The sequence below is a fragment of the Eptesicus fuscus genome, chromosome 21 (assembly GCF_027574615.1).
Source record: "Eptesicus fuscus isolate TK198812 chromosome 21, DD_ASM_mEF_20220401, whole genome shotgun sequence".
Lineage (NCBI taxonomy): Eukaryota > Metazoa > Chordata > Mammalia > Chiroptera > Vespertilionidae > Eptesicus > Eptesicus fuscus.
This window is the reverse complement of record NC_072493.1, coordinates 40941472-41005969: the sequence shown is the minus strand read 5'-3', so window position 1 is coordinate 41005969 and position 64498 is coordinate 40941472. Positions and strand designations below refer to the sequence as shown.

General features: G+C 50.1%; 1 protein-coding gene and 1 pseudogene across 5 annotated transcripts; both read left to right on the top strand.

Annotated features, from left to right (window-relative positions):
* The first annotated feature begins 5428 nt into the window (after positions 1 to 5428).
* On the top strand, positions 5429 to 34975 carry LOC114227351 (insulin growth factor-like family member 1). 5 transcript variants are annotated; one of them, XM_054710933.1, is made up of 6 exons: positions 23989 to 24345; positions 32379 to 32455; positions 33244 to 33381; positions 33947 to 34000; positions 34111 to 34372; positions 34625 to 34975. In XM_054710933.1, the coding sequence occupies exons 3-6, from the start codon at positions 33357 to 33359 to the stop codon at positions 34632 to 34634; spliced, it is 351 nt and encodes a 116-aa protein (XP_054566908.1). In that variant the 5' UTR covers positions 23989 to 24345; positions 32379 to 32455; positions 33244 to 33356; the 3' UTR covers positions 34635 to 34975. The 5 variants fall into 5 exon arrangements, with proteins under 5 accessions (XP_008152772.3, XP_054566907.1, XP_054566909.1 ...); XM_054710934.1 differs by lacking the exons at positions 23989 to 24345; positions 32379 to 32455 and adding an exon at positions 8025 to 8072; XM_028129445.2 differs by lacking the exon at positions 32379 to 32455.
* On the top strand, positions 29219 to 30545 carry LOC103297807 (cytochrome b-c1 complex subunit 2, mitochondrial-like; annotated as a pseudogene).
* Positions 34976 to 64498: the final 29523 nt, after the last annotated feature.

Sequence of the window (64498 nt, the reverse complement as noted above, 5' to 3'; positions counted from 1 at the left end):
CGCCCTCCTGGGCTTGGATCCTGGTCTCTGTAGCAGCTGAGTCAGGACTTGGGTGGGAAAAATGGAGGGATCTGGGCAGGGCAGGGGGTCTCGGAGGCTGTGCTGGTGAAATGGGCATTGAGGGCCAGTCCATGGACACTTTGAGCCCCTGACTCGACAGCGATGAGGGTTTCGGGTCGGACAGTCCTGGGTTAGAATCCTTACACTTCCTCAAAGGCTACTTACAAGTATGGCCGTTCATCTCCCTGTATAAGAGGAAGATCTGATTTTTCGTGTGACTGACAGCTTTGAGCCCCAGCACACTCCCACTGCACATGTGAGCTGATTTTGCTGCCCTGGTGACAGAACAAAGGACAAACCCTCCACCCCAGCCCATATGCAGGAACCTGACCTTGGCCCAGGCTCTAGGGAAAAAAAAAGTCAAAGTCAACCTCCACACTTCATGCCTGTTCATACCTGCTTCACACAGAAATGGACATGAGCCCTTCCCCTCAGGGCAATGTTGTTGCTGCTCCTGGGATCAAAGATAAGCATTACGTCATCTTCAACGGTGCCCGTGTGTCCTTCTGTCATCCAGGGCAGGCACCTGTGCAGTAGAAAAATCAAAGCCCATAAACAATCCCCAACAAGCTGCCTCTACATCCCCATCTCTGTGCTGCCCTTCTGGGCTGTCTGTCTGGGATGAGTCTGGCATCTCTACTGGACCTACTAGTGGAGCCCCATGGGGACGGGGACCAGGGCTGCCTCGGTCACCACCATGTTCCCAGTTGTCCCCACTGCAAAGGATGCTCAGGGTCCCATGGTGAGCAGAGTCTACTGGAAACCCCATTGGCTGAATTCTTTGGGCTCAATTTTCTCAGGAAGATCCTGGCATGAGGCCTCACTGCAGGTCACAGGCACAGTGATGTAATATCTATTTTCCTGGTGAGTCACCTGTCCCAGGCTCAGCCCCTCTGGAAAGGGCAAGTGGGCCCTGATTTCAGGCACCCCGGGAACCACCCCCAGAGGACATTCCCACAGCTCCCTGTGGTGCTGGGAGAGCCGTGAGTATGGAACGTGAAACAGACAAAATGCTGCATTCTGTAATGTCACAGGCTTCCCTTTACCAGCAGGTGCTAAAGAGGCTGGATTTCCTCCTGGGTGCGCAGGGTGTTGTTTCCACCTGGCCTCGGGGCACTCCTTCCAGGGAACAGGCAGAAATTTGGTGGAATTTCCTGTTTTCAAAAAGAATGTTGTGCACTTGACCGGGAATCTAACCCAAAACACATTGAAGCCAGGGCCGACACTCTTAACAACACAGTCACACAGGCCAGGGCTATGCCAGTATATTTGAAGGGAATTGCTCTTTAAGATCTCTCAATGGGTCTTCTGTCTTAATGTCTACAATTCCATGGGTGATGATCACTGGCTTTAGGACCATAGAGGCTACAACATGATTGCTACAGAATCACTAGCCTAATTGGGGTTGGAGAATCCTGCAGCCAGCTCGATGGAATCGGCCTCTTCTCTAGGTGCGTCCAGCAACGTTTCTGTGGAAAAAGACTGCAGGGCCAGTGTGTTCACACATCAGAGGATCTCCAGGCATGTTTGTCTTCTGTGCTCAAACGCATTGCCCTTGGAAATAATCAAAGGGTTTTGTGGATTTCTGTACCCTCTCAGATCTTTACCTGATGATCAGAGTGCCCAGGCAGGAAATGAAAGGTAAAGGAACGTGGCATCTATAGACCGGGGGTGTAGCTTTTGTGACCCAGTCAGTATTTCTGTATATTTTGGTGAAAGTCCGTCATTGTTTGGTATATTTGATGTCACTGACACAGGATTTGACCTCCAGAGGATAGGAGACCCTGGATTGAACAGAGAGATGCCAAAGGAAGTGTTGGACATACACAATTTTATTTTGACATTTTGAACCATTTTTCAAACGTTTTAATTAGTAAAGACCACATTTCAACTGTAGCATTTGATGAGTCTTGACATATGCATGAAACTGAAACCATCACCGTGGTCATAGTATTGCTCATGTCTGTCGCTGTGAATTTACTTCGTGTCTTTTTATCATTTCTCTCTCTCTTTTCAATAGCAAGGGCATTTGTGTGCTCTTGTCTCCAACCCCAAATTACTCATTTCTTTATTAATCTATACAAGGGACATAATAGCTGAGTTGGTTGGGCAATAAAAAGCCTCCAAGCCCAGCCAGAGTGGCACAGGGGCTTGAGCATCATCCTATGCACCAAGAGGTCACCGGTTCCATCCCCAGTCAGGACACAGGCCTGGTTTGGGGCTTGATTCCCAGCAGGAGGTGTGCCAGGGGCAGTGGATGTTGTTTCACTTCTACAGCAATATTTCTCTTCCTCTCTCTCTAAAATAAATAAATAAATAAATAAATAAATAAATAAATAAATCACTAAAAAGTCTAAAAATATTTAAGGAAAAGAAAAAGATTCAGAGAAATTCAATAGCAATAACTGGTAGAGTATCTGTCAATAAGTTTGGTAACACAGATTTTTTTTTTGCTAATTTTGGGGGGGGGCGGGACTTTTCTCTAACGTGTTATTTTGTTACAGAGAACTGGAATAATCAAACAATGCTGGAGAGTTTGGAGTCACTTTATTCACCGCGGAGGGCTTAGAGAAAATGAATTCAAATTCTAAGCAAGGCTACAAGCAGAACTTCCCTTTTTATTAGAGAGCCAGCCCTATGTGCGCTTAGTGGTTATCTCGCTGCTGGCCTTGAAAACAACACAGTTCTATCCAATTAAAAAATGCACCTGGCATGGCATTGAAATTATGGGCATATCTAGTCTCTGGCCTACAAGGTCAGACAGCGAAGTTTATCTTCCTCATTATTCAAGCAGGCTAAAGCAGGCTAGAAAGCAAAGTTATTTTTTTAGAATAAGAGGCCGTCTAAAGAAAACAGCAGAGAATTCCAAACAGTAGTTTTACAAAATAGGGGTTAGCCTTCTCAATTTAAGAGGGCAGCTTTTACCCTGGCAAGTATGGCTCAGTTGGTTGAGCGCCATCCCGTGCACCAAAAGTCTACAGTTCCATTCCCAATCAGGTCACATGCCCAGTTTTTTGGTTTGTTCCATCTCCAGTTGGGAAGGGTAGGTGGGTGAGAGAGGCAACCCATTGAGGTTTCTCTCTCCCTCTCTCTAAATAATATATGTATGTATATATCTGTCTATATCCATATCCATATCCATATCCATACCTATATCTATATCTCCAGGCATCAATTGTGTTTCAGCTTCATGCCCAGAGAAGCAGAAAGGCCAGACATGGCTCTGTAATGGCTGCAATGACTCATGACCCTATACCCTGACTCCAACCAGTCAGTGGAGACCACAAATAAAAAAAGGACAAAAGACCCAGGCAGCTCTTGCTTTCTCTGGAGCACACTAACCCACTTCCTGCTTCTTCCAGGGACAAACCTTTACTCTCTTCCTCCTAAGCTCCAAGGGCCCTCTTCTTGGCTCTATAACTTCTTTCCTCAGCCCACACAGCCCATCTGTCTTACTTAGTCTACCTCCCTAACTTTCTAAATGAACTCACTATGATTTGAGTTCTTGGCTTTGAACTTTTTTCTTAGCCAAAATAAAAGTCCAAGGTTCTGAACCAAGGTCAAGTCGCCAGTAACAACTGGTGTGGTTTTGCCACCAACAGCTCTAGCAAGTTAATTTCACCTGAGGAGGCTGTCATAGGAACCCTTGATTTATAGCATTTTTAAAATTCTTATTTCTGAATTTTCATTTATTGATTTTAGAGAGAGGGAGAGGAAAAAACATTGGTTTTTGTTGTTGCTGCTGTCCCACTTTGTATTTTCAATCCTCACCCCAGGATTTGTTTATTGATTTTTAGAGAGAGGAAAGGATAGAAAAATATTGATTAGTTGACACCCTATGTACCCCTACTAGAGATCAGACCTGCAACCCAGGTATGTGCCCTGACTGAGAATCAAACTCGCAACCTTTTCGTGTACAGGATGATACTCCAACCACCTGAGCCACTCAGCCAGGGCTTGTTCCACTTATTGATGCATTCATTAGTAGATTCTTGTATGTGCCCTGATGGGAAATCAAACCCACAACCTTGGCATATTGGGATGACACTCTAACCAACTGAGGTACCCAGCCAAAGTTAAATTTTTATTTATTGACTTTAGAGAGAGAATGAGATAGTGAAAAAGAGAAATATCAACTTGTTGTTCCATTTATTTATGCATTCATTGATTGATGCTTGTATATGCCCTGACCAGAGGTCTAACCCATCACCTTGGCATACCAAGGTGACACTCAAATAATTGACGTTATCTGGCCATAATTGATTTATAGTGTTAAAAAACAAAATTCAGTGGAGTAAATTTAAATATGTAATTGCTTTAAGTGATTCATAAGTGGGAAGCAATCCATCTAGCAAATTGAACAGTATATTCAGAATTGTAAAAAAGGGAACATTTTTATTGGTAGAAACGTATAAGGTGGGGACTAAGAAGCTAAAAAAAAGTGACTTACTTCAGGCAATCACCTTCACCTAGGGGACAAAGGAGGTCTTATTTGAAACATTTTACAGGAGGCAAATAATTTGCTAAACTAAAAAACACAGTATTTATTTATTTATTTATTTTTAGAAAGGGCACCTTTTCTATAGGGAAAAAGACCTGGAAAAATTTTTATCATAAGGTTGCCTGTTTTTTCTATGGGGGATGGAAAAGGTTCATGAGACATAATTCCATTTCTGGTGCTTGACCAGAAAATTTTAAACTGGATGATTAAGATTGTTTCTGGGAGTGGCGGAAACTACAAGTATATCAGGTATTAAACTAGGCTTGGTATCACGGGCTTTCAGCATGAGTGATGCCATGTGGGGCCTGTGGCTCTCTGTTCCAAAATAACCTTTTGTGTCCAGCTGGTGGTGGTGAGCATGGACCCTTGAGTCAGGAGTCACAGTTCAATTTCTGGTCAGGGCATATGCCTGGGGAGTGAGCTCCATCCCTAGTTGGGGGCATGCAGCAGGCAATCAATCAATGATTCTCATCATTGATGTTTCTCTCCGCCTACCCCCCCCCCCCCCCCCCCCCCGCCTTCCTCTCTCTGAAGCACAGATAACATCTGGACTTTGAATTGGCATCTAACGGGGCGGGGGGGGGGGCGTTGCACAGTCTTGTGGTTCTGAGCCCCTAAACCAATCTACAGGTAGATAGGTCAGAATTGAGTTTTTGCAAAAATTAACCAGGAGCAAATACTTCCCTCCAGGGAGCAGCAGCGGATCCCTCCAATGGCAAACTTCCTAGTTGTTCACAGTGGAGAACCAAGTGCCGTCTGGAGCTCTGGGAACTACATTACCCAGAAGTCCGAGTGCTAGTTGAGCGAATGACACATCAGGCTGAAAGCATTTCCGTGAGATTTCCAGGAGTTGGGGTGGGACTTCCGGCGTCATCTCGCTGACTGTCAAACTTGCTCGTTTCCCGGAGTCCGTTCGTCCTTTGAATTGCAGTGTGGGTTTTGAGGTGACAGGAGAGAGAAGACCCCAGGGAGTTGTGGTCCCTGCCGCACAGAGCGGGGGTGAGGTCGGCGACCCCGCGAGTGACCCGCTTCAGGGCGGGGACCGAGTCGCCTCCTCGCTCGCCGCCCCGCCCCCGCCGACTCCGCCCGCTGAGTCCGATGGCGGCGGCCGCGCCGAGGCGCCCGGCTGTGGTAAGTGCGTCCCCCGGGCCTCCCCGCCTTCCTTCCCAAACCTGCAGCCCCGGGGCGGGCACCCGTCCCCTCCTGCAGCCCAGTCCTCGCGTCAGTACCGCGAGGCGTTCGAGGGTGACGCCTGGTGTGACGGGGGTGGGAGACGGTGAGGGGCTGCGGGGCCGCCGGGGGAGCAGCGCGGGGGGCCACTGACCCCGGAGGACGCAGAATCCTCGGGTCCGACTTCCCTGCGCCCTAAACCGTCTGGGTCGGAGTCCCGTCTAGTCTGGGAGGCAGAGGGATGTGCCTTCATTCTGAGGGTCCTTGGGGCCGTGGGAGGTTGTGAACCGCGGGGACCGGGGCTGTGTTTGGGTTTTTAAGGGTTTTGCAATCCTGCTGTTGTGGTGGCAGAATGCACGGGAGGACGATCAGCCAGCACTCTGAGGGAGGAAAGTTTAACTTTTATTTCGCAGATCTGCCAGTCCAGGGGAACTCTGGATCCCAAAGCCTGAACTGAACTCCTGGGGAGGCCCCTGAGGGTCCCTGCAGCTCCGCCCAAGTCAGTCAGAGTGGGCAAGTAAGACTCCAGTTATCCTGAACTAGGTTGCTAGCCCGTCCCCCCTCCCTACCCCCCCACACGCCCATTTTCCTTTTCCCTGAGTGAACAGACTAGAGTGGGGTGTGGAGGGGAAAAGGGGGCCCCATGCTAACCGACGAGCTCGAGGAAGGCCTGCATGGATGTTGCAGAAATTAATTACCAGGCGACCGGAAGACACGGAGACTCGGAAGGTTCAGGAAAAACCCTTTATTTGCAGATGCACTAGTGCGGTGACTCAGGGGAGTCATTCTCCAAAGCCCGAGCGATGAATATGGAGGAAGCTTTCCTTTTATCCCCTTAGTTTCTTTGTCCCCCAAATATGGACCAGACTTCAGGACTTTTAGGGGGCTTTGCAGTCTGTCCCGTCCCCCACCCCGCACCCGGTTGGGATGGGGGACGTGAGATAACACCTAGAGGCCTGGCTTGGCTGGTGCCAAACCTGCCAACCCCCTCTGGGGGTTGTGTATGGTTCATGGTTTATGGCCTCTGTGAAATGGGAGTATTCCGGGAAACGGGTTCTACAAGGCTGGACAAACTTTACAGATAAGAATGGGGCTTAATTACACAGGCAAGAATGTGCATCAGAATGCTGGTTACTGGCACAGATTCAGATTGCTAGCCCCCCCCAATTGTCTTATATTCCTCCTGATGGCCTTCTAGCAAACTGTAAGTCATAAAGTAACCACAAAGGATGGTCTGCAATTAAAACTTTAAAGGAGGATTAAAAATGGCAGGTTACCACCTGTTTTATACATCAGAATCAAAGGGCAAAACATAAGGCGAGACATAAAATCCATTGGTGATAGAGGAATCAGGAGCAAGCAAAGCAGGAAAGTCCCTGATAATGGGTAAAAAGTAAGAATATACTTTTACTTGGTGGTTACTTTAGGTCACTGTATGCCAGGCCACCACGTTGGCCTTCCGTGAGCTTGTCAGGTGAGCATGTGCCCTGTTTTTGTGCACACAGCTGTGAGAGTGAAAGGGAAGAGATGAGGACAACCCTAGGGTTTTTGGTCGTAGCAGCTAAATTGATGCAGGCTCTGTCAACTGGGCTGGGGAAGGTGGTGGTAGGTTAATTTTCTTTGGGAATTTCAGAATGTTCTTTTGGTTAACATTTTTAGAAGTTTCAACAGTGAGTGGAAATATCCAGTGAGCAGATGGACACAGGGTCTAACATCTGGGAGGGGTCCAGGATGGAGATATGCAAAACTGGTAGCGCTTTTGTGCACCAGGGCAGAGGTGGCAGAGCTGAGGGGGCAGATCTTGGGTCTGAAGACGTGAAGCAGCTAGAGATTACACAATGGTGTGTATAATTAGAGGATGTTTGAGCTGGGTACCCGGGGTGTGGTTTTAAGCCCCTGTTTTGCTGTGTCTTGCAGGAATGATCTGGGACATCCCAGTGGATTTGTGTGGCATTAATGATGGAGCCCTTCTGGCATGGCCCAGAGCTTAGATGGCATTTATCTGCCTCACTTCCCCTTCCCCTTATCCTGCCTGTTGTTGCTGAGGGTGATAAGGGATTAATGGGACTGTGAAGAGAGAGCAGGCAGCTGTGGCACCAAGGCTGGGGGTCTTCGGTGAACTGGGGGGCCCTGGAAGATGGTTGGTTGTGGAGAAGAGTAGGATTGTGGGTTCTCAGACAGACTATTACTGACTCAGCATATTCACTCTGACAGGTTGGTGTGACCTTTGAGGATGTCGCCGTGTACTTCTCCGGGACAGAATGGCAGCTTCTTGATGAGGCTCAGAGATGCCTATACCTCGATGTGATGCTGGAGAATTTTGCTCTCATATCCTCACTGGGTAAGAACATCACTCTTCTGGTTTGTTCTTCTTTGAGCTCACCTGCACCCTCCCCACCAGCCCAGCCCAGGATGTACTTTCTTCTGTTTTAAGCTCTAAGGGTCCTGCACCCAGGCAGCTATGGGCAGCAGGAGCTGCCCTTTGATCCCCCCCCCCCCCGCCATCGGTTTTTAAGGGTCTTCTTTTTCCCTCACTGTCCTAAGCTTTCATAAACTTCATCTCACTTCAGCAACAACAAATGCTCGCTCTTCCTAGTGACCTGGACTAGGCTTTCCATTTCCCCAAACTTCCTTTCATGAAAGCGTGCTTAGTTCTCACGTATGGACACAACTAGCTTTCCCAGTTTTCTGGACAGCTGCTGTGTTTGTTATGGCTGGGATATTGGCCCTGTCCCTTTTTCTTCCTGCAGCCCCCATACATTTCAACAATATTAAATCTTCAGATCCAAGAATATGGGATTTCTTTTCAGTTATTTGTGTTTTCTTCCATTTCTGTCATCACTGTCATATAGTGTTCAATGTACACACTTTTAAACTATTTGTTTGAACTTATGTTGTGTGTTTTATTGTTTTTGATACTGTTGTAAATTTGACTACTTCATTTCATCTTCAAAGATTTTGCTGTTAGTATATAGAAATGGAAGTGATGTGGAATCTTGACAATTTTCTGTATGTAGTGTCTGTATGTCATCTGCCAACATCTCTGATGATGGTTTGTAGTTCATAGTGTCAGCTGTAATGTCTTTCATATCTGCTTTGATTTATTTTGAGTGTTGTTTCTCTTGTTTCAATGCAGCTAACGTTTAGCCAGTTTTGTGCATGTTATCAAAAAAATTGCTGGTCCTGGTCTGTTTTGCTCAGTGGTTAAAGTCGGCCCAAGGACCCAAGGGTTTCGGGTTCAATTCCAGGTCAAGGGCATGTGCCTGGGTTGTGGATTCACTCCCCATCCCCCATGGGGCACATGTGGGAGGCAACCAGTCTGTGTGTCTCACATCTGTGTTCCTGTCTCCACTCTCTTCCCTTCCTCCCTCCCTCCCTCCCTTCTGCTGTCTCTGAAGCAATGGGAAAAATAACCTCTAGAGAGGATTAACAAAGAAAAAATAAGTACACAAATTTAAAAAAACAGCCCTTAGTTAAGCTATTCCTCTTTTTGCCTTTCCTATTTCTATTTTATATATATATATATCAGTTCTAACATTGATCGCTTCCTTTGCCAGCCTTAGGTTTACTTTCTTGATGTGTTTTTAATTTCCTGTGGAGCAGGGTTAGGCTGCTGTGTATTTCAGATTTGTCTTAATATAGGCATTTATCTGTATACAATTTACTCTTGGGCTTGCAGTTCCTGCACCCCATTCATCAACTTTGGTAAGTTGTCTTTCTATACACATTGCCTCTAGATGTTTGTGGGTCTTTTTCACATATATTTTTATATGTTTTTATTGATTTTGAGAGAGAGGAAGGAAGAGGATTAGAGAGATAGAAACATCAATGATAAGGAAACATGGATTGGCTGCCTCCTGGTTGCCCCATAGAAAGGGATGGAAGCCCACAACCTGGGCATGTGCCCTGACCAGTGACATTTTGGTTCCTGGGTTTATGCTCAACCTCTGAGCAACTATGGCTGGGTGCCTCTAGATTGCTTTAAGGTCCTTTTTTAATTTCACTGACCCACTGGTTGTTAAAGAGTGTGTTATATTTAATTTCAACATATTTATGAATTTCCAGCTTTCTTGAAACTGGAATTGATTTCTAGTTTCTTATATTGTGATCAGGTAAGAATCTTGAAGTGATTTCTTCCGCACGTTTGAGACTTATCTTTTGACCTACCATTGTGACAGATAAGAAACTACAAAACTTCTTGGGCATATGCGATAGTGAAACTGAGACCAGAAAATTAAACAAACTCAAACAATTTGGACAACTTACAGCCAGCTTGTGAATCTAAGAGCTTATCTTCCCCAGATAAGAACATGTGAAAATAAATAGTTTACACCTCCCTCTCTAATCAAAGAATTCACAGCTCAACCCCCCCCCTGGTCTGCGAAAATAGAGAACAGGGATCCAATAAATGTCATTTTTGCCAGTTAACCCGAGGATAGATAACGTTAACCGAATGATAGATAAAGTCAGATGAACAAATAACAAAAACCCCATAAGAACCAGACAGACTCAAGATAAAAAATAAAACATTAAACAGAACAAAAGACAAACCCAAACTTCCTTGTACACTAATTCTAAACCATTAGCATATTACAAATGCACCTGAAAAGCTGATGAATATGCTTATGAAACCTTCCCCTTTCAGATGCTCGCCCTCAGGAACAAAAAAAAAAAGAAAGAGAAAGAGAGAAAACCTTCGGGACAGTGCCGGTCTGGTAGCTCAGTTGGTTTGAGCATTGATCCAATGTATCTAGGTTGTGGGTTAGATCTCTGATAAGAGCACATAAAAGAAGCAACCAATGAATGCATAATTAAGTGGAACAACAAGTGATGTCTCTTTCTACATTTGATCTTTCTCTAAAATCAATAAAGAAAAATTAAAAAAGAAGAGGTCCTCAGGACAAAGACTCAGTGCCAGCTCACTCTAGGCTATGCCCATGCCCCTTCCCCAGCTTCAACTTGTAACTTTTCTCTAAACTTTACGGGTTCTCACTGGACATCCAACCAGAGGAGCACCTGGCAGCAGCAGCTCATCCCAGGCTTACTCCTGATCTTACCTGCATTTTCCCTTGTCTCTGACATCCCAGTGACCTGACAGCAGCCCTGCCTTGACTCACTGCTTTCCTGTGACCTTTCTGTGTCCCTGGCTTTAACAAAGGCACTCTCAAAATCACCTGGACTCCTCTTGACAGATCTTTGCTACTCAAATTCAAGAACCCACCCAGGATAGTCTGGCCTGACCCTGGTCCCTTTTGGTAACAACTTCATTACGTAGAGAATGTTTCATGTTTGGCTTGACAAGAATGCCTCTTCTGCATTTGAATGGAATGTTTTGTGTATATATACAGGATTAGAGTTGCTCTGAAATGTAGTCAAAACTATAGTAATTCCATATTTATTTCAGACAGGATAATCTAGCCTTTGTGAAAGGGGAATATTGAAGTTCTCTACTAACATTATTTTGCTTTTGGATCACTTATTATTTGCTTAATGTACTTAGTTATTCTGTCCTTGTGTGCCTATTACTTAAAGTTGTTAAGCTCTTGATTTTTCTTATATTCATGGGGTAGGTTGTGGCCAAGGGGATTTTTTACTGAATTCTTGCTGACATACTCTATGGGGTCCTCTGATTTGTAACGTTCAGTGTTGCAGGAGCTGCTGTGGTTCCTAAGAACAAAGTTCCACCACAGAACAGGCCACTAGGGTCACATAGTGCAAGCTCTGCAGATAACAGGCATTTTCAATCCTTGTGTTTTGAACCATGCCATTTCCACCCAGGTTTGCTCACCCAGTCAGCCTTCCTCTTCCTCTCTTTACTGCTGTCCAATATTGGTCCATGCACATTTCTTTATATTTACCTCAAACATCATCTGCTCCTTTTCAGATAGTTCTTATTGGTTTGTGTACACTCCCATGTACCCTGACTGGGAATCGAACTGTGCCTTCCTGGTTCATAAGCCACACTCAACCACTGAGCCACCATGGCCCAATGAGATAACTTTTGGCTGTGGGGTCAACATGTAATTCACCAGTGTTTCCTTTTGTTCAGGTTGCTGCTGTGGAACATGGGATCTGGGGGCATCCATTGAACAGAACATTTCTGTAAGAGTGTCACAGGCAAAGAAGACCAAAGTACCTTTGCCTTCCCAGAACAGCCACCCCTGTGAGAGTTGTGGTCCGGTCTTAAGGGACATTTTCCAGTTGGTTGAGCAGCAGGGAACACAACACAGCCCGAAACTGTTGAGGTGTGGAGCGTGTGCAAAACCATTTTATTTCAGTGCGAAGTGTCACCAGCACCAGGAGCAGCACAGGAGAGGCCAGTGTTTCATAAGAGGTGTGGACAGGGCCTCACTTGTGAAGAGCGGCACATTCAGTGTGTCCCAGAAGCTCCTTACCAGTCAGAAGGTTGGACACAGCATCCTTACTGCCTCGGGACAACTTCAGCAACAGGCTACACATACCCCAGTCAAACCAAGTGAAATCTCGAAGGCAGGGGTTATATGTCAAAACAGAAAGAATTACCATACCAAGAAGGAATGTAAAAAACTGATTGGCTGCAGTGACACTCTGGTTCCAGACCATGCTGGCCATACTGGAAGGCAGTGTCTTGTGGGCCCTGAAAGTAAAAAATGTTTTAGAGGAATCTCTGGTTTTCACTCATTGGAAAAGCCATACGAGTGCAGTGACTGTGGGAAGTTCTTTAGAAGAAAGGATAACCTGAATGAGCACCAGAGGATTCACTCTGGAGAAAAGCCTTATGAGTGTGGAGAATGTGGGATGTCCTTCAGCCAAAAGTGGAGCCTGAATCAACACCAAAGGAGTCACTCTGGAGAAAAGCCATACGAGTGCAGTGAATGTGGGAAATCTTTTACCTATTGCTCTGGACTCCGTGGTCATAAGTCCGTTCACACTGGAGAAAAGCCGTATGAGTGTAGTGAATGTGGGAAATGTTTTACCACAAAATCCTACCTTCATGTTCATCAGAGAATTCACTCTGGTGAAAAGCGTTACAAGTGCAGGGAATGTGGGAAATCTTTTACCTATTGCTCTGGACTCCGTGGTCATCAGTCCGTTCACACTGGAGCAAGGCCGTATGAGTGCAGTGAATGTGGGAAATGTTTTACCACAAAATCCTACCTTCATGTTCATCAGCGAATTCACTCAGGTGAAAGGCGTTATGAGTGCAGTGAATGTGGGAAATCTTTTATGTGTAACTCAAAACTCCGTTATCATCAGAGAGTTCACACTGGAGAAAAGCCGTATGAGTGCAGTGAATGTGGGAAATCTTTTGTCCATAGCTCTAGCCTCCGTTGTCATCAAAGAGTTCATACTGGAGAAAAGCCGTATGAGTGCAACGATTGTGGGAAATCTTTTGCCTTTAGCTCTCAACTCCGTTGTCATCAGAGAGTTCACAGGACAAAGACCTTATGAGTGCAGTGATTGTGGGAGATCTTTTGCCTGTTGCACTGGACTCCGTTGTCACCAGAGTTCACACTGGGGAAAGACCTTATGAGTGCTGTGAATGTGGGGAATCTTTTATGATGCTCTCTCCTCTTCATAAACATCAGATTTCACACAGGAGAAAGGCTTTTTGAGTGTTGTGAATCTTTTAGTGAAAATTCTACCCTCTGGACACATGAGAGGACACATTAGAGGGAGTTTTTAGATTTGTAGGAAATGTAGTTACTTTGTTCAGTGTTAGCAGCACTGCAGGAAATTTAGGCTTCAGTGGTCTTTCATCTCATAAATCCCATCCTCCACAGTAGGGAGATTTTCCATAGTTTTAGTTATGTGGGAAGCATGTGTACTTACATTCTACCTTCTAACCCGCCCAGGGCTTAGTGTCACTGAAAGTTTCTGTGACAGAATCCATTTCACCTGAACCAACACTGAGCAAGTGCCCACACTTTTCATCAGTCACCATCCTAACGTCCTCAGGGAAGCTGACGGTGTTCCCCTTATTAGTTGGAGGAAATTAGGAGTAACTTGAGCAAGTGAACAATTTTTTACGAGGGTCTCAACCTTTCTCTGCCTCTGCACAGAGGATTGAGCATCATGCTATGCACCGGTTCCATTCCTAGTCAGGGCACATGCGCAGTTTGGGTCTTGATTCCCAGTAGGGTGCCTGCAGGAGGCATCTGATGTTGTTTCACTCTCACATCAGTATTTCTCTTCCTTCTAAAAAAAAAATCACTAAAAAGTCTTGGAAAATATTTGAGGAAAAGAAAAACATTCAGAGAAATCAAATAGCAATGGTTGGTAGCGTATCTGTTAACAGCTTTGATAAAAAATGTTTTAGCTAATTCTGTGAGTGCTTTCCTTTAAGGTGTTCTCTAAGAGGAGGGCAGCTTTTGTCCTGGCAGGTGTGGCTCAGCTGGTTGAGCGCCATAAGCACCATAAAGTGGGCAGTTCGGCTCCTAGTTCGGGCACATGCTCAGGCTTCAGGTTTGTTCTATCCCCTATTGGGGTGCGTGGTGTGTGGAAGAGGCAACCTATTGATGTTTCTCCCTCTCTCCCTAAATGATATATATATATAAAATCAGGCATCAGTTCTGTGTCAGCTTTAGGCCAGAGAAGCAGCATGGCCTGGTGTGGCTCTGTAATGGTTGCGATGGCTCATGACCCTCTGCCCTGGCTACAACCAATCAGTGGAGACTACGAATCAGAAAAGGACTAAAGACCCAGGCAGCTCTTGCTTTCTCTGGAGCACTAACCCACTTCCTGCTTCTTCCAGGGGCGAACCTTTACTCTCTTCCTCCTAAGCTCCAAGGGCCCTTCTTTTGCCTCCGTAACTTGTTTCCTCAGCCCATACAGCCCATCTGGCTAACTTAGTCTATCTCCCTAACTCTCTAAATAAACTCACTATGATTTGAGATCCTTGGCCCTGACTATTTTTCTTAGTCAAACTCAAAAACCAAGGTTGCTGAACCAAGGTCAAATCGCTAGTAACAACTGGTGTCCTTTTGCCTCCAATAGCTCTAGCAAATTAACCTGAGGAAGACATTCTAGAAATCTCTGATTTATAGTATTTTAAAATTTCTTATTTCTAAATTTTTATTTATTTATTTTAAAGAGTGAGAGAAGAAGGGAGAGAAAGAAATATTGATTTGTTGTTACTGTTCCACTTTTTTTTTCTTAATCCTCACCCAAAGATACATTTATTGATTTTTAGAGAGAGGAAGGGGAGAGAGAAACATTGATTATTGACTCTCCTATGTGCCCCAACTGGGGATCAAACCTCCAATCCAGGTATGTGCCCTGACCAGGTAGCAAACCCACAAACTTGGTGTATAGGACGATGCTTCAATCAACTGAGCCACTCAGCCAGGGCTTGTTCCACTTATTGATTCATTGCTAGATTCTTGTATGTGCCCTGATCAGAGATCAAACCCACACCCTTGGGGTACTGGGCTGATGCCCTAACCAACTGAGGTTCCCAGCCAAAGCTAAATTTTTATTTATTGACGTTAGAGAGAGTGGCAGAGAGAGAAAGAAACAATCTGTGGTTCCATTTATTTATGCACTTATGCTCAGTCTTAATAAGAACAGCATCACCTGTCAGCTCTGTGGTTTTTCCAGGGGAACATTTGAGTTTGAGCTCTAATTTGTCTGCCTCTTTGATAATTTGGGCTGGGTCCCCTCACCTTCACCCACCTTTTGGGTGACAGATTTTGATTCATCCATTGAGGTGAATTTGATACCTCGGTTTGTGTCTCAGAGTGTTGTTGGACATGGCTGTGACATTCACTCTGCAGGATGGGACAACAAGATGTGAATTTTTGGGCATCATACTCAGAAGTGATGCTGGAATTCAGCAGAATCAGGGTCTCATTGGGTGAGTGCTCACCTCTCAGCCATGAAAAGGCCCCAGGGCTTATGTTCTATCTATGTCCAGAGTGGCTGTATGCAGCAATGGTGCTCACCATGTCTTTCCTGCAGCCCTGACCATATGTTAAACCCATGATGTTTCTTGCACCAAATTTCTTTGGGTTGGATTTTTTTAAAAACTCAAACCTAGACCCCCATGCACAGCACACTTGCAGAACTGACATGCTTACTCCTCATTTATTAGTAGAGATACATATCCACTGTTTAGGATATATATAATCTCCATAAGAAAAATGTAGATTATTTTATTTTTTTAAATATATTTTATTGATTTTTTACAGAGAGAGGGATAGAGAGTTAGAAACATCGATGAGAGAGAAACATCGATCAGCTGCCTCTTGCACACCCCCTACTGGGGATGTGCCCGCAACTAAGGTACATGTCCTTGACCGGAATCGAACCTGGGACCCTTCAGTCCGCAGGCCGACGCTCTATCCACTGAGCCAAACCGGTTTCGGCAAAAATGTAGATTATTTTAAAGAGAATAATAACCATGGTCACAGCAGTAGTCCCCTAAAGATAGGCCTCATGTCAGATCAGTTGCAGCTATAGTTCAAACTTCAGTCTTTAAATTGTAACATCCGCCTCATTTTTTAGCTTTGCGATCCTTTACAAGCATGATTATGTTGCTTTTTGTGTTTTACAATATTTTATTGACCTCTTAATTGTATCTAAATTTCACTAAATGCAATGGGAAGTTTTAATACCCACCTTTATAAAAAACATCTCACACATACACACACAAAACCCACTCAGGAAGATACTGCTACAGAATCCATTTACAACTCATGCTCTGAGAATGTTAAAAATATCTACCCAACAATTGTTCTCAATTCACTGAGAAAACAGAAGAAAACACACTGTCTTTAGGCTCTTTAGTTTATGGGCAGCCAAGTTCTTAGAATGAACATCAGAAGGCCCAGGGCATTTGCTCAGAGATGAGAGAATACTTCAGACAGGTGTGGAAAACTGGAGGGGAGATATTCGGCAGCTCTAGAGCAAGTGGTGTGAGACCATGCCTTTCAGTTCCTCAATATAGACCATCTGGCCCTGGGTCAATATTTGTGTTCCAACTGCAGGAAATGTTTCCCTCCCTAACATTTCTTACTGAATTTTCTGAGATATGTTCTATTCTGAACTCCTAAGAATATAATGTGTATCAGGAAATAGAGATTGTGTACCTCTGTGTTTGCACTGGGTGCAAGATGGCTGCAATGTTGGCATCCGTGAAGGCTTGGAAAGTGGGCATCTGTGCCTGGGATAAAGATTTTGGATCCCAGGATCTCAGCCTTGCTAAGAAATGATCATTTCACATGTAAGTTCAGTGACAATGTCTGCATGGGGACTGCAAATTCTTTCTGGAAGTGAATTAGATCAGACTGCAGCGAGGTATTAATGTTGATTAATGGCGGTATACAATGAGCATTACGTAAATAGCTTGGAGAGAAAGGGCTCCATGAAGCTTGACAACAGGTAAGTCTTGATATGTGGGAAATAAAGGACGAAGTTCTTGTGTCTAAAAAGCATGAGTTCTGGCCTGGCAACTCTGTTGGTTAGAGCTTCGTTCCCATGCACTGAGATGGTGGGTTTGATCCCTCCAAGTTGATGTCTGTCTGTCTGTCTGTCTGTCTGTCTGTCTCTCTCTCTCTCGTATCTTCCTCTCTATCTCTAACACAATTTTCAAAAAATTTACATAAATTGTGAGTCCTTTTCATCATGGTAACTTGAGGAAAAATTAGTGGGCTGAGAAAGCGAGAGTAATGTGAGAGGAGAACAATTTAGAATTGTGGAAGTAAAGTCAGGGCATGTTTCATTGCTTCAACAATCATTTCCTAATTATCTCATCTGCTTCAGAGGCTCACTACATTCTTTGTCATTTATCCATGGATAAAGAAGTGTGTTCTCAGGCAGGCTTGTTCAAATTTGTTGAAGGAGTAGCCAGTAAGTAAAAATATATATATTTTATGTTATAATAAATTATAAGGAGACAGGTGTGAAAATATAAAGCACCCAGGAATAATAAGTATGGAAACCTGAGGATTTTAAGAGAGAGGAGAAAGGGATTTTATTACATTTGGAAGATTTTCCCAGACAAAAAATAATTTGAAAAATGTTCTTGTGCCAGGAGCTTCCATGGAGTGTTAGACCTGGCCTAGAACCACAGTGCCAGCGACAGGGTACTGGAGACTGTTTTTGTATTTTAAATTTGTATGTTATTGTTGACGGTGTAACAGATGTCTCCCATACCCCCCTCATGCCCTCCACTCTGCCCCACCTCTACCACCACACCCATTCCATCTGAGTTTTATCAAACTGTTCCATGCATCCATGTATCTGAACATACTTTGTCAGTCTATTTTGTTCACATGTAAGCAAGATGATGTGATATTTGTTTTTATCTGGCTTATTTCACTTGGCATAATAATCTCCAGGTTCATCTATTCTGGTAAGAAATCCTTCTTTTTTTCCAGCTCATAGTATTCCATTGTGCAAATATACCTTCGCTTTTACCCACTCATCTACTGATGGACACTTGGGCCGTTTCCAGATCTTAGCTATTGAAAACAGTGCTGCTGTAAACATAGGGATGCATATATTCTCTCTTATTGGTGTTTCAGGACTCTTAGGAAATCCTCAGAAATGGGATTGCTGGGTCAAAGGGTGGCTGAGGAGGAGGGGCAGACCCCTCAGTGTCAGAGGGCCCATCCTCCCGTGTCTGACTGGGTGGAATAGTGCCCTTGGCTCCACCTGTGGACTTCAAGCTGGAAGGCTGGTCTCTGCTCCATGCAAAGGCCATTCCTTACAGGCAACACCCGGATGCTCAGGCCGGATCCCTTCCTGCTTCAAATGCCCTGCAGCAGTAGCAGGAACAGCAGGAAACAGCAAGCACTCACACCACTCTAAACAGAAGGAATGACACCTGACCAATGCCACGCCAGGGCTGCATTGCTGGCTCCATGCCAGGACCCCACGAATGACCTGAAACAATACCTCTGAATTGGGAACCTTAAAAAGAATTTAAGTGGAAACTATTCAGCATCCATAATACAGAAGTATCCCAAACACAAGGGTAATTCTGCTTTCAAATGTGAATGGAGAATATCAGTAGAAGATCTACCACGTCTGGATGCTGGGATGACTGAGTGTTACTTTTCTTGGGGACACTTCCCTGAAGGGGCCACATCGTGCACAGGCCCAGGGGACCTGCACTCTCCCCATCACCTGCTGTGAAGAGTAATGGTAAGGAACCCAAGGCAGATGAAGACCTTGGAGATACCACCCCAAATCCTCGAGTCATTAGGTAAACTTAGTCCATTATTATTATTTTTTAAAATATATTTTATTGATTTCAGAGAGGAAGAAATAGAACCATCAATGATTAGAGAGAATCATTGATTGGCTGCCTCCTGTATGCCCCACACTGGGGATCCAGCACACATCAAGGCATGTGCCCTTGACCAGAATTGAACCAGGGACCCTTCAACACTCCCCAGACCAATGCTCTATCCAGTGAGCCAAACCAGCCAGGGCTAAATCCAGTTCATTATTAATCTAAGTCTCACTGCTGTCTCCCTGGACACAGTATATTTTGTGAGAGAGTTGTTGGCAGAACCTCAATCCTTTAAAAAAAAAAAAGTTTTTATTGATTTGAGAGAGAGAGGAAGGGAAATGGAGAGAGAGACGGAGGCAGGGACTTGGAGGGAGGTGTCGGGATGGTGACGCTGGAAACACCCAGCTGTGAGTGCTAAAGGCGGATGGAACGCGTTGGGGATAATGTGGGTTACAAAGTAGCATTCAGATAACCAGAGTTGCTTTATTGCTTTTTTAAACTAAAGGGATATATGTGTAGTTGTATGTGCAAGTGTAGGAAATATTTTTGAACTATAGATCTCAACAAGTTCACATACTTTTAAGTTGTGAAACATGATCTCTTTCCACATTCACTGATGTTCATATACATTCATATACATTAGATGAGTTTTACATTAAAACTTTATTTCAAGAAACAAAATATTTTTCACACAATATTATTTAAAACATTTAACATTAGAACTGTTATGTCAAATAGGGACTGGAGATTTCATCGGCAGTGTAATTTTGAATATATCTGTTTTTGCCCGCTGTCATTTGATTGCTCCCTTTTTTTGTAAAATATGTAATTTTTACATATTTTGGTCAAAAAGTCTTTTTCTTTTCTAATATTATTTAAAGTTTTATACTTAATCTTTGTATTTGGGGGAGGGGATGGGAGAGAGTACCAGATTACTTTATTTGAAGGAATGGTACAAATGAAAACATAAGTGGATGATTTAGTACTAATTTTAGTGGTTTTTTATTCTTAATTTTTTCCATTTTGGAACACAGGTGAGGGTTTCCATTATTTGACGTATGTAAAAAAATGCTCTTTATAAATCCTAGTAGCACAAAAATAAAATGAAAAGCAAAGCTCCTCTCCCATTCTTAGCTATTCTAGCATTGAATGCACTATAATTTCTGGTGTGACATCCCAGAATTTTCTGTTTATAAAAGCATGTCTGCATGGACATGATGGAGGCAGGAAGTACAAGAGCAGGCATTCTGTCCCTGGAGGGCCCAGGTGAGGCTCTGACCTTACCCCTTCCTATGTGACCTTGGGTGCGTGATGCCCTCTGTGCCTCAGTTTCCTCCATGTAAAATGGTGATGAAAACCAGACCAAATGAGCCCTAGCTGGGTTAGCTCCATGGATAGAGCATCAGCTTGTGGACTGAAGGATCCTGGGTTTGATTTCGGTCAAGGGCACATGCCCGGGTTGTAGGCTTGATCCCCAGTGTGTGTGGGGGGGAGTGAGAGGGAGAGAAGAGGTAGGGGAGGGGGTGTCGTGCAGGAGGCAGCCCGTCAATGATTCTCTCTCATTATTGATGTTTCTCTCCCTCTCCCTCTCTGAAATCAATAAAAAAATACATTAAAAAAAAACAACACCAGACCAAATGAATCTTTATTTTTAAAGGACTATAAATAATACCTGAAGCCCTAACAGGTTTGGCTCAGTGGATAGAGCGTCAGCCTGGGGACTGAAGGGTCCCAGGTTCGATTCCGGTACAGGGCATGTCCCTGGGTTGCAGGCACATCCCCAGTAGGGAGTGTGCAGGAGGCAGCTGATCGATGTTGCTCTCTCATCGATGTTTCTAACTATCCCTCCCTTCCTCTCTGTAAAAAATCAATAAAATATATATATATTTTAAAAACAATGCCTGAAATATGTTGAACATTGTATGAGCAGTGTAAACTTTTTGTAGTTTGTTTTACCTTTCATATATAAATACCTCACACTTTTCCTTTTTTAACATAATAGTTGGAAATATTTTTGTATGAGAAACCATAAAATCATCTCAGTCTTTCTAATGGCAGAGTATTAGCACAAGAATTATTTAGCCAACATCCTTATCTTATAATAGATGTCAAAGATATTTTAATGACATGGAAAATGTTCACAATATAATGTTAAAGAAAACAAACTAGGGTACAAAACGTGCATGCCACAGGCACCCGGTTTTTAAGAATGTGCACATGTGCTCACGTTGGTTCAGTTTACCTGTAGGGCCGCTGAGTGTTAGGACGTGAAACCCAATGGCACTGCCCAATACATCGGGCGCTGCATGGTTTGGTTTGGTTTCAGTGCTCAGATTATTTTATTTATAGTTTTCTATTGCTGTAACAGTCACATGTACAATCCACCCTTTCAACTTTTTAAAAAAGTTTACAGCCCAATTTTTTTAAAGTATATTTACAATGTTATGCAACCGTCACTACCATCTAATTCTAGAAATTTTCCATCATCCCCAAAAGAAATCCCATGACTAAGAGCAGTCACTGCCAATTCTCCCTTTCACAATCCTCTGGCAATCATTCATCTTCTTTCTGTCTCTATGGGTTTGTCCTTTTTGGATATAAACTGAGTAGAATCATACAATTTGGTCTTTTGTGTTATAAGAATGAAATATTTTAGTTTTTACTTAACTGTTGTGGCCATGAGGCATTGATATGGAACCCACTGAAAGCATAAGTAGTAACGATGATCTTGTCAAAGATAGTTGTATCTTCCCTTTGTTAGTATTCAACAATCTCTTTTTACCAGAACATTCACTCTAAGGACATGAAGTTCCCCTTGATGTCTGCCTCTCTCCCATTGGAAAAGCCTGGAACCCAGCTCTTAGGTGGAGTTCTAGACACTTAGCTGTGCTTTGGCTCCTCTCCTTGTCCAATTTGCACTACAGATGACCCTTGAATAACGTTGAAAATTCACACATAACTTCTGACTCCCCCAAAACTTCAGTCCTCCGAATCTAGGAGGGGTTGGTTCCAGGACTCCCAGTGGATACCAAAACCCATGCATGGTCAAGTCCCTTATATAAAACTAGAGGGGTGGGGGGTCCCTCAGCCTGGCCTGCACCCTCTTACAGTCTGGGAGCCCTCAGGGCATATCCCACTGATGACTTAGCCCTGCTCTCTGCAGCCTAAGCCACAGTCTGGCCTCCCTCTGAGGGAGGCAACCTGGCTGATCAGAAGGAGCCACCCCCATCATCTCATTGCTGATGCCTTGCAGCCATAGCAGCTTTGTCTGGAAGGACATTCAGCTGTCTGGTCTAATTAGCATACTATGCTTTTATTATTATAGATGATTATAGATGGCATAGAAAAATGCACTCTGTTGTCCCCCAACACAGGCAGATTCCCAGCAGTGGATGGAAAATACTATTTTCAATTCACAGATCTTTCAATCTTCAGACGGGGATCCCAGGGATATGAAGAAAGACTATTTATTGAAAAAAAATCAGTGTATAAGTGAACCCCCATAGTTTAATCCACTTTGTTCAAGGGTCAACTGTTCTGTTTCCCCCCTAACCCGCCTCTCAGGCTTGTTCAGTCCGGGTTTACTGATATCCAGGCACCAAGTCAGCTTCTGTCTCACCGGGTGGTGCGTCTCTGACCATCAGCCCTGGTCTCTGGGTCTCTGGGGCTGTGTTCACCACATTGGGCATTTCTCCCAGTGCCTCCCACACTAGACCTGCTAATTACCTTCAGGCCAGGTGCAGCTTTTATGGGTATAACTTCTTCAATTTTCTGTCCTTTAAAACTCATTGAGGTTCTGCCAACAACCTGTATTAACAGTGTCGTCTCTCCCAACATACACTATGTCCAAGTGATAGGAGTGGTACTTAGGTTAATAAAGACCCACATTTACCAAGTGACTCAAGAGCATTTCTTGTGAGATCTCCAATGTCACATCTGCCTGTGTTCCTCACCATATCTGTTCACTCCCAGTTGTTTTTCTATGTCCCTCTGGGAGGAGGAAGCTGAACTGGGTGATAGGGAAAGTGCAGGTCCTCCGGGCCTGTGCACAATGTGGCCACTTTAGAGAAGTGTCCCCCCAAAAAGTAACACTCAGTCATCCCAGCATCCAGACGTAGTAGATCTACTGAAGTCTAGTATCTAATCGGAAATTCTCCATTCACATTTGAAGGCAAGATTACCCATGTGTTTAGGAAACTTCTGTATTGTGTGTGTGGAACAGATTCCACTTACATTTCTCACTAAAAAAAAATGTGAAGTTCCTAGTTCAGAGCTGTTCTTACAGGTCATTCGTGGGGTCCTGGCATGGAGCCAGCAATGCAGCCCTGGCGTGGCATTGGTCAGGTCTCATTCCTTCTGTTTAGAGTGGTGTGAGTGCTTGCTGTTTCCTGCTGTTCCTGCTACTGCTGCAGGGCATTTGAAGCAGGAAGCGATCCGGCCTGAGCATCCGGGTGTTGCCTGTAAGGAATGGGCTTTGCATGTAGCAGAGACCAGCCTTCCAGCTTGAAGTCCACAGGTGGAGCCAAGGGCACTATTCCACCCAGTCAGACACTGGAGGATGGGCCCTCTGACGGGAAGGGGTCCGCCCCTCCTCCTCAGCCACATCCCACATACCTGACATTCTTTATGAAAACAGGAAGTTCCACCAAATTTCTGCCTGTTCCCTGGAAGGAGTGCCCCGAGGCCAGGTGGAAACAACACCCTGCGCACCCAGGAGGAAATCCAGCCTCTTTAGCACCTGCTGGTAAAGGGAAGCCTGTGACATTACAGAATGCAGCATTTTGTCTGTTTCACGTTCCATACTCACGGCTCTGCCAGCACCACAGGGAGCTGTGGGAATGTCCTCTGGGGGTGGTTCCCGGGGTGCCTGAAATCAGGGCCCACTTGCCCTTTCCAGAGGGGCTGAGCCTGGGACAGGTGACTCACTGAGAAAATAGATATTACATCACTGTGCCTGTGACCTGCAGTGAGGCCTCATGCCAGGATCTTCCTGAGAAAATTGAGCCCAGAGAATTCAGCCAATGGGGTTTCCAGTAGACTCTGCTCACCATGGGACCCTGAGCATCCTTTGCAGTGGGAACAACTGGGAACATGGTGGTGACCGAGGCAGCCCTGGTCCCCGTCCCCATGGGGCTCCACTAGTAGGTCCAGTAGAGATGCCAGACTCATCCCGGACAGACAGCCCAGAAGGGCAGCACAGAGATGGGGATGTAGAGGCAGCTTGTTGGGGACTGTGAATATGGGCGTTGAGTTTTCTACTGCACAGGTACCTGCCCTTGATGACATAAGGACACACGGGCACCATGAAGATGAAGTAATGCTTATCTTTGATCCCAGGAGCAGCAACAACATTGCCCTGAGGGGAAGGGCTCATGTCCATTTCTGTGTGAAGCAGGTATGAACAGGCATGAAGTGTGGAGGTTGACTTTGGCTGTTGTTTTTTTTTTTTTTTTGTTTGTTTGTTTTGTTTTTTTGCCTAAGGCCTCGGGCCAGAGTTAGGTTCCTGTATGTGGGCTGGGTGGAGGGTTTGACGTTTGTTCACATATGCAGCTCATATGTGCAGTGGGAGTATGCTGGGGCTCAAAGCTGTCAGTCACACGAAAAATCAAATCTTCCTCTTAAACAGGGCGATGAACGGCTTTACTTGTAAGCAGCCTATTTCACCCTTTGAGGAAGTGTAAGGATTCTAACCCAGGACTGTCTGACCCGAAACCCTCATCGCTGTTGAGTCAGGGGCTCAAAGTGTCCATGGACTGGCCCTCAATGCCCATTTCCCCAGCACAGCCTCCGAGACACCCTGCCCTGCCCAGATCCCTCCATTTCCCACTCAAGTCCTGACTCAGCTGTTACAGAGACCAGGATCCAAGCCCAGGAGGGCGGGCTGTGCTGAGAGACGCCAACCCCAACTCTTCCCCAGGGAACCTGTTTCTCTCTACGTCTAGATAGTATCTGGGCCAACCTTATCACTTTCTTGGTAGAGACACCTAGCTGATTGCAGAGCCTACCTTTGACACCCCCCCTTGTGTTTTTACAAGACATGACGGGACAGTTAAGTCTGGAAAGGAGACTGCAAGTCTGTGCCCAGAGCCTTTCCATTCTCATGTTTACTAAGTATCTGTACGTGACTCACTGGAAAAAATAGATGCTACATCATTTTGTCACTTATAGACAGTTCAAAAACAGATAGAATTACCCAGGAATGGTTCACATTCTATTTCCAATAAACTATTTTCATTTTTAAAGTATCTGCTTTGACAAATTCATTGGTTTTATAGCCTGAAAGAGTGTCATGACTCACAGTTTGGGGAATATTTCTTTAACCAGCAGATGTAAGGGGCAGGGGGTCGGCCGGAGAGCAGGGAGAGGAATGTGCTGCCCCCACCCCTTGGGAGAGCACAGACATTTAGACTCTGGTATTTCTGCTTTCGGATGCCTCCTCCCAGGTCTCCTGCCTCCTGTCCACTCCCTCACAGGAGACAGACACTGGGATCTTCCACAGACTCAAATCTCACCACCTTCATCCCCTGTTTAGGACCCGGCTGTGACTCCCAATGCCCTCGGATAAAGTCCAGAATCCTCATTAAGGCCACAGGTGACTGACCCTGCCCTGCCCTCTGCTCTCCCAGGGCTGAATCCCACTGAAAGAGTCACAGTTCTTGCTCACTCTTAAAATCACAGCTCAGATGTGCCTCCTCCAGGAAGCCACCCTTAATGCCCTTGGTTCCCCTTCCCAGCCCTTCAAACTCTGGGTCATTATTGTTTGGGGTGGTCTGTGTCCGCCAATGGACCTGAGAACCAGAAGGACAGGGCCCGGGACTGAGTCACCCCTGGGTCCTCAGCATCAACAGCAAAAGGCTGATGACAGAGCAGGTGCTCAGGGAATACTGAGTGAATGAATTAATAAGTGAATGGATGAAGCAGTGGATGACTGAATGAAAGCACTGTGTCCAGGGTGTATCTAACTCAACATGTCTGTCCTGACATACCGACTTTCTGGGAATTGGTGCCTGAAGCTCAAACCTCTCCTCCTCCAGGCAGCCTCCCTGTCCCCCCGGTAATGCTTTTGTTCAGCTGAAACCTGGATCTCAAAGGCTGGGGAGGCCTAAGAGCCTCTCTGTGCAGAATAGCCTCTCTCCCAGCCTCCTCTCCGCTGCCTCTCCATCCTACACACATAGGACCCAACGCTGCCTGGTTGAGCCAGTTGGACCAGCACATAGATCTTTACTGATATTACTGATTTGGCCGCATCTATTAGCAGAAAAACAGTGCATCATCGCGCAGCTTACACAGTTTCAAAAGGAAGATAGGCAACAAAGTGCACCGTCAGCCTCCCTTAGGGGAGTGGCTTCCTCCCTCCTGATCCCTTGTGGCTCTCTCTCTCTCAGAGGACAAACCTCTCCCCTCCCCCACAGAGCAAGCATATTCAGCACAAGGAAGATGAATTCCTGGGAAGGAGACAGTGGGAACCTCTCACTGGTCCTGTTGCCATCACTCTTACAGGGTCAAGATCTACGGGAGAGTCTTTGGACTTTTTCATCCAGAATGTCAGTGATACCAATAAGTATGACAATGCCATGGGTTACATCAATCACTTCTAAGTCATCAATTGCTTACCAAGTGTCCTGCACAACTTCTCCCATTCTCTCCTTCAGAGTCTCCTCTCCTCTTCCTGCCTCTCCCCTCTTCTCTCTCCCTCTCCATGAACCAAGTGAAAACAGTGATCTTTGCAGGGCAGCCTCAGCATGAATCTCAGAGCCTGCATCTCTGCCTGAGATGTACAAGCTGCGTGTCCTTGAATAAAAGACAACTAAAAAGGCAAAACAGAAGTAGACTCAGCATCCTTCTGGCATCTGAGTTCCTGTCTTGGTTTCAGGAGAGACCCCAGTAGCCTGGCAAGTTTCTCATTTTGCCCACTTATTCAAATTAGAATTTCCAAATCTATAGTCACTGACTATCAGCTTCCACTCTGCACAAGCAGGCAGGCGTCAGAATCACACTATACAGTGAAGATACGCAGGGGAAGTAGCATTCCAGGAGCAGAAACAATGAAGTGGTGTGGACAGTTTCTTCTGCTCTCTGCACACAGGCTCCCCATTCAAATGTGTCTTCCACCGGAATAACACCCACTGTGGTCAGGTGAGCAGTGACTACGCCCTGGTCCTTAGGTTGGGAGTGTGAGGTAGGACAGGTTGTTGATGAGCTCGCTCAGGAGAGTTTGAAATTTGCAAAAGAACTTGGGGAAAGTAGAAGACTTGTGGGGTTGGGTGGATAAGGCCTGTTTTGCTATATCCAATTGGGAAAGTGGGGATGGCTCCAAGTTGTATCCGATGACCTCCTTTCTGGTCAAGTGGCTTTATTACTGGGGGGTGAGAGGGCATTAAGCCCGTATGTTATGTACTTTTTGCCATTTTGTTCATTGCTTTCTGGTTGCTTTGTAGTTCCTCTCTCTTCTTCTTCTCTTGCCCTCATTTCCTCTGGTTTAATGACAGCGTTTAGCATTTTATTTAGATTTCATTTTCATTATCTTTTGTGTATCTGCTAAAGGTTTTTGTTTCCCGGTTATCATGAGGCTCACACATATCAGCCTATATGTATACCTGTCTGTTTTAAGAAAGTGTATTTTTATTACTTTCATAGGGGAAGGGGGAGGGAGATAGAAATAGAAACATCAATGATGAGAGAGATCATTGATCGGCTGCCTCCTGCTTGCCTTCCTATTGAAGATTGAGCCCGCAACCCAGACACATGCCCTAACTGGGGATGGACCTGTGACCTCCTGGTTCATAGGTCAATGCTAAAACACTGAGCCACACCTGCCGAGTTGTACCTGTCTGTTTTAAGTAGATAGCAATTAAGTTTAAGCACATTCTAAAGCCACTTTTTTACTCCCCCTCCCACATGTTTTATGTTTTTGATGTTTCATATTCTTTTGTGCATTTCTTAACTATAGTGTCCATGGGAAGAGGTGAGTTTAGGAGGTGAGTTTCCATGCCACCATCTTGAGTCATTCTCCTCTAAGTGAGTTTTGAAATGGGAATTCAAATCAGAACTCCTTTACTATAATGATGATAATTCTTAAAATAGAACAAAAGTGTTGATAAGGGTGTGGGAAATTGTAAACCTCATACTTTGTTGGTGTGAATGTAAAATGGTACAAGCACAGTGAAAAACTGTTTTTTCCTCCCAAAGTTAAACATAAAATTAGCATGTGAATGAGCAATGCTACTTTGGGGAACAGAACCAAAATAAATTAAACAGCTGTTCAAAAATTACTTGTTCACAAATGTTCATAGTAGCATTCATCACAAGAGTCAAAAGATGGAAACATCACAAATGTCTGTCAATTAGTAAATGGTGAAAATAAAGGTGGTATGTACATGTAATAAAATGTTATTTCCCATGAGAAATGAAGGACTGATCCACGCTACAACATGGATGAATCTCAGGAACTTTGAGATAAGTGAAAGAAGCCAGACACACAGCACATATTGTACCTTTCCATCCATATGAAAAATCCAAAATAAGTAAAGACATCAAGACTGAAAGCAGATTAATGTTTTCTAGGGACTGGGAGGAGGGTGGAAAGGGCGATGATGCCTCAATGGGGGTGGGGGTTTAGGGGGTGTTGAAGATATTCTGGTGATGGTTACACAGCATCTTGAATGCACTGAATGCCACTGAACTTACATTGGTTAAATGGTAAACTATGTTATATGAATTTTACCACACACATAAAAATGAAGAGTAAGAACATTTGAATGGGGTGTCTGTGTCCAGAGAGCAGAGGAGCTGTCCACACCACTGGTGCTGACCACTGTGATCCGTTTCCTTATTTCCGTTGCTGGAATGTTGCTTTCCACTAGTATCTTCACTTTATTTTTATTTTTTTAAAATATATTTTATTGAGTTTTTACAGAGAGGAAGAGAGAGGGATAGAGAGTTAGAAACATCGATGGGAGAGAAACATAGATCAGCTGCCTCCTACACACCCCCTACTGGGGATGCACCCGCAACCAAGATACATGCCCTTGACCGGAATCGAACCTGGGACCCTTGAGTCTGCAGGCCGACGCTCTATCCACTGAGCCAAACCGGTTTCGGCGTATCTTCACTTTAGAGTGTGATTCTGATTCCAGCCTGCTTGTGCAGAGTGGAGGCTGAGCAGGTTAAACTGAATCTACAATAATTTTTTTTAAATTCTATCACTGACATTATTACAAAGTCCTGTGGCATGGCCTCAATGCTGGGCCACGGGTCAAGAGGCAGCAATGCCCTCTGTACCAAGCTGTTGCCAAGGGGATTCACCAGCCATCTTCCCCCCCCCCCCCAACCCAGCCCCCGCACCACCCCAGGCCTTCCCCTCACTATGGTCTGTGCCCATGGACTATGCATAAATGCATATAAATTCCTGGGTTATGCTCAGCCAGCATGGCTCAGTGGTTGAGCGTTGACCTATGAACCAGGAGGTTAGAGTTCAATTCCCAGTCAGGGCACATGCCTGGGTTGCGGGCTTGATCCCCTATCTGAAACATGCAGGATGCAGCCGATCAATGATTCTCTCTCATCATTGAAGTTTCTATCTTCCTCTCCCTCTCCCTTTCTCTCTGAAATCAAAGAAGATATATTTTTAAAATTCCTGGATTAATCTCTTCCTGTCCCCTCCTCACACTACTCTCTGAGATCTGTCAGTCTGTTCCATGCATCAATGCCTCTGGACCTTCTTTGTTCATCAGTTTACTTTGTTCTTTATATAAGTGAGATCATGTGACATCTGTCTAGAGTTCTCACTGAAATGCCTTGGCTAGTTCCTTGTCTTGCTTGGATTGTAGGATTGGAAACATGACACCAGATGAGTTGAATTACTATGTTCAGAACCATTTTTCAAGTATAGACATGGCTTTGTTTGGACTTGGTGTGAGTCATCTGTCAGAAGCAAGTTGCTGAAAGGTTTCTGAACACGAGGGGTGGGCTTGGTTTATCTGGTGCAAAGGCGAGACACCGTGGAGGTGAAGTTAGAGAACAGAATAGAGATGGTCTCCTCAGTGCTGCTTTTGTAGCTCAAAGTGCTGTCACAGGAAGTGCAGAGGCAAACGCATTTAGTGTCCTCCAGCGTGGCCTCGGCGCTGGGCCACAGGTCAAGGGGGCAGCAATGCCACCAGCCCTCTGTACCAAGCTGTTGCCAAGGGGATTCATCAGCCACTTGACCTTTCCTCTTTTAATGCCAGTTACTCGGACTCTTTCGGATTTACACTGTCTCTCAGGTGGCAGCTGACGGAGATGTTATCAAGGCTGCTTACAACTAAGCAAAAACAATTGCTCAAGGAAACCTTCCCATTACCAACATCCAAGCTGCCAAGGACAAGCTGAAAGCTGGGGACCTAATGTCAGAGGAGCCGCCTGAGGGTTTCCTGGATGAAGTCTGGCCTGGGCTCTCCTTGCTGGTTCCTACATGTACCCAACCGCAGCCCCTCTGATTTCCCAGGCAGCTGACACTGATGCCACAAATGCTGGGAAGAAGTTAGTTTCTGGCCAGAAGGCAAGGGCAAGGGCAGCGGTGGAAACTTGGGGCATGCACCTTTAGTTGATGAGCTGTAATACTGAAACGTGTCCCAGGAAAGAGCTGGACGCTTTCTCAACCCAGCGCAGCGAACACATGGAACTCACAAGTCTATAATGTGCCATTTATCTTTCTTTTCAATGAGGAGGAATATCTTAAAAAGTATTAAGGCACTGCACCAGTTCATTTTGCTCAGTTAGATAAGGCATCAGTCTGCGGACTGAAGGGTCCTGGATTTGATTCCAGTCAAGGGCATATGTCCAAGTCGCAGGCTCGATCCCCATGCAGGGTGCATGCAGGAGGCAGCTGATCAATGATTCTTTCTCATCATTGATGTTTCTATCTCTCTCTCCCTCTCTGAAATATATATATATATATATATATATATATATATATATATATATATATATAGCTAATATGCAAAGTGTCTCCTTGGAAGTTTCACCAAGAAAACTCGGTGAGGAGTTTGATCACTCGCTATGATGTATGCTGACCACCAGGGGGCGACACGGAACATGGCAGGCACTGGCAGCAGGCAGCAGTGGAGGTGCTGCCAGTGGCGGCAGGAGTGGGGGGCTGAGGGGCCGCCGCCTGGCTCCCAGGCACTGAGGGAGCAAGGGAAGGAGGAGGCAGGGAGTCTGGAAAGCAGGAAATCTGATTGGCCCTGATCGCTGGCCAGGCCTAGGGACTCTACCTGTGCATGAATTTTGTGCACCAGGACTCTAGTAAAAATATTTTTTAAAAAAACAACAACAACAAGGTATAAATGCAGGTGATTGTCCCCAGCTGATCTAAAGTCCATAAATATTCTAAGTGTTACAAAGACAGAGAGTGAGAGTAGGCAGACAGACAAGGACCATCGTGCATGATCCCTGGAGCACATGGATGAGGAGGGGCACAGACACTGAAGTGGAGGAACAGGAAGTGGGGGAAAGTGGACAGGCCTGCAGCTGTGGGACACGGGGGCTGAGCCATGGGAGACACTTTGGGCTGTAACAGGAGCTGTAAAAAGTTGAAGGCGATGAGGACCATGCAAGGTGTACAGGGAACATGGACACAATAGGAAGGGGGTCTCTGAGGGAGCTGTTGGTGGGAGTGCACAGGACTGTGAGCTAAGGCTTCTCTGATGCCTTGAGAAGGGCCCCAGCAGGGTGCAAACCCCAGACTCCCACCCCAGAGCCTCAATGCTGTTGAGTTCCAGGCTGACAGTGTCCACACACCTCAGGAGCAGCTGTCTTCTCATCAGAACAGCCTCCCAGACCCCTGCCCTGATCTCGCTCCCCCTCCCTGCCTTTTAGTGACTCAGCTATGTGATCAGGAGTGTGGGCTGGGCTGCATCTATTCAGACACAACCCCAACCGTTCCCCGAAGAATGTTTCCTTCCTCATCCTGCAGGCGCCCCAGATTTGGGCAGAGGCCATTGGCCTGAGTCCCAGGCTGCCTGGAGCCATCCCAGGAAATGGGTGGGTTCAGTCTGAAATGGGTGCACTTATTGTCTGTCTCCCTACTCTCACTCTCTGTCTATCTGGCTCTGGCCTCCGGTGGAAGGAGTCTGGGAGAGCGAGTGCTGCAAGTTCCCTTGGGCAGAGACCAGGGAGGCAGGAACTTTGCAAACTCGGGAAAAAGGTGTAGATGGCACGTCAGCCTACAAGAGTGGCAGGTCACCCTTCCTAGGCCCCAAAGAAAACCTTGTCCTTGCTGGAATGGGGCTGGGGTGTCCCTGAGGATGAATTCCTGCAGGAGCTGGGGGAGGAGCTCCCAGTCCTCACTGCATGGGGTGACCTGAGCTCACAGAACTCAGTGTCCCTCCGGTGAGCTGTTCTTCACCTGCTGTGTTCACATCCTGACCCCAGTGTTACTCTTTCTTTTAGGGGAACTCCCACATCCATCACATCCAACTTCCTCTGAACATGAGGCTAAGGTCAAAGCCTTGGAGAATCTACTGAAGGTGGTGGAATTTCTCTCACAGAACTTTATGGACCAGTAATACTGATAATGACGTTGACCACACCATCAAACTAAGATTTCTGTCCCCACCCCCTCCCTCTTGCCCTCTTGCCCTTCGGCCTCTCATTGTGGCTTTTGAATAACATACCCATCCCCGCCTCACCTGTGTCAGGAACAAAGCCTGGAACATATAAGGTGCTAAGAGGGCATGTTCTCTATATGTGACACTAATGAAGACACAGAGGAGGAGACCAGCAAGAGGACTCTGGGGGAGTGAGAAGTAGGGATCTTCCAGGGCCATCCCCCTGGCTCTGTTTCATGAGCCACCACAGCATCCTCCCTACATTTTTCCTCCTTTCCCCAACCTTGTTCAACCTGAATTTCCAAGTGTAAAAACTCACACTTTCACCGGAATAAGCTGAGCTGTGGTTCAGTGAGCAGCTCCTGGTCAGGGATCTGAGGTCAGGGAGCTGAGAGCACCCTCCCACCCCCAAACCCCACGGATGTAAGAGCTTAGCAATGTGCGAAAGACAGTGGGGACAGTAGAAGAGTCACAGGATGTGATGGAAAAGCTGTTTGGTGGATTCATCCTGGAAGAGTGGGGGTGGCACTCAGGCGTGTCCTGCTTGCTGAGGAGGCCCTGGAGCTGGGCACGAGTGGGAGGCATTTGGGGAAAGTATCTTGGGGGTGGGGGTGGGGATCCTTCCTCTCCTGACTCTCAGAGGACTCCATGGTGCCAGAGATGATGTCTGGGTCCTCCTAAGCCAAGGTTCCCGCGTGTCTCCACAGGCCTGGCCAGAAGGCAGGAGTCCCGATGACATCACCTGCCTGTATCAGAGATATAAAAGCACCTGCAGGAACTGCAGACCTTCTTCTGATTCCGCTGCAGCCAACCCAGAGCCATGACTCCCCGATGCTACATCCTGGGTAAGGAGGACCCAACCCCAATTCCCTCGGAGCCCAGCTCCAATCTCAGCCACCACCCCATCCCTACCTCAACCTACTTCTCCTCCTCAGCACCAGGCCTTACCCGATCCATCTCCCCAATATCATCTCCATCCACATCTCGGATTTGGTTCTGAAACTCATGCCCAATGCCTCCCATACCCCACTTTCTCACTCCAACCCCAGTCTTCTAGACTTTCATTGGGTCATCTCCATAGCAACCCCAGTCAGCTCAGTCCCCTGAGTGCAACTGAGCTTCCTGTTCTCAACTCCTGCCCATCAAACACCCACAACCCCATGAATCCTAAACCTATTTCTCCCAAGAACCCTGCCAGCACCCCACACATTACACAGTTCATAATCCCAAGACTCCTCAACATAGGTGACCAGATCCCACCTTGGATCCTCCTATCTTTTCCCTGAGCCTTTGTCAAAACAGAGAACCTCCCCCCGCCCCGCAAGACCTTCCCCTGCCCCAGGCAGGGCTCCCTGGGGTGGACCCATGGCTGCCCCTTCAGCCACACCTCATCCAGCTCCTCCCCCACAGCTTTCTCCACCGCTCTCTGCACCATCAGCCTCCTCTGTTCACACGGAGCCCCAGGTGAGCCCAGGAGGGACAGGGACACTCGGGTGGTGGGTGGTTCCCAGGGGGCCCCCGCATGGGCGCTGCCTGCCCTGCCATCCGGGCCACACCAGCTCTGTCTTCTCCAGTGTCCCCCACGGGTGCTCACCTGATGCTGTGCCAGTCACTCTCAAGATGTGGGGACAAGTTCTACCACCCCCAGCAGCACTGTTGCTATGACGATGCTGTGGTGCCCTTGAGCAGGACCCGGAAGTGTGGAAACTGCACCTTCAGGGTCTGCTTCGAGCAGTGCTGTCCCTGGTCATTCAGACCCCAGGAGGCCTTCGTGGTAAAAGTGAGAGGCCAGGAGTGCTCCTTGGCACGGACCATGGATGACAGGGTTTGTTCCAGGTAGGGTCCTGTCCCCTTCACAGGAATAGGGCTTGTTGGGGACTGGGGAGGGTGTGGAAACCCGGACTGCCCTGTTCTGGCTGTCCCCTACCCCTGTCCACCTGCTCTAGTCAATCTCTCCCTTTTTCTCTCCTGTTTCTCCTTTCGGTTTTATTTCCCTCTCATCCTCTTTGCTGTCCTCCTGTGTCCCTCTTTTCCACTCCCCTGTCCATAACCATCTGTCCCTGCATTTCTGGCCTTCTCCCTCCGCAGTGTCAGCTGACCAGGACGGGTGACCAGATGACGGCGGATTCTGCTTCCTCAGTGAGCCTGGAGACGGGGCCCTGGTGCTGACTGAGCTCCGGGACTGAGGGGATATTTGGGGACAGGAGACGCTCAGAGTCAATGTGCTCGTCTGATGCTTGCTCCTCTAGCACTCTAACTCTGTCCTAGGTGGTGACGGTCCCTTCCTATGATTCTGGACAATCGTGAGAGATTGTTTAGCCTTTGGAGGTCCCAAGTACCCCAATGCCGACAGCTAATACCATGAGGCAGAACCCCATTACCTTCGGCTCCTTTCTCACCTGGCACCAAACACATGGCACTTAATAAACTTTGCAGTTTTACCTGTTCTGTCCCGGCTCGTGAACGGTTGGGAAGGGTCCTAAGTGGTGGACATGGGGTCCTCTCTCTGGCTCCCCGGGGTCACAAGGAATGTCCACGTTTCCCATGTAAGAACAAATGTCAGCTGGTCCCCAGGATGTGCGGGTTTCACGGAATAACAACTGCATCCCAGTCACCGGGATCCAGTTCTTGTTTCCACCCCCCCAGGGCGTAGGACAGGGAGGGGGACGCGGCCCAGAGGGAGGGAGGGCTTTGGCGCTGCATCTGTCCCCCACCAGCTGCCTAGCCCAGTGGAGGGAGGTGAGGCCAGCACGCCCCCTGGCGGGTGGCGGGCGCAGGGCGGGCAGGCGCTCTGAGTGGGAACCAGGGAGGAGCCCCCAGCGCTGGGGAAGGAAAAGGTGCCTCTCCTGCACCCCAACCCCAGGGCGGGGCTCTCCACGTGTCCCCACCAGCCAGCGGGCTGAGTGTGGGAGGCCGGCACTCTCACAGGAAGAACTGACCTGCCTCCCAAAGGCGGTCTGGGCGTCATCAAAGAGGTGCCAGCACTTCCCATTGGCTTTCACCCAAACCGCGGGTGGGAACTCCTCCCCGAGCTCCGGGGCTCACCCAGCCACAAACACGGGCGGGAACCGCGGTCACAGGGTCGGGCTCTGTGATGTCTGAGGTCAGACTTCCCTTGAGAGTCAGGGGTTCAGGGAGGAGCGGCATCCAGGGCACCCGGTGGGGATCACAGGGGACCAGACCACGCCCCTCAGCCTGTAGGGTGGTGACTGGGCCTGGACGGGGCATGTCCAGGACCCTGGACAGAGGTTGCCAATGCCTTGTCCTCTCCAGATTCTAACTTCTGAAAGAAATGACTATTTTCTGTGTACTAATCTTATTTGTAAACAATCTTATGCAAATTGGACAGAAAAGGCAGGGACTTCTGGGTCACTGAGTGGGGTCTCCCCAAACCGGGCTCAGAGGAACCTGCCCCTCCCTCATGAGGTTGCAAATATAAGCAGCTGGGGAAGGAACAACATGCAAAGCAAATCTCCTCCCCATCCTCAGCCTTGTCTCCCTCTCCTCTAAGACACACTAGCAACAGTGTCAGTGTGACCTTCCAGAAGGTTCTGTGCCTGGAAGAGCATGTGTGCAGGGACATGATGGGGCAGCAGGTGCTGGGGGAGGAGGAACTCTGCAGCTGGAGTGCCCAGGGCAGATGCTGCCCCTGCTCTCACGCGTGTGATTCTGGGAGTGATGAGTGCCCCTGTGCCTCAGTTTCCCCATTTGTAAAATGGCCACGAAAACCAGATTAAATGAATCGATATTTGTAAAGGACTTCAAAACATGCCTGGAGTATATGAAACGTGTCCATGCTTGTTGAAAAGTAAACATTTTTTCTCTGTTTTAGCTTACATGTATACATTACTTTAATCGTTTTGCTTTTTTAACATAAAAATAGTTTAGAAATGTTTCTGTGTGAGGACCCATAGATTCATCTCAAACCTTCTAATGGCAGAAAATTAGTGCAGTGCCTGAATGTCTAAAGATTATAATCCAATGTCTTTTTTAATAATATATTTCAAATACTCCACTGACATGGAAAATGTTCACATCATAATGTTCAAGGGGAAAAAACTAAGATACATAATTGCATACACCATTATCTCACTGTGGGGTTTTTCTCCATTGATTTTAGAGAGAGGATAAGGGAGGAAAAAGAGGGAAGGAGACAGAAGAGGAAGATTTATTGTTCCACCTATTTATGCATTCATTGGTTGATTCTTGTATGTGCGCTGATCCAGGACCAGACACGAAACCTTGGCAAACCGGGAGCACGTTGTAGCCAACTGAACCACTCAGCCAGCACAGCCCAGTTTTAAAAAACTCCTGCACAGGTGCTTCTGGTAACTCAGGGGGTTTTAGGGCCAGCAAATCAAAGAGGCTGTTGGACTCCACAGTACTTCAATGACAGCCAATAAATGTTGCTAATAAATCTATGGCTGTCCTCTTTTTCCAGTGCATACTTTTAATCTTTTATCATTAATATTTTAAAGTAAAATTAACCTAACAGAAGTTCTGATTGAATTATTTTAATCAGTGAGTTTTAAATGTCTATCCTATATAATAAAAGCCTAATATGCAAATCAACCAAAAGGCAGAACAACTGGTCGCTATTACACTCATTGACCACCAGGGGGCAGATGCTGAATGCAGGAGCTGCCCCCTGGTGGTCAGTGCACTCCCACACGGGGAGTGCCGCTCAGCCAGAAGCCAGGCTCCTGGCTGGTGAGTCTAGCAGCTGTGGCAGGAACCTCTCCTGCCTCAGCAGCAGGGCTAAGGAGAAGCCAGCAGGTGGGCGGTAAGGAGCGAGGGGTGCCAGACTGCAAGAGGGATCCCAGACTGTGAGAGGGCACAGGCTGGGCTGAGGGACCCCCCGCCCCCAACCCAGTGCAAGAATTCCATGCATCAGGCCTCTAGTGTATGTATAATGTTGTCTCACCACCACCACTAATTCCAAAACATTCCCATCAGCCCAAAAAGAAAGCCCGAACCCATTAGCAGTCACCCCCATGACCCTCTCCCCTGCCCCTTCACATCCACTGATCTGCTTTCTGTCTCTATGGATTTGCCTATTCTGGATGATGCATTTAAATGGGATCATATGCTGGGTGACCATTTGTGTCTTTCATGTAGTGTAAGGTTCTCAAGGTTCATCCATGTTGTCACATGTATCAGTGTTCCACTTCTTTTAGTGACAATAATATTCCATTGTATGGACACACCACATCTTGTTCATTCATTGTGGTGCAAGTGCCTGGTATTAGTGTTCTGACTGTAATGTTAATGATGGTCATTGCAAATGTCACCCAAATCACAGACAGTCATCTACAAGGAGCAATTGCCACATGTAGGATGCAGCTACCAGCAAAACAAGCAGATAAGGAACCAGCAGGCTCACACCCATGAGGATCCCCTTTAGAAAGTCCTGGGCAAGCAGATAACTGACAGCTTGGTGACCCGTGTGCCTCCCTTCCTGTGCCCTAATTCCTGCTCTTATTGCTTTAAATTCACCAATAAACAGTGAACCCTCCAAACACCAGACACCCCACCCCTGCACCCTGATAAAGGCAGACACGCCGGTCCACCCTCCTCCCCTCTCTCCACTCACTGTGTGGCCCTCTGGCCTGCCGTGTGCCCTCCAGCATCTGTGAGTACTAAATCCTGTTCTTAAGATTCTCTAATGGCTCGTGCGGAGGTGCGTCCTGCAATCATAATAACTCCGAGGGCTGGTCCAGCCACACAGGACTGCAATCCAGGAAATGCCTGTGGGTCTCACCACAAGGACAAGTGGCCCAGGCCAGGGCCCCAGCATTCCTATCCTGTGGCATCCACAGCGGAGACCCCACATCACCAGTCACCAGCTTATAGACATTTGGGTCCTTTCCCACCTGAGGCTTCTAAGGATAATTGTGCTATGAATACACACTTGTACCCGTGGGTGTGAAGAGGTTTGTGGTTTTGATTCACTTTCCCTAATGACTCAGCATGTCGATCATCTCTTCATGGGTTCAGTGTCTGTATGTCATCTTTGGGGAAATGTCTTCCAATCCTTTGCCCACTTTTTAATTGAGTTTTTGGCTTTTTATTGTTGACTGGTAAGAGTTCTTACTATATTCTGGATACAATTCCCTTATCAGGCATATGATTTGCAAATATTTTCTTTCATACTGGGAGTTGTCTTTTCACTTTCTTTTTTTTATACATAAACTAGAGGCCTGGTGCACAAAATTCGTGCATGGGGGAGGGGTCCCTCAGCCTGGCCTGCACCATCTCTAATCTGGGAGCCGCGGGACCCCCAGGCCTCACCCCATAGAGCAGCTGCTGGACCCCGCCTCCGCTGTGCCTGTGGCCATCTTGTGGTGGCCATCTTGTGACGACGTTGAGGGTCACCTAGGCTTTTATTAGTATAGATATTTTTATTGATTTCAGACAGGAAGGGAGAAGGACAGAGATAGAAACATCGATGAGAAACACACATTGATCGGCTGCCTCCTGCATGCCCCCTACTGTGGGTCAAGCCTGCAACCCAGGCACATGCCCTGAATGAGATTCAAACCTGGAACCTCTTGTTCCAGGGGAAGAAGCTCCATGCACTAAGCTACACCAGCTGGGCTCACTTTCTTGGTGGTGCTTTTAGAAGTGAAAGCTTTAACTTTATTGGGTTCCAATGTATCTGTGTGTCTGTGGCTCCTCCTCCCTGTCCAGGCAGCACTCCTCCACTCTCCACACTCACTGACAGGCCTGAGAGGATGAGGGGTCACACTCAAGGCCATCATCTACCTGTCCTCTCCACTATCACCGTCACCTCCTACTTTATTTTTTTTTATTTTTTTATTTTATTGATTTTTTACAGAGAGGAAGAGAGAGGGATAGAGAGTTAGAAACATCGATGAGAGAGAAACATCGATCAGCTGCCTCCTGCACACCCCCCACTGGGGATGTGCCAGCAACCAAGGTACATGCCCTTTGACTGGAATCGAACCTGGGACCTTTCAGTCCTCAGGCTGACGCTCTATCCACTGAGCCAAACCAGTTTCGGCTCCTACTTTCTTTATGTCCCTCTGGGAAGAGGGAGTTGAAATCTCTTTGGACAGAGCTGGGTCTTAGTTCAGTTTATAGTGAGGGTGGACATCATCTGAACTTGGGCATAATGTGCCACCTCAAAGACCCGTGTCCATGGAAGGGACACCGTGCCACCCCAGGGTCCCCACCACACCTGGTATCTAATTGTGGCGCCCCATCCACAGGGAAGGGATGGCTCATGCCCTTGGGGACTTCTCTATGCTTTTGCCGCACAGACTCTAATTTTTAAATGTTTGAAGTTCCCAGTTGCACAGTGTTGCTCTGGGCCCCTCTGGAGCCCCAGCATGAGCCTGCACATCCACCTGCCAGGGAACTGGTCAGCAAGGAAGGGTCTGGCGTGCCCATCCAGGTCGGGGTCCCCTACCACCTGTTGCAGGTAGCAGGGATCGGGCCAGAAACCCTGAAGGTGGACTGGGGGCTCCCTGATGGCTGTGGCAGGAGCAGGCGGCCTGTGCAGGCTGTCATGTGGCACTGGAGTCCCAGCCCCTCCTGCTCAGTGATGTCCTGCTCGCCGGCCTCTTCCCCCTCAGCTGGTGCTCCACCCAACTCCTGCTTCCCCTGGGAGAGCCTCTGGGGACCAAGGAGATAACCACCTCCTGCTGCCAGGATGAGGCTCCGCCTAGTTGGTCCTGGACAAACGGGGAAGCCAGTGAGGAGGCTGATGGCAGGAAGAATGCCCATTTCCTGGTCCAGGGCAGGTACCTGGGCTGCTGGCTCTATCCCCTCCCAGGTGGGTGGGAGTGCAGGAAGCAGCCAATGGATGGGTGTCTCTCACATCCATGTCTCTCTTTCTCCATTTCACCCCCTCCTTGGGGTAAGGATTAAGAAAAAAAAAAAAATGTCCATAGTCTCTTAAATAGGTGTTAGGACATTCAGGCCACGTTTAAATACTTCTCACCAAGGAAACTCCAGGCCCACTGGCATCCTCGGTGAGGTCTTACAAAGGCTTAAGAATAACACCCAGACAGGCAGGCTGCTCCCCTCAGCCCTCCCTCCCTCAGGACAAACAGCCAACCAGGGGCTGCACAGAAGGAGCCTGCCCTCTCCAAGGTTCACTTCAGGGGCTGAGCTCATCGTGCAACAAACACTGTCCTTTTGGTGACCGCCCCTCATTTAACTACTGAAACACCCGCCCTGGGCGGGGATGTAACATGCTAATAGGACGTGCCTGGCAAGAAGAAGCATGTAGTCACACTGCAAGTGCCCACAGCGCCTGCTCTACATACTGCGGGCACTGTTCCCGCCTGAGCCTCTTCACAGTTCTCCCCAGGCTCTGCCGGGAAGCAGCTGTCTCCTCTCCCTTTGCGGTGCTGGCTTTCTGGGGCAGGAGCTTAAATAAACCTTTATCTATATCAGTTTCGGGTGAAATCCCCCCGCCCCACTTGATTTCTATCCTGGAAGATTGCCAGAACCCAGGGCACCCATAACCAAACAGCAATCTTATACAAACTGTAGCAGAACATGGAACATGTTTCCTAAGGCCCGCATACACCTGATGCCCCCCAACACCCACCTGCCTCCCTGCCTCCCCCCACATTCCTCACCCCCATCCGGCAGCCCCTCAGACACCCACTTTTCATCGGTGGGCCCACAGACACTCACCATCACCCTCCATGGACCCATGTCCTGCTGCCCCAAGGGTCTCTCTTTCCCGAGACACCGCCCCTTCACTGGGACCCCAGACACTCTCCTGCCCCCCACCATGGTCACCCATGTTAGCTGACAATGTTTTCAGAATCCAAAGTGAATGAGGATGCTGGGAACCTTGGGCTTTCAAAACGCAAGCCAGCTCCTCTGGGGAGGCTGGAGGCAGGCTTGGCACCCAGCCTGGGTGTGTGCCAGGCAGAGGGTGAGGTGGAGCAGGGAGCCAGGGTGAGAGACAGCCTGTTCCCTGGGGCAAGATTGGAGCTGGAGTTGCTGAGCATGGAGCCTGGTCTCCCAGAACAGCTGAGTCAGACTTGGGGCCAGGGCAGGAGGTCAGGGGAGCTCTGAGGTTGGAGGGCAGTGGCTGGTCCTGAGAGGTGTGGACACTGAGAGCCTCGAACTCAACAGCCTGAGACTTTGGGGTCAGTGGGCCCAGGTTTGAACCCTACCTCTCTCTCTTCCCAAGGTGTCAAGAAATAACGTGCCTGGTATTTTTGCATAGACATCTTGCTGCAAGCATTTTTGCTGCTAATATTTTTGCCCCATAATTAATTGGCCTTAAGGCAATTTTGCTATAAAAAATCACACACAAAAAGAGGGACATTTAAAAGGGCATAAATTTAAAAGACTTTATTTGGAAATAAAAAGTATTTGGGCCCTGGCCGGTTTGGCTCAATGAATAGAGTGTCGGCCTGAGGACCCAAAGGTCCTGGGTTTGATTTTGGTACTTCGGTTGCAGGCTCCTCCCCGGTCAGGGCCCTGGTCAGGGCACACGCAGGAGGTAACCAATAGATGTGCTTATCTCACATCAATGTTTCTCTCTGTCTTTCCCTCTCCCTTTCACTCTCTCTAAAAATCAATGGGAAAATGTCCTTGAGTGAGTATTAAAAAAAACAAAGTTTGAATTCAGTTAAAATGTGTGTGGACTCCCATCAACACTGTTCAAATAACTGATTTTATTTTGTGGATTGAACCTAAGCAGTTGTCTTGGTTCCATGGGAACAACTCTGCACCATCAAAGAGGGCGTGGGCCCTCAGTGGATAGAGTCTCAGTCTGTGGACTGAAGAGCCTCAGGTTTGATTCTTGTCAAGGGCATGCACCACGGTTGCAGGCTCAATCCCGAGTGTGGGAGGCAACCAATCGATGGGTCTCTCTCACGTTGATGTTTCCCTCTCTTCTCTTCCCCTCCCTCCACTCTCTCTAAAAATCAATGGGGAAATATCGGGTGAGGATTAACAAAAACAACAGTGACAAGAAGACATGGGCCTCTCCTTCTCCTCCCAGTGTTGTGTGTTTCAAAATAAGAAATCAGGGAACATTTGAGACTTTGCTCCCTGGCATATGTTTCTTATAAAAAAAACAAGAAGCAGCCCTGGCCCATTTCTCTCAGTGGTTAGAGAGTCGGTCCCCAGAGGAAGGGTCCGCGGTTCCATTCCAGGTCCGGGCACCTATCTCCGTTGCCGGCTTGATCCAGGGCCCGGTGAGGGCCTGTGCAGGAGACAACCAATCCATGTGTCTCTCTCACATCCACGTTTATCTCTCTCTCCTCCCACTCCTCTCCACTGTCTCTAAAAAAATCCAGGAAAAATATCCTCAGCTGAGGATTTAAAAAAGAGGAAGAAGAAATTGACTCATGGGAGACAAATCAGTAGCACCTGGAAGAAATACTGACCATCTAACACCACCCCCCAGGCCGACTCGTCACTATATAGACCATTAGGAGGGTGAGCTCAGATTTATACAGGGATATAAACACGGGAGTAACAGCAGGACCTTCATCAATGGAGACATGAAACCAAGGAAACAAACACCCCTTACAGAGCCCCTTTCACTCCCTGGAATCAAAAGGAAGACTCCCTGTTGGATGTTTGATTGACAGCTTTCAGGGCCCATGCCCCCTCCTGCAGCCCCACATCTGGGTCAGCCCTTAGGAAGTCCTGCCCTGCCATATTCACAGCCAAGGGCCCAGTTGCTGGGGACACCGTATCTTCCAAAGACCAGAGGACACTCGGGGTCTCGTGGGAAATAAGAGATACTGACACCCCTCTGCCCAGCTCCCTCTACGGAAGGAAGACCCTGGCGCGAGGCCCCTGTGCAGTTACAGGCAGGGTCTGGGCTGGACTCACACACCCAGCACCAGTCAGGGCTCTCCCTCAGTCCCAGGCCCAGCCCCTCCGGAGAGGGGAGCCACCCGCTGTGAGGCTCTGCTGGACACGCCCCAGGGGAGACAGCCCCCCGCTCCCAGGTGCTGCTGGCAGGCCTGTGCTGCTGGCAGGTGAGTCAGAGAAGGAAACGGGGTTCCCGCCTCTCACAGGCTTCCCCGCTGCCTTCCTCGGGGCCCAGCAGCTACGCAGGCTGAGCCTCCTCCTGGCAGCATTGGGGTGTTCTTTCCACCTGGCTTCAGGGGGCCCCTCCCTGGGACAGGCCAGAATGTGAGGAATTCCATCTCTGCGCCAAGCAGGTCAGGCATGCAGGGGACTCCCAGGCCTGCGCTCCTCAGGCTTCAGGCTGCCTGCAGTCCCTGCAGCAGGGCGTTCTGATCACCGCCAGGAGGGGCTCCCCATCCTTTCCTGCTTAAAGGGCTCCTGCCAGCAAACAGGAACCACTCACCCCATGTGAGCACAAGGGGCTTTAGGACAGGGGGTGGCGGCTGATCAGTCCTCTGGCAGGAGGAACGTGCTCCGTGCTGAGACTCCAGACATGCCCAAGAACTACACTGTCAAACGGAAAAGATTGACATTTTTTATTTTTAAAAACTTGGACTGGCCCGGCCGCTGGGCCTCAGTGGGTGAGTGTCCACCTCTGAACCTGGAGGTCATGTTTTGATTCCCGGTCAGGATACATTACTGGTTGCGGGCTCCGTCCAGCATGCAGGGGGCAGCCCATCAATGATTCTCTGTCATCACTGATGTTTCTATATCTCTCACTCCCTCTCCCTTCCTCTTTGAAATCAATACAAAAATGTACATTAAAAAAAAAAAAACTGGACCATATCCAGCAAAACCATAGAGAAGTTCACAAGGAAATGAGTCATTCCTCCTGCCACGTGGGGCCCAGCAGCTAATCAGGCTGAGTCTCCTTCCTGGCAGCATTGGGGTGTTCTTTCCACCTGGCTTCAGGGAGCCCCTCCCGGGGGCAGACAAGAATGTGAGGAATTCCATCTCTGAGCCAAGCACGTCAGGTATGCAGGGTGGGGAGCCTGTGACAGGTGGAAACCCCGGGTTTCCTTCTCTGATTCACCTGCCACAGTTACCTACCAGGGGAGGTGGGGGAGGCCCCAGGTGGGACACTGGGGTGAATGGGTGTCCCTACCTTGGGCAAGTGTCTTGGCAGTGGCCACATTATGCACAGATTCAGCTGATGTCCACTCTCACCTGAACTCAGTCCCAGGTCTTGGTAAAGAGAGATCCCGACTCCCTGACTTAGGGAAATATAACTGGGATGTGACAATGACACAATGAACACAGGTGGATGATGACCTTAAACGTTTCCCCCCAAATCCTCTCAAGCCTGTAGGTGAGCTGGGAAGGTGGAGTGATGCTGCCTGAACAAGAGGAGGAGCCAACGAATAAGCAGGCATGTAGAAAGCCACCTAACGGCTGGATCCCAGGACCAGCACTGAGGACAGAGGTCATCACAAGAACTTCCCTCCTTAGAGTGAATTGGAGGAAAATACAGAGCAAACTGAAGATTCAGGAACATACAACTATCCTAGACAAGGTAACTTATGCCCCAAATTAATTTACCTAGTAACACCTTGACCATAACAGAAAACGAGAACTGAGAATAGTTTATTACGTTCTTACCACACACAAGGCTATTTAAATGATGTCATGTGACATATTTCATGAAATAGTACTATTTTTCCATGTTCCTGGATCAGGTGATTTAATACTGTTAAAATGTAAATAACTACAAATTGAACTACAGATTTAACATAATCCCTATCAAAAGACAGCTCTCTATGGTGCAGAAACTGGCTACCCGATACTAATTCATCAGGAAACGTAGGGGGCCCAAAATAGCTAACACAAGCTTAAAAAAGAAGAAAACGTTGGAGAAGTTAAATGTCCCCATTTTAAAACTCACTGTAAAGCTATCATAGGTGAGAGCAGTGTGGACTGGCATAATGACAACACAATGGAATTGAGATTCCACACATAGACCCTCACAGGAATAGGCAATTGACTTTTGATAAAGCTGACAAGCTAATCCAATGAGAAAGGATTGTATGTCAACAAATACTGCTGGGACAACTAACATGCACATGCAAAAAAAAAACCCCAGAAAACAAATCAGACTTGTTCCTCCCACCATAGAAAAATATTGCTTCAGAATGGATTAAAGAACTAAATGAAAAGGCTAAAACTATAAAGTTCTTCAAGAAAGCTAGCAGTAAATCCTTGTGACCTAGAGTAAAGCGGTGGTTTCTTAGAGGACACCAAAAAGCAGAAGAGAAAAAAAGTAAAAATAGATCAATTAGATTTCATCACAATGAAAATCTTCAAAGGACATCATCAAGAAAGTGAAAAGCAACTCACTCTAAGGGAGAAGGTATTTGCAAATCATATGCGCAGTAAAAGAATTTTATTCAGAACATAATAAGGACCTTTATAAGTCAACAGTCAAAAGTAAATTAAATAAGCTCAGGTGGCTCAGTGGGGGCATCCTCCCATACAACAAAAGGATGTGGGTTCCATCTCTGTTGGGGCATGTACAGGATACAAGGGATGTTTCTCTCTTTCCCTACACCCTTCACACTCTCCATAAAGCCAATAAAAACATACTGTTGGTGAGGATTTTTTAAAAAGAAGCCCGACCGGTGTTACTCAGTGGTACAGTGTAACCTTATGAATATGGAGGTCAAGGTTCAATTACTGGTCAACACAAGGGTTATGGGCTCCATCCACTGTAGTGGTGGTGGGGGGGGGGGGCATGCAGAGGCAACCTATGAAAGGTTTTCTCTTATCATGGATGTTCCTACTTCACTCTCCCTCCCCCTTCCTCTCTGAAATCAATTTTAAAAAATCATGAAGAATGCAAACATACTTCTTTAATCAAAATTTAGAAATGCCCAATAAGGGTAGGAGATGCTCATCATTCATAGTTCCTGGGGAGTAAATTACTCTGCTCACCCAGTTTCCAAACAGTAAGTGATTTTACATTTCTACAGTTAAACGCTTTTGCCAAATACTATGTGAGAAAATTAAAAAGCATCTTTAAAATATTTTCACTGAAAAACATTCAACCATAAAAGTACCCACATGAAGCAAATAATTGGAGGCCAAACCCAATGTGTACCCCACTGAAAAGTGGTGTGACATTTTTTAGGTCTACACTTCCAGATATTATCTGTGTCCACCCTTAGAAGTGTACATATAATCTGATTCTAAAAAACAAAAACCCAAGTGTGATGACGCCTGAATGCAGCTCAAACCCGCCTGACCCAAGGCCCTGGGCCATGCCCGCCCTCGGCATCAGCAAATCCGTGCCCACCCCCACCGCACCCACCACGGCCCTGTCACCCGGTTTCCTGTCGCCTCCTTTAGGACGCTTCCACTGTCCACTTCCACCCCCAACAGAGCAGGAAGCCCTTCCGGAGGTCCTGCACTCCCCGAGTTACAGCACACGGGACCCCAGAGGGGGTCACAGAGGCCCGACTTCCTAAAGAAGGACCGGGTTGAGGGAGGACATCGGTGTCCACCGAGGGTCCCAAGGGCTGGGAGGAAGAGTCGCCCAGGAGCCTGGAGGGTCTGGAACACACCGCCCTCCCCCACGCGCCCCAGCTTGGATGGAGAGTTGGGCCTTGGGCAGGAAAATAGACGCCAGGACCCTGGACAGAGGCCCTCAGGGCCCCAGAATCTTCTCCAGGTGGATGAGTCCCTGAAACCTGGGGCTTCCAGGGAGAAGAAACCTCAGCGCCACCTGCAGCCCAGTGCTGCGACCCGCGCATGCGCACAACAGCGGACTCTGCCCTCCCCACCCACTCCCAGATGAGAACAAGATTAGAAAGGATTAAAGAGGGAGGGAGAGAGACCGGGCCTTGGAAAGTTGAAGAGAAAGAGGATGGGAAGAGAGAAGTGAAATGAGGAGAAGGATGGTGGGAAGTGAGAATCGAGAGGAAAGGGGTTGACATTGAGAAAGGGGAACTCTCAGCGAGTGAGAACATGTGTTCAGTGAGGGAGTGGGGACAGGAAGGAGGCTGGGAGAGGAGATGCAGACACCCAGCAAAGGAGGAGAGACGAGGAGGCCACAGAGAGGGGCCCATGGAGGAGGGCCCAGGCCTTGAGCCCCTGGCGTGGAATAGAGAGAAAAAAACCTGGCCTCAGGCAGAGGGTCAGCGGCACCGACGGATGACAGCGGAGAGGCCCAGGCACGGGGAGGGCAGACACAGAAGGGCCAGCAGTGGGCCAGGGAAAAGCAAGTGAGGAGGGGAAGGTGGGTAGACATGGTGAGACGCTGGGAGGCTGTGTGAAGGCAGGCCCAGGCTGATGTCAATAGTCACCTTGTCCCCCCACTCCAAAAGGTCATATAGGAGAGAGCGGACCCCTCCAGCAAGGACACAGGTATCCCGGGGAGAACGTGGTCACCGTCGTCTCCAGCGTTGCCCACAAGGTCGCAGACATGCGGGAGGGTCTCGCTGGCGTGGTGGCCGACAGCAGGGTTGGAGGCAGGCAGGAGGGTCCCGCTGCACAGCTGAGGGGTGACGAGGGCCACGGCGGTGCTCTCTGCCCCTGGAGGGGTGCCTTCTGTGAGCCAGTGAGTGACAATAGCAAGTGGGAGGGCAACGGTGTGAGTGAGGGAGGGTGCGAGCAGGGGCTCTCCCGCTGGTGGGTGTGTGACCATGACCAGAGCCAGGCAGAGATGAATGCCACCCTGAGTCCTGCTGGCCCCTCCCTTGGCCCTCACATGTGGCAGTCATAGGACCATAACGGAGAGGAGCTGTGAGGGCCTGGGTGTGTCTGGGTGTGAAAGGAAAGCAGTTTGGGACTGGAGAACATCTGGGAGTCCCTGTGGTGTAAACGGGGGAGTAAACCTCCGAGGTCTGTGAGCACCGGGGGGGTTCCAGTGTGTGATGGGCTGACTGCCGCAGAAATCGGGGGACCGTGGGAGAGTAGCTCGGTGCCTCCGGAGAGTCCCCGAGGACAATGGGTGAAGACATGGGAGACCTCGGGAAGGAACCTGGTGAGGTCTGTGAGTGACTCCCTGTTCCCTGTGTATGATGGGCTGACTCCTGCAGAAATCGGGGGACCGTGGGAGAGTAGCTGGGTGCCTCTGGAGAGTCCCAGAGGACAATGGGTGAAGACATGGGAGACCTCGGGGAGGAACCTGGTGAGGTCTGTGAGTGACTCTGTGTTTCCTGTGTGTGATGGGCTGACTCCTGCAGAAATCGGGGGACCGTGGGAGAGTAGCTGGGTGCCTCCGGAGAGTCCCAGAGGACAATGGCTGAAGACATGGGAGACCTCGGGGAGGAACCTGGTGAGGTCTGTGAGTGACTCCCTGTTCCCTGTGTATGATGGGCTGAATCCTTCAGAAATCGGGGGACCGTGGGAGAGTAGCTGGGTGCCTCCGGAGAGTCCCAGAGGACAATGGGTGAAGACATGGGAGACCTCGGGGAGGAACCTGGTGAGGTCTGTGAGTGACTCTGTGTTTCCTGTGCGTGAAGGGCTGACTCCCACAGAAACCTGGGGATGGTGGGAGAGTAGCTGGGTGCCTCCGGAGAGTCCCTGCGACCTGAGGGTGAAGGACTAGGCGATGGCAGGACAAACATGTGGTAGATGGTGTGTGAGCAGGGTGAGCCTGAATACCTGCTAGAAGTGGGCGGAGAGCTAAGTGACTCAGGTGACCTTGGATTCCCATCTGGAGAGCGGAATGTGGAGCTGTGTGGTGCGGGGGATGATGGCGATGCAGCTGCAGTCACGGTGGCAGAGGATGGAAAGGCGCCTGGGGTCCCAGGTGAGGAGAAGCCTCTTTGGCCTGGGTTCCTTGGCGAGGAGACTGGGAAGCTGAGTGAGGCTGACATGGAGTTTGGGAACGCAGGGCCTGGGGACCGATCCGGGGAGGAGCCAGACATGACCCACTCTCTACAGGTGCCCACCTGGTTGAGAAACCTGCGGCTCCCAGGACTCTCTGCCCCTCTTCTGTCTCCAGCAATGACGGGAGGTGTGTGTGTGTGTGTGTGTGTGTGTGTGTGTGTGTGTGTGTGTGTGATGTGTGAGCGTGTCCTCCAAAAAAAGGGGGGAAGTCAACAAAGGAGATAAACGGGCAGAAGGACTTTCACTTACCAAGTGCTCTGTCCAAGTTGCAGCCGCGGCTCAGACGCAGAGGTCCTCACACAGCTGTCCTCTGAGAGGATGTGAGCCCAGAGAGGCGGGCCTGGGTTTAAATACCAGTTGACACCGCCTGGGGGGAGCCGCGGAGGATCACGGGATACGAGGGGCGGGGTTTCACGCCTCCCCGCCCCCGGGTCAATCCGCTTTGTCAGTGACTCCCCTCAATAGAAAATTGCTCTCTTGACCTGACAGTCTATCTATTCTAAAATGCAAACACTGTAAGGGGAGAACGTAGGTGTTTCGTTTTAGATATTTACAGAGGCCCTGGCCCGTTTGTCTCAGCGGTGGAGTGTCCACCCGTGAACTCAGAGGCCACCGGGCAGTTGTGTCACATGCCCAGGTTGCAGGCTCCATGGCCAGTAGCGGTTGTCCAGGAGGCAGCTGAGCCATGATTCTCTTTCACCTTGGATGTTTCTATCTTTCTCTCCCTCTCACTTCCACTCTCTGAAATCAATTAAAACATTTTTTTTTTAAAAAAAGAAAGACTAGAAACACTCAAAGGTTAAAAGGGAAACCTTATTTAGGATAATTACCCATGATTAAGAAGAAGAAATAAAAAAGAAACGGATCCTTAACCCAAATATTTGTGCTTCCCATCATCGATGCACAAAAAGAAAATCAAATGACGGCTGGAGGGAACCCGCACCGAGTTTCCGTTCAGGAGGTGACCTTCCATGTCTGCGGTTAGACGCTTTTGCCAGATATTTTGCGAGGACATTTGAAAACATCTTTACGATATTTTCACTGGAAAACATCCTAGTGTGTAAAAGTACACACATGAAGCAAATAATTGGAAGCCAAACGCAAGGTGTCCCCCACTGAAAAGCGGAGTGACATTTTTGAGGTCTACCCTTGCCAGTATTTTCTGGGTCTACTCACAGACCACAACCCCGGTCTGATGGGCCCTGAGTGCTACTCAAACCGGCCTGACCCGAGGCCCTGGGCCATGCCCGCCCTCGGCATCAGCAAATCCGTGCCAGCCCCCACCGCCATCCACCAGGGCTTTGCCATCCAGTTTCCTGTCGCCTCTTTAGGACGCTTCCACTGTCCACTTCCACCCCAACAGACCCGGGAAGCGCTTCCGGAGGTCCTGCACTCCCCGAATTACAGCACACGGGAGGGACCCGGGGTCACAGAGGCCCCACTTTCTAAAGAAGGACCGGGTTGAGGGAGGACGTCGGTGTCCACCGAGGGTCCCAAGGGCTGGGAGGAAGAGACGCCCTGGAGCCTGGAGGGTCTGCACCACAACCCCCACCCCCACCCGCTCCAGCTTGGATGGAGAGTTGGGCCTTGGGCAGGAAAATAGACGCCAGGACCCTGGACAGAGGCCCTCAGGGCCCCAGAATCTTCTCCAGGTGGATGAGTCCCTGAAACCTGGGGCTCCCAGGGAGAGGAAACCTCAGCGCCACCTGCAGCCCAGTGCTGCGACCCGCGCATGCGCACAACAGCGGACTCTGCCCTCCCCACCCACTCCCAGATGAGAACAAGATTAGAAAGGATTAAAGAGGGAAGGAGAGAGACCTGGCCTTGGAAAGTTGAAGAGAAAGAGGATGGGAAGAGAGAAGTGAAATGAGGAGAAGGATGGTGGGAAGTGAGAATCGAGAGGAAAGGGGTTGACATTGAGAAAGGGGAACTCTCAGCGAGTGAGAACTTGTGTTCAGTGAGGGAGTGGGGACAGGAAGGAGGCTGGGAGAGGAGATGCAGACACCCAGCAAAGGAGGAGAGACAAGGAGGCCAGAGAGAGGGGCCCAGGGAGGAGGGCTCAGGCCTTGAGCCCCTGGCGTGGAATAGAGAGAAAAAACGTGGCCTCAGGCAGAGGGTGAGCGGCACCGACGGAGGACAGCGGAGAGGCCCAGGCACGGGGAGGGCAGACACAGAAGGGACAGCAGTGGGCCAGGGAAAACCAAGTGAGGAGGGGAAGGTGGGTGGACATGGTGAGACGCTGGGAGGCTGAGAGGGTGTGTGAAGGCAGGCCCAGGCTGATGTCAATAGTCACTTTGTCCCCACACCCCCACCCCAAAAGGTGATATATGAGAGAGGGGACCCCTCCAGCAAGGACACAGGTATCCCAGGGAGACAAGTGGTCACCGTCGTCTCCCGCGTTGCCCACAAGGTCGCAGACATGCGGGAGGGTCTCGCTGGCGTGGTGGCCGGCAGCAGGGTCGGACGCAGGCAGGAGGGTCCCGCTGCACAGCTGAGGGGTGACGAGGGCCAGGGCGGTGCTCTCTGCCCCTGGAGGGGTGCCTTCTGTGAGCCAGTGAGTGACAATAGCAAGTGGGAGGGCAACGGTGTGAGTGAGGGAGGGTGCGAGCAGGGGCTCTCCCGCTGGTGGGTGTGTGACCATGACCAGACCCAGGCAGAGATGAATGCCACCGTGAGTCCTCCTGGCCCCTCCCTTGGCCCTCACATGTGGCAGTCATAGGACCATAACGGAGAGGAGCTGTGAGGGCCTGGGTGTGTCCGGGTGTGAAAGGAAAGCAGTTTGGGACTGGAGAACATCTGGGAGTCCCTGTGGTGTAAACGGGGGAGTAAACCTCCGAAGTCTGTGAGCACCGGGGGGGTTCCAGTGTGTGATGAGCTGACTGCCGCAGAAATCGGGGGACCGTGGGAGAGTAGCTCGGTGCCTCCGGAGAGTCCCAGAGGCCAATGGCTGAAGACATGGGAGACCTCGGGGAGGAACCTGGTGAGGTCTGTGAGTGACTCCCTGTTCCCTGTGTATGATGGGCTGACTCCCGCAGAAATCGGGGGACCGTGGGAGAGTAGCTCGGTGCCTCCGGAGAGTCCCAGAGGCCAATGGCTGAAGACATGGGAGACCTCGGGGAGGAACCTGGTGAGGTCTGTGAGTGACTCCCTGTTCCCTGTGTATGATGGGCTGACTCCCGCAGAAATCGGGGGACCGTGGGAGAGTAGCTCGGTGCCTCCAGAGAGTCCCAGAGGACAATGGGTGAAGACATGGGAGACCTCGGGGAGGAACCTGGTGAGGTCTGTGAGTGACTCCCTGTTCCCTGTGTATGATGGGCTGACTCCTGCAGAAATCGGGGGACCGTGGGAGAGTAGCTGGGTGCCTCTGGAGAGTCCCAGAGGACAATGGCTGAAGACATGGGAGACCTCGGGGAGAAACCTGGTGAGGTCTGTGAGTGACTCCCTGTTCCCTGTGTATGATGGGCTGACTCCTGCAGAAATCGGGGGACCGTGGGAGAGTAGCTGGGTGCCTCTGGAGAGTCCCAGAGGACAATGGCTGAAGACATGGGAGACCTCGGGGAGGAACCTGGTGAGGTCTGTGAGTGACTCCCTGTTCCCTGTGTATGATGGGCTGACTCCTGCAGAAATCGGGGGACCGTGGGAGAGTAGCTGGGTGCCTCTGGAGAGTCCCAGAGGACAATGGGTGAAGACATGGGAGACCTCGGGGAGGAACCTGGTGAGGTCTGTGAGTGACTCCCTGTTCCCTGTGTGTGATGGGCTGACCCCCGCAGAAATCGGGGGACCGTGGGAGAGTAGCTGGGTGCCTCCGGAGAGTCCCAGAGGACAATGGGTGAAGACATGGGAGACCTCGGGGAGGAACCTGGTGAGGTCTGTGAGTGACTCCCTGTTCCCTGTGTATGATGGGCTGAATCCTACAGAAATCGGGGGACCGTGGGAGAGTAGCTGGGTGCCTCCGGAGAGTCCCAGAGGACAATGGGTGAAGACATGGGAGACCTCGGGGAGGAACCTGGTGAGGTCTGTGAGTGACTCTGTGTTTCCTGTGTGTGAAGGGCTGACTCCCTCAGAAACCTGGGGATGGTGGGAGAGTAGCTGGGTGCCTCCGGAGAGTCCCTGCGACCTGAGGGTGAAGGACTAGGCGATGGCAGGACAAACATGTGGTAGATGGTGTGTGAGCAGGGTGAGCCTGAATACCTGCTAGAAGTGGGCGGAGAGCTAAGTGACTCAGGTGACCTTGGATTCCCATCTGGAGAGCGGAATGTGGAGCTGTGTGGTGCGGGGGATGATGGCGATGCAGCTGCAGTCACGGTGGCAGAGGATGGAAAGGCGCCTGGGGTCCCAGGTGAGGAGAAGCCTCTTTGGCCTGGGTTCCTTGGCGAGGAGACTGGGAAGCTGAGTGAGGCTGACATGGAGTTTGGGAACGCAGGGCCTGGGGACCGATCCGGGGAGGAGCCAGACATGACCCACTCTCTACAGGTGCCCACCTGGTTGAGAAACCTGCGGCTCCCAGGACTCTCTGCCCCTCTTCTGTCTCCAGCAATGACGGGAGGTGTGTGTGTGTGTGTGTGTGTGTGTGTGTGTGTGTGTGATGTGTGAGCGTGTCCTCCAAAAAAAGGGGGGAAGTAAACAAAGGAGATAAACGGGCAGAAGGACTTTCACTTACCAAGTGCTCTGTCCAAGTTGCAGCCGCGGCTCAGACGCAGAGGTCCTCACACAGCTGTCCTCTGAGAGGATGTGAGCCCAGAGAGGCGGGCCTGGGTTTAAATACCAGTTGACACCGCCTGGGGGGAGCCGCGGAGGATCACGGGATACGAGGGGCGGGGTTTCACGCCTCCCCGCCCCCGGGTCAATCCGCTTTGTCAGTGACTCCCCTCAATAGAAAATTGCTCTCTTGACCTGACAGTCTATCTATTCTAAAATGCAAACACTGTAAGGGGAGAACGTAGGTGTTTCGTTTTAGATATTTACAGAGGCCCTGGCCCGTTTGTCTCAGCGGTGGAGTGTCCACCCGTGAACTCAGAGGCCACCGGGCAGTTGTGTCACATGCCCAGGTTGCAGGCTCCATGGCCAGTAGCGGTTGTCCAGGAGGCAGCTGAGCCATGATTCTCTTTCACCTTGGATGTTTCTATCTTTCTCTCCCTCTCACTTCCACTCTCTGAAATCAATTAAAACATTTTTTTTTTAAAAAAAGAAAGACTAGAAACACTCAAAGGTTAAAAGGGAAACCTTATTTAGGATAATTACCCATGATTAAGAAGAAGAAATAAAAAAGAAACGGATCCTTAACCCAAATATTTGTGCTTCCCATCATCGATGCACAAAAAGAAAATCAAATGACGGCTGGAGGGAACCCGCACCGAGTTTCCGTTCAGGAGGTGACCTTCCATGTCTGCGGTTAGACGCTTTTGCCAGATATTTTGCGAGGACATTTGAAAACATCTTTACGATATTTTCACTGGAAAACATCCTAGTGTGTAAAAGTACACACATGAAGCAAATAATTGGAAGCCAAACGCAAGGTGTCCCCCACTGAAAAGCGGAGTGACATTTTTGAGGTCTACCCTTGCCAGTATTTTCTGGGTCTACTCACAGACCACAACCCCGGTCTGATGGGCCCTGAGTGCTACTCAAACCGGCCTGACCCGAGGCCCTGGGCCATGCCCGCCCTCGGCATCAGCAAATCCGTGCCAGCCCCCACCGCCATCCACCAGGGCTTTGCCATCCAGTTTCCTGTCGCCTCTTTAGGACGCTTCCACTGTCCACTTCCACCCCAACAGACCGGGAAGCGCTTCCGGAGGTCCTGCACTCCCCGAATTACAGCACACGGGAGGGACCCGGGGTCACAGAGGCCCCACTTTCTAAAGAAGGACCGGGTTGAGGGAGGACGTCGGTGTCCACCGAGGGTCCCAAGGGCTGGGAGGAAGAGACGCCCTGGAGCCTGGAGGGTCTGCACCACAACCCCCACCCCCACCCGCCCCAGCTTGGATGGAGAGTTGGGCCTTGGGCAGGAAAATAGACGCCAGGACCCTGGACAGAGGCCCTCAGGGCCCCAGAATCTTCTCCAGGTGGATGAGTCCCTGAAACCTGGGGCTCCCAGGGAGAGGAAACCTCAGCGCCACCTGCAGCCCAGTGCTGCGACCCGCGCATGCGCACAACAGCGGACTCTGCCCTCCCCACCCACTCCCAGATGAGAACAAGATTAGAAAGGATTAAAGAGGGAAGGAGAGAGACCTGGCCTTGGAAAGTTGAAGAGAAAGAGGATGGGAAGAGAGAAGTGAAATGAGGAGAAGGATGGTGGGAAGTGAGAATCGAGAGGAAAGGGGTTGACATTGAGAAAGGGGAACTCTCAGCGAGTGAGAACTTGTGTTCAGTGAGGGAGTGGGGACAGGAAGGAGGCTGGGAGAGGAGATGCAGACACCCAGCAAAGGAGGAGAGACAAGGAGGCCAGAGAGAGGGGCCCAGGGAGGAGGGCTCAGGCCTTGAGCCCCTGGCGTGGAATAGAGAGAAAAAACGTGGCCTCAGGCAGAGGGTGAGCGGCACCGACGGAGGACAGCGGAGAGGCCCAGGCACGGGGAGGGCAGACACAGAAGGGCCAGCAGTGGGCCAGGGAAAACCAAGTGAGGAGGGGAAGGTGGGTGGACATGGTGAGACGCTGGGAGGCTGAGAGGGTGTGTGAAGGCAGGCCCAGGCTGATGTCAATAGTCACTTTGTCCCCCCACCCCCACCCCAAAAGGTGATATATGAGAGAGGGGACCCCTCCAGCAAGGACACAGGTATCCCGGGGAGACAAGTGGTCACCGTCGTCTCCCGCGTTGCCCACAAGGTCGCAGACATGCGGGAGGGTCTCGCTGGCGTGGTGGCCGGCAGCAGGGTCGGACGCAGGCAGGAGGGTCCCGCTGCACAGCTGAGGGGTGACGAGGGCCAGGGCGGTGCTCTCTGCCCCTGGAGGGGTGCCTTCTGTGAGCCAGTGAGTGACAATAGCAAGTGGGAGGGCAACGGTGTGAGTGAGGGAGGGTGCGAGCAGGGGCTCTCCCGCTGGTGGGTGTGTGACCATGACCAGACCCAGGCAGAGATGAATGCCACCGTGAGTCCTCCTGGCCCCTCCCTTGGCCCTCACATGTGGCAGTCATAGGACCATAACGGAGAGGAGCTGTGAGGGCCTGGGTGTGTCCGGGTGTGAAAGGAAAGCAGTTTGGGACTGGAGAACATCTGGGAGTCCCTGTGGTGTAAACGGGGGAGTAAACCTCCGAAGTCTGTGAGCACCGGGGGGGTTCCAGTGTGTGATGAGCTGACTGCCGCAGAAATCGGGGGACCGTGGGAGAGTAGCTCGGTGCCTCCGGAGAGTCCCAGAGGCCAATGGCTGAAGACATGGGAGACCTCGGGGAGGAACCTGGTGAGGTCTGTGAGTGACTCCCTGTTCCCTGTGTGTGATGGGCTGACTCCCGCAGAAATCGGGGGACCGTGGGAGAGTAGCTCGGTGCCTCCGGAGAGTCCCAGAGGACAATGGGTGAAGACATGGGAGACCTCGGGGAGGAACCTGGTGAGGTCTGTGAGTGACTCCCTGTTCCCTGTGTATGATGGGCTGACTCCTGCAGAAATCGGGGGACCGTGGGAGAGTAGCTGGGTGCCTCTGGAGAGTCCCAGAGGACAATGGCTGAAGACATGGGAGACCTCGGGGAGGAACCTGGTGAGGTCTGTGAGTGACTCCCTGTTCCCTGTGTATGATGGGCTGACTCCTGCAGAAATCGGGGGACCGTGGGAGAGTAGCTGGGTGCCTCCGGAGAGTCCCAGAGGACAATGGCTGAAGACATGGGAGACCTCGGGGAGGAACCTGGTGAGGTCTGTGAGTGACTCCCTGTTCCCTGTGTGTGATGGGCTGACCCCCGCAGAAATCGGGGGACCGTGGGAGAGTAGCTGGGTGCCTCCGGAGAGTCCCAGAGGACAATGGGTGATGACATGGGAGACCTCGGGGAGGAACCTGGTGAGGTCTGTGAGTGACTCCCTGTTCCCTGTGTATGATGGGCTGACTGCTGCAGAAATCGGGGGACCGTGGGAGAGTAGCTGGGTGCCTCCGGAGAGTCCCAGAGGACAATGGGTGAAGACATGGGAGACCTCGGGGAGGAACCTGGTGAGGTCTGTGAGTGACTCTGTGTTTCCTGTGCGTGAAGGGCTGACTCCCACAGAAACCTGGGGATGGTGGGAGAGTAGCTGGGTGCCTCCGGAGATTCCCTGCGACCTGAGGGTGAAGGACTAGGCGATGGCAGGACAAACATGTGGTAGATGGTGTGTGAGCAGGGTGAGCCTGAATACCTGCTAGAAGTGGGCGGAGAGCTAAGTGACTCAGGTGACCTTGGATTCCCATCTGGAGAGCGGAATGTGGAGCTGTGTGGTGCGGGGGATGATGGCGATGCAGCTGCAGTCACGGTGGCAGAGGATGGAAAGGCGCCTGGGGTCCCAGGTGAGGAGAAGCCTCTTTGGCCTGGGTTCCTTGGCGAGGAGACTGGGAAGCTGAGTGAGGCTGACATGGAGTTTGGGAACGCAGGGCCTGGGGACCGATCCGGGGAGGAGCCAGACATGACCCACTCTCTACAGGTGCCCACCTGGTTGAGAAACCTGCGGCTCCCAGGACTCTCTGCCCCTCTTCTGTCTCCAGCAATGACGGGAGGTGTGTGTGTGTGTGTGTGTGTGTGTGTGTGTGTGATGTGTGAGCGTGTCCTCCAAAAAAAGGGGGGAAGTAAACAAAGGAGATAAACGGGCAGAAGGACTTTCACTTACCAAGTGCTCTGTCCAAGTTGCAGCCGCGGCTCAGACGAAGAGGTCCTCACACAGCTGTCCTCTGAGAGGATGTGAGCCCAGAGAGGCGGGCCTGGGTTTAAATACCAGTTGACACCGCCTGGGGGGAGCCGCGGAGGATCACGGGATACGAGGGGCGGGGTTTCACGCCTCCCCGCCCCCAGGTCAATCCGCTTTGTCAGTGACTCCCCTCAATAGAAAATTGCTCTCTTGACCTGACAGTCTATCTATTCTAAAATGCAAACACTGTAAGGGGAGAACGTAGGTGTTTCGTTTTAGACATTTACAGAGGCCCTGGCCCGTTTGTCTCAGCGGTGGAGTGTCCACCCGTGAACTCAGAGGTCACCGGGCAGTTGTGTCACATGCCCAGGTTGCAGGCTCCATGGCCAGTAGCGGTTGTCCAGGAGGCAGCTGAGCCATGATTCTCTTTCACCTTGGATGTTTCTATCTTTCTCTCCCTCTCACTTCCACTCTCTGAAATCAATTAAAACATTTTTTTTTTAAAAAAAGAAAGACTAGAAACACTCAAAGGTTAAAAGGGAAACCTTATTTAGGATAATTACCCATGATTAAGAAGAAGAAATAAAAAAGAAACGGATCCTTAACCCAAATATTTGTGCTTCCCATCATCGATGCACAAAAAGAAAATCAAATGACGGCTGGAGGGAACCCGCACCGAGTTTCCGTTCCGGAGGTGACCTTCCATGTCTGCGGTTAGACGCTTTTGCCAGATATTTTGCGAGGACATTTGAAAACATCTTTACGATATTTTCACTGGAAAACATCCTAGTGTGTAAAAGTACACACCTGAAGCAAATAATTGGAAGCCAAACGCAAGGTGTCCCCTACTGAAAAGCGGAGTGACATTTTTGAGGTCTACACTTGCCAGTATTTTCTGGGTCTACTCACAGACCACAACCCCGGTCTGATGGGCCCTGAGTGCTACTCAAACCGGCCTGACCCGAGGCCCTGGGCCATGCCCGCCCTCGGCATCAGCAAATCCGTGCCAGCCCCCACCGCCATCCACCAGGGCTTTGCCACCCAGTTTCCTGTCGCCTCTTTAGGACGCTTCCACTGTCCACTTCCACCCCAACAGACCGGGAAGCGCTTCCGGAGGTCCTGCACTCCCCGAATTACAGCACACGGGAGGGACCCGGGGTCACAGAGGCCCCACTTTCTAAAGAAGGACCGGGTTGAGGGAGGACGTCGGTGTCCACCGAGGGTCCCAAGGGCTGGGAGGAAGAGACGCCCTGGAGCCTGGAGGGTCTGCACCACAACCCCCACCCCCACCCGCCCCAGCTTGGATGGAGAGTTGGGCCTTGGGCAGGAAAATAGACGCCAGGACCCTGGACAGAGGCCCTCAGGGCCCCAGAATCTTCTCCAGGTGGATGAGTCCCTGAAACCTGGGGCTCCCAGGGAGAGGAAACCTCAGCGCCACCTGCAGCCCAGTGCTGCGACCCGCGCATGCGCACAACAGCGGACTCTGCCCTCCCCACCCACTCCCAGATGAGAACAAGATTAGAAAGGATTAAAGAGGGAAGGAGAGAGACCTGGCCTTGGAAAGTTGAAGAGAAAGAGGATGGGAAGAGAGAAGTGAAATGAGGAGAAGGATGGTGGGAAGTGAGAATCGAGAGGAAAGGGGTTGACATTGAGAAAGGGGAACTCTCAGCGAGTGAGAACTTGTGTTCAGTGAGGGAGTGGGGACAGGAAGGAGGCTGGGAGAGGAGATGCAGACACCCAGCAAAGGAGGAGAAACAAGGAGGCCAGAGAGAGGGGCCCAGGGAGGAGGGCTCAGGCCTTGAGCCCCTGGCGTGGAATAGAGAGAAAAAACGTGGCCTCAGGCAGAGGGTGAGCGGCACCGACGGAGGACAGCGGAGAGGCCCAGGCACGGGGAGGGCAGACACAGAAGGGACAGCAGTGGGCCAGGGAAAACCAAGTGAGGAGGGGAAGGTGGGTGGACATGGTGAGACGCTGGGAGGCTGAGAGGGTGTGTGAAGGCAGGCCCAGGCTGATGTCAATAGTCACTTTGTCCCCACACCCCCACCCCAAAAGGTGATATATGAGAGAGGGGACCCCTCCAGCAAGGACACAGGTATCCCAGGGAGACAAGTGGTCACCGTCGTCTCCCGCGTTGCCCACAAGGTCGCAGACATGCGGGAGGGTCTCGCTGGCGTGGTGGCCGGCAGCAGGGTCGGACGCAGGCAGGAGGGTCCCGCTGCACAGCTGAGGGGTGACGAGGGCCAGGGCGGTGCTCTCTGCCCCTGGAGGGGTGCCTTCTGTGAGCCAGTGAGTGACAATAGCAAGTGGGAGGGCAACGGTGTGAGTGAGGGAGGGTGCGAGCAGGGGCTCTCCCGCTGGTGGGTGTGTGACCATGACCAGACCCAGGCAGAGATGAATGCCACCGTGAGTCCTCCTGGCCCCTCCCTTGGCCCTCACATGTGGCAGTCATAGGACCATAACGGAGAGGAGCTGTGAGGGCCTGGGTGTGTCCGGGTGTGAAAGGAAAGCAGTTTGGGACTGGAGAACATCTGGGAGTCCCTGTGGTGTAAACGGGGGAGTAAACCTCCGAAGTCTGTGAGCACCGGGGGGGTTCCAGTGTGTGATGAGCTGACTGCCGCAGAAATCGGGGGACCGTGGGAGAGTAGCTCGGTGCCTCCGGAGAGTCCCAGAGGCCAATGGCTGAAGACATGGGAGACCTCGGGGAGGAACCTGGTGAGGTCTGTGAGTGACTCCCTGTTCCCTGTGTATGATGGGCTGACTCCCGCAGAAATCGGGGGACCGTGGGAGAGTAGCTCGGTGCCTCCGGAGAGTCCCAGAGGACAATGGGTGAAGACATGGGAGACCTCGGGGAGGAACCTGGTGAGGTCTGTGAGTGACTCCCTGTTCCCTGTGTATGATGGGCTGACTCCTGCAGAAATCGGGGGACCGTGGGAGAGTAGCTGGGTGCCTCTGGAGAGTCCCAGAGGACAATGGCTGAAGACATGGGAGACCTCGGGGAGAAACCTGGTGAGGTCTGTGAGTGACTCCCTGTTCCCTGTGTATGATGGGCTGACTCCTGCAGAAATCGGGGGACCGTGGGAGAGTAGCTGGGTGCCTCTGGAGAGTCCCAGAGGACAATGGCTGAAGACATGGGAGAGCTCGGGGAGGAACCTGGTGAGGTCTGTGAGTGACTCCCTGTTCCCTGTGTGTGATGGGCTGACCCCCGCAGAAATCGGGGGACCGTGGGAGAGTAGCTGGGTGCCTCCGGAGAGTCCCAGAGGACAATGGGTGAAGACATGGGAGACCTCGGGGAGGAACCTGGTGAGGTCTGTGAGTGACTCCCTGTTCCCTGTGTATGATGGGCTGACTCCCGCAGAAATCGGGGGACCGTGGGAGAGTAGCTGGGTGCCTCCGGAGAGTCCCAGAGGACAATGGGTGAAGACATGGGAGACCTCGGGGAGGAACCTGCTGAGGTCTGTGAGTGACTCCCTGTTCCCTGTGTGTGATGGGCTGACCCCCGCAGAAATCGGGGGACCGTGGGAGAGTAGCTGGGTGCCTCCGGAGAGTCCCAGAGGACAATGGGTGAAGACATGGGAGACCTCGGGGAGGAACCTGGTGAGGTCTGTGAGTGACTCTGTGTTTCCTGTGTGTGATGGGCTGACTCCTGCAGAAATCGGGGGACCGTGGGAGAGTAGCTGGGTGCCTCCGGAGAGTCCCAGAGGACAATGGGTGATGACATGGGAGACCTCGGGGAGGAACCTGGTGAGGTCTGTGAGTGACTCCCTGTTCCCTGTGTATGATGGGCTGACTGCTGCAGAAATCGGGGGACCGTGGGAGAGTAGCTGGGTGCCTCCGGAGAGTCCCAGAGGACAATGGGTGAAGACATGGGAGACCTCGGGGAGGAACCTGGTGAGGTCTGTGAGTGACTCTGTGTTTCCTGTGCGTGAAGGGCTGACTCCCACAGAAACCTGGGGATGGTGGGAGAGTAGCTGGGTGCCTCCGGAGATTCCCTGCGACCTGAGGGTGAAGGACTAGGCGATGGCAGGACAAACATGTGGTAGATGGTGTGTGAGCAGGGTGAGCCTGAATACCTGCTAGAAGTGGGCGGAGAGCTAAGTGACTCAGGTGACCTTGGATTCCCATCTGGAGAGCGGAATGTGGAGCTGTGTGGTGCGGGGGATGATGGCGATGCAGCTGCAGTCACGGTGGCAGAGGATGGAAAGGCGCCTGGGGTCCCAGGTGAGGAGAAGCCTCTTTGGCCTGGGTTCCTTGGCGAGGAGACTGGGAAGCTGAGTGAGGCTGACATGGAGTTTGGGAACGCAGGGCCTGGGGACCGATCCGGGGAGGAGCCAGACATGACCCACTCTCTACAGGTGCCCACCTGGTTGAGAAACCTGCGGCTCCCAGGACTCTCTGCCCCTCTTCTGTCTCCAGCAATGACGGGAGGTGTGTGTGTGTGTGTGTGTGTGTGTGTGTGTGTGTGTGTGATGTGTGAGCGTGTCCTCCAAAAAAAGGGGGGAAGTAAACAAAGGAGATAAACGGGCAGAAGGACTTTCACTTACCAAGTGCTCTGTCCAAGTTGCAGCCTCGGCTTAGACGCAGAGGTCCTCACACAGCTGTCCTCTGAGAGGATGTGAGCCCAGAGAGGCGGGCCTGGGTTTAAATACCAGTTGACACCGCCTGGGGGGAGCCGCGGAGGATCACGGGATACGAGGGGCGGGGTTTCACGCCTCCCCGCCCCCGGGTCAATCCGCTTTGTCAGTGACTCCCCTCAATAGAAAATTGCTCTCTTGACCTGACAGTCTATCTATTCTAAAATGCAAACACTGTAAGGGGAGAACGTAGGTGTTTCGTTTTAGACATTTACAGAGGCCCTGGCCCGTTTGTCTCAGCGGTGGAGTGTCCACCCGTGAACTCAGAGGTCACCGGGCAGTTGTGTCACATGCCCAGGTTGCAGGCTCCATGGCCAGTAGCGGTTGTCCAGGAGGCAGCTGAGCCATGATTCTCTTTCACCTTGGATGTTTCTATCTTTCTCTCCCTCTCACTTCCACTCTCTGAAATCAATTAAAACATTTTTTTTTTAAAAAAAGAAAGACTAGAAACACTCAAAGGTTAAAAGGGAAACCTTATTTAGGATAATTACCCATGATTAAGAAGAAGAAATAAAAAAGAAACGGATCCTTAACCCAAATATTTGTGCTTCCCATCATCGATGCACAAAAAGAAAATCAAATGACGGCTGGAGGGAACCCGCACCGAGTTTCCGTTCAGGAGGTGACCTTCCATGTCTGCGGTTAGACGCTTTTGCCAGATATTTTGCGAGGACATTTGAAAACATCTTTACGATATTTTCACTGGAAAACATCCTAGTGTGTAAAAGTACACACATGAAGCAAATAATTGGAAGCCAAAAGCAAGGTGTCCCCCACTGAAAAGCGGAGTGACATTTTTGAGGTCTACCCTTGCCAGTATTTTCTGGGTCTACTCACAGACCACAACCCCGGTCTGATGGGCCCTGAGTGCTACTCAAACCGGCCTGACCCGAGGCCCTGGGCCATGCCCGCCCTCGGCATCAGCAAATCCGTGCCAGCCCCCACCGCCATCCACCAGGGCTTTGCCATCCAGTTTCCTGTCGCCTCTTTAGGATGCTTCCACTGTCCACTTCCACCCCAACAGACCGGGAAGCGCTTCCGGAGGTCCTGCACTCCCCGAATTACAGCACACGGGAGGGACCCGGGGTCACAGAGGCCCCACTTTCTAAAGAAGGACCGGGTTGAGGGAGGACGTCGGTGTCCACCGAGGGTCCCAAGGGCTGGGAGGAAGAGACGCCCTGGAGCCTGGAGGGTCTGCACCACAACCCCCACCCCCACCCGCCCCAGCTTGGATGGAGAGTTGGGCCTTGGGCAGGAAAATAGACGCCAGGACCCTGGACAGAGGCCCTCAGGGCCCCAGAATCTTCTCCAGGTGGATGAGTCCCTGAAACCTGGGGCTCCCAGGGAGAGGAAACCTCAGCGCCACCTGCAGCCCAGTGCTGCGACCCGCGCATGCGCACAACAGCGGACTCTGCCCTCCCCACCCACTCCCAGATGAGAACAAGATTAGAAAGGATTAAAGAGGGAAGGAGAGAGACCTGGCCTTGGAAAGTTGAAGAGAAAGAGGATGGGAAGAGAGAAGTGAAATGAGGAGAAGGATGGTGGGAAGTGAGAATCGAGAGGAAAGGGGTTGACATTGAGAAAGGGGAACTCTCAGCGAGTGAGAACTTGTGTTCAGTGAGGGAGTGGGGACAGGAAGGAGGCTGGGAGAGGAGATGCAGACACCCAGCAAAGGAGGAGAGACAAGGAGGCCAGAGAGAGGGGCCCAGGGAGGAGGGCTCAGGCCTTGAGCCCCTGGCGTGGAATAGAGAGAAAAAACGTGGCCTCAGGCAGAGGGTGAGCGGCACCGACG

What these genes read in the sequence shown, in the direction of transcription:
- LOC114227351 (XM_008154550.3), top strand. Translation starts at nt 5,660, where the DNA reads ATGGCGGCGGCCGCGCCGAGGCGCCCGGCTGTG. An exon ending in CGCCGAGGCGCCCGGCTGTG is followed by an intron (nt 5,693 to 7,945) that starts GTAAGTGCGTCC and finishes TCACTCTGACAG; the next exon opens with GTTGGTGTGACCTTTGAGGA. An exon ending in TGCTCTCATATCCTCACTGG is followed by an intron (nt 8,073 to 11,780) that starts GTAAGAACATCA and finishes CCTTTTGTTCAG; the next exon opens with GTTGCTGCTGTGGAACATGG.